The sequence below is a fragment of the Maylandia zebra genome, unplaced genomic scaffold (assembly GCF_041146795.1).
Source record: "Maylandia zebra isolate NMK-2024a unplaced genomic scaffold, Mzebra_GT3a scaffold02, whole genome shotgun sequence".
In the NCBI taxonomy this organism is placed as follows: Eukaryota; Metazoa; Chordata; class Actinopteri; order Cichliformes; family Cichlidae; genus Maylandia; species Maylandia zebra.
The window spans coordinates 3,371,023-3,425,901 of NW_027490032.1; the positions used below are offsets into that span (position 1 = coordinate 3,371,023).

Genomic DNA, 54,879 nt, shown 5'->3' on the forward strand with positions numbered 1-54,879 from the left:
TTATTATGGCTGATGACATAGAGGTTAAACAAGGCAGAAGCACAGTGACTAAACTAAACTATAACTAAACCGGGAAACTGATACTGCGATAACCTATGAAGACTCAGAAAACTAAGAATGCAAAGACTGGCCGTGAAAACATGGAGGGTAGGAACACAGACGACGCGACACAGACTGAATGAAACACAGGGACTAAATACACATAAGGGATGATCAAGGGAAGTGGAAACACATGAGGGGGAACAGCTGATACACATGAACCTAATGACATACACTGACATTAGACACAGACTTTCAAAGTAAAACAGGAAACATAGGGATTAGATGGACGTGACCTGAACTGAACATAATCACGCAGACATGACGCATGACAGGTAGACGCACGAACCAGGGAGACTGAGTACAGGAGGAGATGACATAAACAACTAAGAAACAAAGGGCTAAACAGCACCCTAGAAATTAACTAGACGAACTAAGCTAGAGCATAAATGAATACAAAAGATACATAAAACTCAACACTGGGTCGCACGACCCAGGACCATGACACTATTAAAATCCACACAATAAAATCTTAGCTTAGTAACTTTAATTTGTCTTGAGTCCCCTTTCTATTTCTATGGATCTAAATCTAACTTCTGATCTTTTCTGTCACTGAAGCTTAATTAAGTGTCCACACATAAACCAAATCCACTTTGCTGCATTCAGATTCTGACATGGCTCAGACTTGGAGTTTACCTCAGTGAGGCTGTTCTGTGCTCAAGAAAAATTTTGTTGTTGAGCCCAGGAAACAGTCACTGCTTCAGTCTCTCTTCCTCTGTCTCCATCGTCACTGTATCCAAACAGAGGGAAAAAGAGCCATTAGGCTGAGCGCACACATCTGCCTCGCTGCCACACCTCCACGCCACCCTGAGAACTCACTGTGCCACCCCTACCCTACAGCAGGCCAAAGACCACCACACCCCTGCCATAACCTCATTGACTAAATTCAATCCAGATCTTCATCACTGTAACAATGAACTTCACTTCATCTCTCAAGACTGCCTTCTTTCCCAAGCAAAGTAAAACTAAGCAGGCAGACAGTCCTCATTCCATATTTTATTTGAAGATAACTCTGTCTTGACCCTTTACAAGTCGTTGTCCTTTACCTCCAGCTTTCTCCTGAAGTTGTTCTGAAATATGCCAAGTCTCCATCACCACAGTGTGAAGGCAGACGCACAAACAGTTAAACATTTTAAAACAGTGAAATCATTCATAATTTTGGAGCATCTTGTTTCATCCGGATCAATGCTCATCTTATTGTTTTAATATGACCAAAAATTTGCCCAGAAAGTCACCGGGAAACTGTGACTGCTGCCATGATTGTGAGTTGCTCCCTGCTTGTCAATAAAAAGAATGCAGGTGTGAGGCCTCACTTATCAGAGCTGGAAGCTGCATCTGCATCAGGTCTGCGCTGAAGAATCATTAATGACTTCAGACTGTAGTTCGCAACTGCCTCACCTTCACTACTTCTGTATGTATGTAAACTAGAGCATTAGGCAGCAATTCACTTTAAATAATGCATTAATTCTGACCTCTCTAGATTGTTTTGAAGTGTTTAATGACGTTAGCCTTAAAGAAGACATCACACTCACTCTGATCATGATCACAGCACTCTTCCTGCACAAACAGACAAATAAATGAATGAGTTGGTTTGTGTGGACATGTCACTTTAAATCTTCTCTGTAGCTCTTACACTTTAGTTTACTGCAGCAGAAAAAAATGTAATTTAATTTTTGAGTTTAGCAGGTGTATCTACTTGACTGCATGCTTCGTTTAAGAAAAAGAGGACATTATGTAAATGTTTGTCCTAAATTCCTCTGTGTGGTTTGATGCTCATTAAAAAATCATGGATGATCATCTCACAGTCTTATTTTCCTGCCTCATTACTCTTCATGTTTCAAATGCCGGGTCTTTACCTTACAATATAAAGCACCTCTGGGCAACACTTGTTGCAATTTATCACCTTATGATTAAAATTGAACTAAATGGTCAGAAACTTTGCTCTTTAGATGTTATTAGTGTTTACAAATGTGTGGAGGTATTTTTTTAATAAACATTTGGAGGATGAGAATTATCTGGTGTAATGTCCCAGTTTGACCTCATGGTGACAGTGTTGTCTCACTGTTACCAATGCTACACTGAGGCAAAAAGATGACTGAGAGAGCAGTGTTACAGTGTTGGAGCGTGTTTTATGGCCAAAGTTATCAAAGCAATTACTCAAAGATTTTCAAATCAAAATATTTATTATTAAACGTCATTTATGATAACACAGCACTGGTGTTAACAGAACTGGTATTAGAATCTGGTATATCTGATGATACAGAGTTGTGTTTTTTAGGAAGGGAAGCCCAGTAACAGACTTAGGATTAAAGGTGTTACATCTCATTCACTGAGAAGAAGAATGAAGTGTCTGGTACAACGTACAGGAACATGTCTAAACCCACTTACTTTAAGTGCTTTAAGAACATACAGCAGATTTTTTAACTAATTAAATTTGTTTTTCACAAATAGGAAGTTCATTTGTGTTTAGCTGATTATTTCTTTGTTGTAACAAAGCTTCTTGGCAGTAAACCTTATAGCATGGACAATCATATAACTTAGAAAATGTAGAATTTAGACGCTATGATTCTTAAAAGTTGGGTATGTGTTGTCAACATATAGCACAGTTTGAAGGTTTAAAATATTGTATGACCTTTACCTCCTTCAAGGTCAAGAGATTGTTCTCAACTATCTGCTATGTCAAAACTGGTTCTCACTGCCAGTGCTTGTATTGACAACATGCATAAAGGGAATGATATATGCGGATCCTAAATACTTTGGACCAACGTCACATTAAGGTCAAACTTTTATAAAGTCTATTGTATCTTTAAAAATTAGTTCCCTTTGTTTGTATTGGAAATGTTTTAGTAAGAAGCACTGATATATGTCCGGTCTAAACATCACCTTATAGTCTGCATTCAAATTTGACAGTTTGACATAACCAGTTTCAATGAAACTGGTTTGGATTATTTGGGGACATGGGTGAACTTACATTACTGCTACTGAGTCACAATGTAATAAAGAAAACAGGGCTAACACAGAGAGCAGAGTGTAAATACAGGACATGATAGAAGAAACTTTGGATCCGTGTTTGAAATTCAAAAATGATTCAAATTACTACGAGTCCCTTCTGCTCCATGTTTTTAGTCTGGGTACATAATGGTATTATTTTCAGTATGTATAAGTGTGGAGAACCTGGTGAAAAATATCACTTTATTAAAAACCAAAGGTGGCTGTGAATGGAAAAAAATCTGCAGTAAAAACATCAGTTCTTCTTACTGATGTGACTGACCTTTAGTTTCTGATTAACATGTATTATGTTTTTAACTGTTTAACTATGTAATAACTACATAACCCTCAGCAGAAAAAGTCCACTTTATAAACCTTCTCAGCAGAGGAAACACTGTTGTTTATCTGTGTGGAGTGGCTCAAGAGTTGGCAGTTTGTCTTGTAATCAAAAGGTTGCTGGTTCGAGCCGCGGTTCCATCAGTCTCGGGGGTTGTGTCCTTGGGCAAGACACTTCACCCGTTGCCTACTGGTGGGGGTCAGAGGGCCCAGTTGGTGTCAGTGTCTGGCAGCCTCGCCTCTGTCAGCAGTGGCGGTCCTAGCCTGTTTGGCGCCCCGGGCAAACACTCCCTCTAGTTCACCTTAGTTCAGAGATTCACTTTGTCTGGGGCAATCATCAAACTGTAAATTATACATTTTAAATTGTTATTGATCTCTTTACCCCGAGTCCTAAAGTGTATATTTATTTTCTTACTCTTCTTATATATATTGTTTGTTTACTTGCACTGGTGTAACTGGAGCCTCGTCGTCTCGTCTCTATATACTGGACTGTATGTAGCGAAGATGACAATAAAGTTCACTTTGACTTCAGCAGCGAGTAGGCGCACCGAGGGCTCTCGCGCTCACTATATAGAATTTTGAAAAATACATAGTCTGAGAAAAAAACAAAAACAAAAAAAACATAGAAGAGCCACCTCCACGGGACAAGACTCAGCAGTTCATCTGCATCTAAAGGACAAAGGTCACTCTTTCGAGGATGCCAACTGTGGCCAATTAGCACCAGCTGAACACACTGAGCAGATTAGAGGCTGCAGAGGGACGTAACACCTCCCTTAAAAGGGTTCCTCTAGGACCCCTAAATTTATTAAAAGCCCCTCTGAAGCCTTCAGGTCCTTGACCCACAAACCTGGAATAAAAGTTAAAGCTAACAGAAGCACAGTGTTCACATTATAGTTGGCATCTTTAAGAATGGATGGGCATGAGGATTTGAAGTTGCCACACTGAACACACACACAAAGTAACATGTGACCAACACGAAGGAGCACAATGGTCACAAACCCAAAATGATTACCTGATCTGCTACAACACAAAACCAAAAGTAGCTTCAAATAATCACAAGTGATCTGTTGTCTCCACCACACAAACAGTCACATACAAGTGGCCCTATACCACAACAAGTTACTTTAATCCAAAAAGTTCAGTAAATCAAGCACACTAGTGACCAACCACAAAATGGAGAGCTATGGCCACACAATGATCACATCAAGGGTGGCTCAGCACCCCACAGTGTTATTGCCATCACCTGGCCAACAACACTCACAAGTGATCCAACAAAATAGCCATATTCCCCACAACACTAACGGTCACAACACAAAACCCTCACCTCACAAGGATCTCATTAGCATCCATCAACACTGACATATGCACACACATGGTGTGCACACAATGCCAACCTAAAAACAGCCTACCTGCCTCAGGTACAGACCATAATCAAATCAGTCTCAAACCTCCTACCAAGTTTGGTGCCACTGATTTACTATGTGCAACTCCCAGCCTAAAACACTAAAAACAACAAAACCCTAACTTTTCCTACCCTAGTCTTCAGTGGTGTACCAGGCTCAAGGCAACTTTAAACGCGAACTCGAGAGCAGGCAGCAGACCAGAGATATAGTCTCCTACCAAACTCTGAAGCGTACCCCCACCCAGGATAGCCACCAAACAACAAATTAAAACAACAAAGCAAAAGAACAAACAAGTGCTTCGCTGGAAGGGCAGCACAGCCACCCAGCTGAAACACACTGACTAAAGGGAGTTTGCTCAATTACAGTGAACACCATCACTCACCCACTTAAAACTAAAACAAACTGACATTCAGTCTCCACTAGTGATGTGACGTTCTGTATCGAGGCTTCGAAGCTTGTGTCGAGTAATTGAGGGGGCGTTTCCGCGATGCGCGTATCGAGGCTTGCTTCATTTATGGGAGGAGCTGAAAATGATGACGTCCGAAGCCTCGCTGCCCGGCTGTACCACGTGACTGGTTCATGAAGTGGTTCAAACTTTGCCGCGAGCTATGAATGCGATATAAACCACTCAGACTTCATAGAGATTGAAAATGTGACGTCACTCAGGGGTAAAACCTCAAAGAATTCTGGGAACTCGTGGCAAGAGGTACTAGCGCACGCAGGCTTTCAATTGAAATCAGTTATACAGCGATAAAAAGAAACACAAAAATGTCAAGAAGCCGTTGTATTATTAACTGCAATAGCCGGTCGCATGACAGCCACGGCAAGCCGACGGGTAAAGAGATCGGTTGTTATCGGATTACGTCGTTGAAGAGAAATTGTTCGAGTCATGTTTCCGAAGTAACAAAGAGGCGACTGGATTGCAGCCATTCAAAGACAAATTATAACGTCCCAGAACACTCCAGCTCACAGGTTAGTCTGCTCCAAGCATTCCCACAAAGGTCAGTCTGCTGTTGTAGTTAATGCGTCATTTTTCTTAACATAATTGGTGATATAGGTTACAAGCATGTCTGGCGCTGAACAGAAATTGTCGTGCTATGCTCCTTTATTTATTGTGCATAAATAGTGAATTGTCCTGACACAATATTGCGTTTCGCTTCTGTTATTATGGTACATTGACAAAAACATATACTTTTATTCACAGGATAAAACAGTTGTTTTCTATCACTAATTGTCCAGTACGATTACAACATACAATATTATTGTCACTGCTACATTTCTGTAATGCTACCAGAAATTATTTCCATTACTAATTAATTACCATTGAGCTCAAAGGTCCTATTAATAAACGGTTAACGAATGTGTATTTATGATGACGATTTGTGAGACTGGTAAACTTATGATACGTACGATGGTCTTTCGTTCTACACGGTGCATTTCAAGGTCCTGTACCCATCCTTCGGTAAACTGTACCTGGGCTTGTTGCAGTGACCGGAAGTTACTAAACTTCATGAGTGCATGCACTCACTTCAAGAACCGTATAATTATAAATATGAGCGTGGTGAAAGTTGGGCAGCACGCTAACGTATTTTGTGTGCTCGTAAGGGTCTGACCCTTTCACTGGTTTGATTTTTTTCCTCGTATCTTTTCTTTGACTTTTCATCAAGTCTGTCTTTGTACGGACCGGCATTGTTCTCCTTTGTTTTGTACATTCCTTTTTGGGGGACAAAGAAAAAGCAAGAATTTATTGGAACTGAAGAATGAACGTTTTGCGGTGCTGCAAATGCTTGCATTTGATGCGGTACTTGGATTGTTTTGCCACGAGTTACCGGCATGCAATGCGCGAAAGTCACGTGGTCTGTCAATCTCTATTCAAAAATGTGGGTGTTTGATGGAGAGTTGCGGTTAGTGAGAGTTTGGAGACAGTTTGGAGGTTTATGAGAGTGAGGAGAGAAAGTCAGGAGAGAATGGAGCCAGCTAAGAAGAGGAGGATGTCCTCCCTTGTGTGGGAACATTTTGATCTTATTCCTCCCAACAAGGTATGTAAATTTCTACAGAAGATGTATTTTCATAATACTGATGGTGCAATACAATTTATGTTAAGCTGTCTTTACTTTTGTACAAGGTGAAGTGTTTGCTATGTGCCAGGCAGCTGGGATTTAACAACAACCCCTCATCCATGCTTAGGCACTACAGAGCTTTGCATGAGAATAAGGGGAACAGCGATTGTGGAGCAAGACCAGGTGAGCCATCAATGCAATGATAATATAGCATGCAGTAATGTTACTAAATGATATAACAATATTATACAACTGTTATAAGTTACGTGTGTGATATTTATATTTGTGCTTTATCTTTATTGTCTTTCCTCAGGAGAACAATCTCAAATAGATGAAGACCTGGTTACCATGGTGATTGAGGACTCGCAGCCATTTAGCATTGTGGAGGACAAAGGATTCAAAAGACTTGTTAAACCATTAAATCCTAGCTATGTTCTCCCCACTAAAGGTTATAAAAGCAGTGAAAATTTAGTTTTTACAGAATAAAATGTGAACAGGCAGGACTGAGGCTCAAAGCCTCAGTGTGTAGCTGTCCATACCTCAATGTTACAAAAGCACAACCACTGTCCACACCCCAACCACACCTCACCTCACAGTAAATGATCATTTCCATTTTAAGCATTTCCAAATAATCATGTTCCATACTGCCAGTATAAATATACACAGTATACTGCCATCACTACAATATACATGTGTTACACACTCCTTTTGTTGTTGACATTTACAGGCTGTGTGCAAAATGCCACACTCTTCAAATTCATGCCAACTAATATTTTTACGTCCAGTAGGTGTCCTACTAGAGCAAATGAAGCTTCAAGACGCTTTGCGCTGGGTTGAACCAATTGCATGAAAAGCTTCAGTGCTTCATGAAGCTTCATCTGCCCATCACTAGTCTCCACTAAAATGTCCAAATATCCTGGACGAGCCGCCACTTATGTTACGACCCGGCTCAAAAGCCGCAACATAAAAAAGGAGATGAATACCAGAGTATGGATGAGAAGAGGTTTTATCTTAAATTGGAATAGCAGGTTGGCTCAAATGGCTGATGCCACCAAGGCAAAGACAAGTGAGCTCCCTGGGAAGCTTGCCTCAGGTATGCTTTTATCCACACCTGACTAGGTGTGGCCAATTAGCACCAGCTGAACACACTGAGCAGATTAGAGGCCGCAGAGGGACGTAACACAACGTTCACATTTTGGACAGATGGTTTGAAAGAGGAGTAAAAGAAGCCATCTATGTCCACTGTGAGCAACCATCTTTGAACAGAGGCGGTGGTTTACGATACCAACTCTCTGCCATCTATAATCCAGTTTTGAGATCCCTTCCCAGACGCCTTAACGCCCACTCAGATCCTGGGCCATCTGACCTCAGGAAATCACATGATAGGGTGGGGCCAGGTTTCACAATGAGCTCAGCCGAAACCCTGGCTGATTAGGTCCCACACCCGTTTTCACCCGTTTTGGCTCATGTGATTAGTTAGAGGATCATCAGGGGGTCCTTTGTCCCTCTTTGGGGGGAAACTCCCACTGGGTTTAAATCTGGGACTCTCCACCATTTGACTCTTAGAACTGAAGAAGCTTCTCGGATGAGAGGTGAAACGTCTTCAAACAACTCAAAGAAGTCAAAAAGGTTGATTGTTGATTCTGCTTCAGGCAAGAAAACTGACTTCAGTCTTCTTGTCTGTGCCTGCAGAGCTCATCTTTAAAAACAGCTGCTGTAAGCCTCTACAGTTCCCAGAAACTGAGACGTGTTTTCTTGTGGATACTTGTTCACTGTGATTTATGGTTAAAAGAAGCTACACACAGAAAAACTCAGTGTATGCGTTAAATGCAGAGACAGGAGGGAAGCACCACAAGTACAGACTTAGATCTAAAGATCTAAGTTGAAGTAAATCGAATTGATTATCTGAACCCAATCATACTCAACATTATATTTTTAAACATGTAACCTCCTATAAGCTAGCAGCTGTGATCTTATATTATATCCAGTAAACATGACATTTGTAACACTGCATTATTCTTGTACGCCAAAACACAGACTTAACAATGTGGTGTATGCTGTACAGTGCAGTGAGGTATGCTCAGACCTCTACATTGGAGAGACCAAACAGCCACTTCACAAGCGCATGGCACAACACAGAAGAGCCACCTCCACAGGACAAGACTCAGCAGTCCATCTGCATCTTAAGGATAAAGGACACTCTTTTGAGGATGCCAATGTTCACATTTTGGACAGAGAGGACAGATGGTTTGAAAGAGGAGTGAAAGAAGCCATCTATGTCCACTGTGAGCGACCATCTTTGAACAGAGGCGGTGGTTTACGACACCAACTCTCTGCCATCTATAATCCAGTTTTGAGATCCCTTCCCAGACGCCTTAACGCCCACTCACATCCTGGGCCATCTGATCTCAGGAATTCGCATGATAAGGTGGGGCCAGGTTTCACAATGAACTCACCCGAAACTCTGGCTGATTGGGACCCACACCCAGTTTCACACCTTGGCTCAGGCGATTAGAGGATCATCAGGGGGTCCTTTTGTCCCTCTGTGGGGGGTCACTCCCACTAGGTTTATATCTGGGACTCTCCACCATTTGACCTTAGAACTGAAGAAGCTTCTCGGATGAGAGGTGAAACGTCTTCAAGTAACTTAAAGAAGTCCAGACGCTTTTCTTTGCAAGCTCCTTTGATTATTCTTGTATAGTGTTCGGGTCTGTGAGACCCGTTTTCATTTTTTTTTTTCCAAAAGAAAAATTAAACAATTAATTATTTTTTCAACCTGAAATTCATTCGCTTTGGCTTATTTTCTGTGAAGAACATAAATCCGAACACATTTTCAATGACCGTATACTGTACCTCCCCCCACGCATTTACATTACATACAAGGTGTTCGGGTCCACTGGACCCAGGTCTAGTAAAAGTGTTGAAAGTGTAGGTCCTGTGTTCACACACTCTGTCTTCCTTCTTTCTGGTGCTGCTGATAGTGTTTCCTTCCCCTCCTGCTCCCACACAAAGTTCAACTATTCAACTATCAACACCGTCTGCTCTTACATTCCCAAACATTTTACCCTCTTTCTTGAGGGATCCAAATTTTATTTTCTCATACCCTGTCCCACCTGCAAATTAGGGGCATAACACTATAAATAAGACTTTGCCAATATGGTTCCTTCTCACAAATGATCAAGATGAGAGTAGACGAGTACCCCATCAGCAGCCAGCTCGTCAGCAGCCAGCTCCGGGACCATAACAAGCCCACAACACAGCAAGTAAAGAGAAATGGATGTCAAAAAATGGTGAAATTGAATGTTCTTCTTGCCCAAGAAATGAGCCACCCTGCAGAGCTGCTAATGTGATAAGGATGCAACCAGGGCCAGCACGGCTGACAGTTACTCATGTGCAGGACATCAAGTCTTCATTTGAGCTTTTCATCCCAGATTCCATCCAGAAAATTATTCTGGATTGCAGTAATCTAGAAGGAAGGTGTGTTTTTGGAGAGAGGTGGAAGGAGATGGACCACGTTGATCTACAGGCCTATTGGGGTTCTTATACTTGCTGGAGTTTTCAGGTCCAAAGGGGAATCCACAGAATCCCTGTGGGATGCAGAAACCGGCAGAGAATTTTTCTGTGCATCAGTGTCTCTGGAAAACTTCCACAAAAATGTGTATGAGGATTAATAGATGTTGGCGTGTTCTCTTTACTCTTCACCACTATCGAAAATTCCTCTTGTCACAGCAAAATGAATGTCATAAATTATATCTGGCCTCCAGAGGGCCACAAAACTTCAACTTCCTTCCACTTTGGTCTGAGCCCCTCAGTCCTCCAGTTTGTTCTTCTGACAGATTAACGCACACTCAAATCGTGCTGACTATCATCTTCTGCTCCTTCCACTCAATTTTTTCTAAAGTCAAATCACATACATCCATAATAGTGGCCTACTATGAGGCAAAAACAAAGACGGAGCATGTGTTTTTCTTCATTTTCCTTGGTTTACGTTAAAGGATGTCCCAAGTTTTAAAACACACAGGACACTAAGAATGGTCAAGTCAAACATGTTAATTTTATATAAGCCAAGGAAATAAAACATGCACCTCTTTCAAAGCAGTACTTTCACATTACTGTCAGTCGGGGGTAAAATGTTCTGAAATTTTTGCCATGGGTGTGGTCTCTGGTCTTCTGCAGTGGAGAGATGAAGCAGGGCACTTGTTGGGCAGTGTCAGGATGGCAGAGGGGACATGTGTTTATATTCAAATAAATTTTATTTATATAGCATCAAATCACAACAACAATCAAGGCGCTTTATATTGTAACGTATACCTTACATTAAAATATACAGAGAAAAACCCAACAATCATATCACCGCCTATGAGCAAACACTTTCGTGAGAGTGGGAATGAAAAACTCTCTTTTAACAGGAAGAAACCTCCAGCAGAACCAGGCTCAGGGAGGGGAGGGGCCATCTGCTGCGACTGGTTGGGGAAAGAGAAGAAAAACAGGATAAAAGATATGCTGTGGAAGAGAGTCAGAGATTAATAACAAGTATGATTCAATGCAGAGAGGTCTATTAACACATAGTGAGTGAGAAAGGTGACTGAAGAAACAATACTTAATGCTTCATGAGAATCCCCAGCAGCCTACACCTATTGCAGCATAACTAAGTAACTAAGCGTCACTCTGAGACAGGATATTTCTCATTTTAGAGATATTGTGCAAATGGAAGAAAGCAGTCCTACATATTTATTTCAAATTGTGCTTTGAAGAACATATTCTGGTCAAAAATGACTCCAAGGTTCCTCAAAGTGTTACTGGAGACTTCATACTGTAACATAAAAATGCTACAGTATGAATTGAACATGGATGCTGCAGAATGTAATATGCTGAACTGATTTTAAAGTGTAAAGTAATGCGATTCTGTAGACCTTTACTTTGTTCAGGGATGAACGCAGGTGGTGACTTAAAACACCACCTATTATTCACGGTCAGTGCAGTCTTGAGATCCCTACTTGGGTGTTTCAACCTCCACTCACCCCTTGCCTCATGTGACTTCAACAACTCATGTAGGGTGGGGTAATGTCTTACTAAGGTTTTACATCTTGTTCTCAGTGACGTTTTCCATACCTTGGTTCATGTGATGACTCACATAATCAAAAGTGGGCCAGCGACTCTCATGACCACCTCCAAGAGGAAAGCCTCCAATAGCTTTTTTAAAAAAATTTTTAAATCATCTGGAATGCTCTAGCAATTACTGTAAAACTGAAGAAGCCTCTTGGATAAGGGTCTATGTTGCCATTAAAAACCCAAAACGAGTCCAGTTTTCTTCTTTTCGATCTCTCATGGATATATTAAAAAGAAATAACTCATTTTATTTCACAAGCTACGTTGGAGTTCTCTTACTTCTACATTGTTCTGCTGCATTGTTCCAGAGGTCTCCACTCTCGTTCATGCCCTGTAATGGGCAAAGACATTTAAGGACCTTTGCAGAGTGGCCCTGGCAGGGTGACATGGCAAAATCAGTTGTGATCTCTTGTGGGAAAATGTTCCAAGCATCTTGCCCAGGATGATGATTTATCCAGTCAGGCAGAAGAGGGGGGTTGTTCAAAGCAAATAAACCGCTCAGCCAGCGGCACTTCGAGAGGAGGTTATTCAAGCTAGCATCATGAATTTCACCTTCCTGTCCATGGAACCCCTGCCATTGAGAAATTATTCAAGTTTAAATGACAAACATTTAATTCAAAAAAGAGCTGTTGTGTTTAAGTTACAGTTTCTTATTGAACAAACAATTTAATAACCTGGGTTTGGTTTCATGTCCCACAAATGCACAGTGTAGTGTATTTACAATGTGTGCAATGTCCAACAAACCTGAGCAGCAGTGTCTATGAAACTGTAGTAAAAAGCAAGCTGAAGGTTGTGAAGGGTTAGCTTTGTGTATTCATGAACCTGAAACAAATAATGAAACCTGTCATTGATCTTTATCACAAAAGCTTCAGTGATCATGTTTAACACATCCCAAACACATCAGTACCTTCTGAGATGCTTGAGCGTGGTCTGCATTTAGGTTAAATGCTAACTCTATCAGTTTCTTCTTCTGTTCCATATCCCCTGTCCCACACAGAAAGCTGCGCTATAATTCGCAGAGGGAATAAAAATATTTTTTATAAGAATAAAGTTCATATTACACTATAATCTCACTCTAATGCCCCACCTGAATCCAGGCTTTGATTCTCTCTGGGGTGCTGTGAACTTTCTGCAGATAAGGCTTGATTCTTGCCCAGTCCTTCCTCAGCTCTTTATACATCTCTTTCAGTCTGGTTTCATTCACTGGGTTGTTCATGTTTTCAGAGTTCCCGGCCTGTAGTGCAATGTCAACCTCTCCTGCCACTCTGGTAATAGTAATAGATAATGTTGAAATTGTAAAAAAAACAGATGGTGTTAAATCCACGTTTCAGTACAGTACCTGTCTTTGAATGATTTCAATTCTTCTTCAGTTTCTTTATGTGCAGATCTGTGGAATAGTGTTTGGTACAAATAAGTGATTTGTTTCTGTTTACATTAGGATTAGATATATATAAATAATAATGGATTGCATTTATATAGCGCTTTTCGGGACCCCTCAAAGCGCTTTACAATGCCACTATTCATTCGCTCTCACATTCACACACTGGTGAAGCTACAATTGTAGCCACAGCTGCCCTGGGGCGCACTGACAGAGGCGAGACTGCCATATCATGTCATCGGCCCCTTTGGCCATCACCAGTAGGCAGTAGGTGAAATGTCTTGCCCAAGGACACAACGACCGAGACTGTCCGAGCCGGGACTCGAACCGGCAATCTTCCGATTACAAGACGAACTGCCAACTCTTGAGCCACGATTGCCGTATTAGGTATTTTTGGTTCCCCAGGTGGTTCAAATTTCCTGTATCATCTGAAAACTATGAATTAATAATTTGTCATGACTTTTGAATTCCTTAGTTGCCAAAGAAGCTATTTTGAATCTAAAAATAAGAATACATCCACCAAACTAATTCTTTGTTCACAAGCATACAGACACACCAACAGAGGAGTTCCTTAAAGATGAAAACTGGGGAAAATCAAATTTAAAGGCAGCAAGTAGTCATACAGGTAACACATTTAATAATAAGTTATGAACATGAATACCTAGATACGACACATTGTTGTGCTCTAACATTAAGGTATTACGTTAATGTATCTATGTGCCAAGATTGTTTTCTGTTAATAAAATCATAAATAAAATAATAAAAGCTGACTGTCACCACAGCCTGGATGTGGATTTGAAACATTTTTAAGCCTTTTATGCATTGAAATGTGTTTACCTTTCTTCTTGGAGTTTCTCTTTATAAAACTGTTCCATTGCAGCCAAACTGTTAAAACAAATCAAATATATATATATATATATATATATATATATATATATATATATACACACACACATATGTGTGTGTGTGTATGTGTTTGTATGTTGTTTGACAGTGGATACAAATACTGTTTCATGGGTGTCTATAAATATTGCAGAAATATAATTACCCTGCTTTTCTGAGGCTCAGTTGGTAAAATGTGTTCACCTCCGTCAAACTATTTAAAAAAGTAAACAGATTAATCTGTTAAAACACATCAGATCACAAATTCATCATTAAACAATAACAGATCAACAATTTTAAACATAATGTCAAACATATACTAACTGTTTAAATTCTACATTTGTCTTTCAAATCAATTTTGTTGTTTTTGTAGGCCACTGTTAATAAGCAATATTGCAAAGTTATTGATCAGTCACACCACTCTGCAAAAGACTGCAAAATTTCACAGTTTAATACTTTAACAATGTAAGTGCAAATATGTTATGTGATATTTCACCAGATTATACCAACAGTACCTCTCTTTGACTGAATTCAGTTCCTCCTCATGACGTTTCACCACCATACTGTGAAACAAATATACAGCATGAACAGATAAAACAGGATGAAATAAAAAGAGGAAATGAGAAACTTGAGGCACTTGTGAAATATGAGAAAAAAAAGAATGTTTACTTTGCCTCACAAAGTTTTTTTCCCATCTCAGCCAAACTGTTTAAAAACATCATAGAGAAGTTATTCACAATATACAATATATTCACTCAGCCCCTTGGTTAGAAATACATCTGTATCTACAGTTTTGTGTACAAGTCCACCACCGGATTCACCACCACCAGCTTGTAGAACATGCTTTAGCAGCAGTAACCTGCAGTGATGTAAGATAAGAAAAAAACGTTATTAATCCCTCGGGTGGGTTCCTCTGGGAAATTCGGTTCCAAAAAAAGCACAGCACCGACAGAAGTTACAGAGTTATAGAATATTATATATATAAATATATACACACATAGATAAAATATACAAAGGGGATAAATAGAATAAATAGGAATAAAATAAAAATAAAAATACAAGTGAATTGCACATTTCAAGTATAGAGTCTATTGCACCGTTGACTATTAACAAAAAAGTATTGCACAAAAGGTATTGCACAGTGAAGTGGCACTACAGCTTAGTTGTTCCCCACTTTATCAAGTCTTGTGCTTTGTTCACCCCTAGCTTTGCAAACCTAAGCCATTTAGTTATGTTATTTTAGATAGAAGAGGATTTCTCTTGCAATCCTTACAAGCAGCCGTGCTTGTTCAGTCTTTTTCTAATTGTGATGTCATTAATGTTAACCTTTAACCTGCTCACTGAGGCCTGTAGAGTTCCTGGGTTTGTTGCACAACCTTGTGATGAATTTGCTGCAACACACACTCCTAGGAAGAATGTGTTGTTCTCTAGCATATTGACATGAACTCTCCATATGTAATGATCCCCCACCCTTTGGTTTTGTTACCTGGATATTTCTTTAACCTCCTAAGACCCAGACTCCTCCACGGCATGCATTTTTAATTTCTCTTTGATATTTGGGCATATTGGGACCCGATGAATGTAAAAACCAAGAATTTCCAGATTTTTTATTTATTTATTTTTTTTTACCTATTTTGTGTTTCTAAGAAAAATGAGATCCACAGATGAGGATATTCGTTTAAAATTTCAATAGAACAGTAGCAGTATAATGTATGTATCACCTGTATGTGTCATCAAACCATCTTTGAACAGAGGCAGTGGTTTACAACACCAACTGTCTGCCATCTATAATCCTGTTTTGAGATCCCTTCCCAGACGCCTTAACGCCCATTTACATCCTGGGCCATCTGACCTCAGGAAATCACATGATAGGGTGGGGCAAGGTTTCACAATGAGCTCGCCCGAGCTTAAAAACACTACAAAAGACCAAGGATAAAGGAGGACTAGAACTACCTAACTTTCAGCACTACTTCTTAGCCAACAGGCTTCAGTTTATCTCAGGATGGCTAAAACATACCCTCTTAGATGAACCTTGGCTAGATGTAGAACAAGCACTTTGCAATAATCTAGAGATCTCAGACCTACCATTTATCAGCTCAAACATCCTATGACATGAATGCTTTAAAAGCATCAACATCAGCTCTTCTCTGACAGCATGGTGGGAGTTTCTAAAATTGACGGAGTCTTCATTAATCCCATGCAAACGTACACCTATCTGAACAGAGGCGGTGGTTTACAACACCAACTGTCTGCCATCTATAATCCTGTTTTGACATCCCTTCCCAGACGCCTTAACGCCCATTTACATCCTGGGCCATCTGACCTCAGGAAATCACATGATAAGGTGGGGCAAGGTTTCGCAATGAGCTCAGCCGAAACCCTGGCTGATTAGGACCCACACCCGCTTTCACACCTTGGCTCATGTGATTAGGTAGAAGATCATCAGGTCCCTCTTTGGGGGGGAAACTCCCACTGGGTTTAAAGCTGGGACTCCCCACCAATTGGACCTTTAGAACTGATGAAGCTTCTCGGATGAGAGGTGAAACATCTTCAAACAACTCAAGAAGTCCAGACGCTTTTCTTTCCAAGCTCCTTAGACCACACTTCCTGATACTCAGTAACACAGGTCTGGATTTTTGGAATGTTTCTTTTCTTTTACTTACTAAATCAGTAAAACTAAGTTTAAAAATCAATGTTGTCAGGTTTCAGGGGCGAATCTCATCCATCTCTCCACCCTCATGGGAAGGGCTGAGGATCCCCAGACGAGAGGTCACCCAGTAGCCACCGAGCAGAAGCTAGAGGGGGCTGCACCGGCGTGCCTGCCGGCTCTGCCGGCAGCCAGCTGTGCCAGAGAGAACCGAGCCGCAGGCCCAGAGGCCCGAGGGCCCCTCGCACCCCGGCAGAGGCCTGACCGAGCAACAGGCGCCAGGTCCCGCCAAGTAGCCACCGGGAGTAAGCTGGTACATACCTGAGCGCCCAACCCCGGACACCAAGAACCACCAATGCACCGACCCCTGAGGGCATCAGTCACCGGCAGGGAGTGTGGTGAGAGGAGATAGGCCTCCACACTTTGGAGGGCCTGGGAGTTCCCAGAGAGGTGGAGTCTAAGACCCGACCTGACATATAGACACAGACAAACAGGCACACACAGACACAAACATGCATTCCCACCCTCATGCACACATGGACATGTACACACAATCACACTCCCCAAACATACTCTATACCCTGGGTCCAGGTACCCTCGCCCCCAGAGGGGGAAACAGCACCCAGACCCAAGAGATGTTACCCTTCCCCCCGGGGTGGAGGCAAGCAGCAGCAGGGAGGCCAATCGGACAGCCAACATCTCCTCCCAGCCCCCCTGCCCCGATGGCTAGTAGAGAACGGGGGTGTGTGAAGACCCCATACCTCCCTCCTCCCGCTCATGTGTAGTGTTGCTGCGTGTTGCTCTAAAGTGCATTTAATAATAATAATAATAATGGACTGGATTTATATAGCGCTTTTCAAGGCACCCAAAGCGCTTTACAATGCCACTATTCAGTCACTCTCACATTCACACACTGGTGGAGGCAGCTACAGTTGTAGCCACAGCTGCCCTGGGGCAGACTGACAGAAGCGAGGCTGCCATATCGCGCCATCGGCCCCTCTGGCCAACACCAGTAGGCAAGTAGGGGTAAAACAAGGGAGAGCATGGTGCTGCTGCCAGAGAGCAGCAGGTGTTAGCACGGCCCCTCCCGAGAACCCTCAATGTCTACATGGATTTAAAATTGAGAAGTGGGCACCGGCGCCAGAGGTAGGTTTGAGTACACAGACCGTCCACTGGACGCCGTTAACGTGCCCACCCTCAAGGCCCTGTATATATGTGTGTGTTATGAGAGTGTAAGTAATGTGGATGTCTAAGTTGTGAGATAAAATTGAGGCACAGGTGGCCAGAAGGGGGCAGAGGGGGGGGGATGTCTCCCCTGCACCCTGGTGACACACCGCACCCCAAGGCCCTACCTGTGTGGGTGAGTGTGGTGGAGCGGGAAGAGGGAGGTAGCTGGGGATGGGGAGGGAAAGAAGGGAGGGTTTTTATCGTTAACTCTGTTTTCCTGGGTCTTTTCACGTGTGTTATGAATAAATCTTCTTTTTTTCATTACCAGTACTAGTTTTATTTTGTTGTATTTATCCGCGACACCTTAAAGGCCGGTCCGTGAAAATATTGTCGGGCATAAACCGGTTTGTGGCGCAAAAAAGGTTGGGGACCGCTGCCCTACATGCTTGTACCTTGGAAAATGTTTGTCTTTGTGAGTATTAATGTGTTCAGAAACAACTTTTAAGTGTTTACATGAAGTGAACTGTGATGCTAATGCAACGCATGTGTTAAGCTAGGCTAATCATTAAGTTTGTAAATTAAGATGTGTATTAGCTAGCAATTTATTTTTACTTTCTGTATATTTCAGTTACCAAAAAGAGATGGCAAGGAGAAGCCTCGAGAGAGGAAAAGGCTTAAAAAGATCTTCATTAAAATCACAAAAAGCAAGCCTTGTGTAGAGATCTCATCTATTTTGTTCGCTGGCTGTCTAGCTTCACATGGTCACGTGTCGTGAAGGCAGGTACAGGTTTACTAAAATAAGATAGCATTAACACTTTGAGAGGATTCACAGTTAACAGTGAATATAAATGCTAAAACTAAATATATATTGCACAGTGTTACCCCCCCCCCCCCCCCCCCCCCACACACACACACACACACACCATTAACAAATGGTTCAGCCTTGTTTTCAGTAGCGAGCGATGCTTATGATTGTGCCAGAGCACATTTTGAACAACATCATGGGAATTTCAGATTTCACATGTGGTTGGTTGTTACACTCTGGAAATGGAATGAAGGTGAGTGTTATTAACCCTCTGGGGTCCACAGAAACGCAGCACCTCCAAAATCACTGATTTAACCTGACATGTGAAAAAAAAGGTTTTGATTTTGCCATTGCCATTTGAAATCTGCAGCATAGAAAATATGTACAAAAAAACATGTACAAAATTCAGTAAACATAAACCTGAACTCACCAGAAATAATGAATGATGTTCTACAAAACTCTTCAATGACAATAAACTACCAAAATATATTAAGTACATGTCTGTGTTGGCCTGTATGCTAAATGGCCACTTCTGCTGTTTGTGTTACTATCTGGTGTATTAGGGAATTGTATTCCAGAATTATGAAGAAATATTCATGCCCAAAAATATTAATTTTACATTAAAAAATTATAAGCATTACTTTCAGAGTAAGGTTTATTGAGGTTTTTTTTTTTTTTTTTTTTTAAATAAAATCTTATGATGAGATGATCACATAGCAAAATATAGTATAATTCATGCAGTCTATCCTATGTTCAGCTGTGGAAACCAGGTAAATGAAGCAATTTTTAAAATTCCTGATCAGAAACATCAAATAATATTAAAAAGAGCGAATCCTTACCTCAGCTCCTGTGGAGCTGCTGATTGATTCCGATCTCTAATTTGAAGGTAAAGAAACAGGGATATCACAGATATCTAGGCAGATGTCCAGAGAGGAAAAATACTAAACCTAAGCTATGGACTACATACTCATCATATCATTTCAAACTAAGGAAAACTGATGAACAAAACTTTAAATTACATTCAGTCATTTTCATGTTTATATACTTTTAACTTGTATAAACATTTAAATCTGACAGTTTATGCAGTGACACAGGTTGATATAAAGTATTTACCTGTGGATCTTTTGAGTACTCATCGTGGTGTGTCTTGTCTTGTTTAGTGAAAGTCTTTTTTCAGTCTGACACAAGTACGACTGTTACACTGAACTCCACAGACCAGGGGGTGGAGTTCAGTGAGGTCCGCCCCCTGTTTTGTTCATAAATACTCTGTAACTGCTGCTCTTCAGCACTGTTTCCACAATGGATAACTCATACATCATAGCGATAGACTTTGGCACTGCATACAGTGGATATGCTTTTAGTCTGACAAAAAGAGAAGCAGAAACAGAACCTCGTTTAAAATACTGGGGTCAACAGGTTTCACTGAGGACCCCAAAGACTCCGACCTGCATCCTTTTTGATGAGCATGGAAAATTTCTCAGCTTTGGTTATGAAGCCCAGTCAGCTTATTTTAGAACACGAGGTGATGAAGCCAGAAAGAAATTCTTCTTTGAATGCTTCAAGATGTCCCTCTATGGCAAAGTAAGTGTAAAAATCTAAATATATCAATAATCTTATATTATGGTTTAACACTTTCTGCGTTGTGCTGAGTGTGTTATAGATGATTACAGTATAGTTAAAGACTTTTAGCTCTTGCATTTTCCTGATCAACCTTATTAATTGTGATATAATGTAAGATGATAGCCACAAGAACATAAACATAAATACATCAATTTTAAACATAAATATCATCTTTTGGCTAGTCATTTTTGAAAAAGATTTTAAATCTCTGTAAATTGCTGTTTGATTTAGACTCTCACGTAGGAAGTTACAAACCTATTAACTAATATCCAGTCTGCCATCATAGAAAGTTAATAGTGATGTGACAATTGAAGCTGCAAATGGACGGTCAATGAAGGCACTGAAGGTGTTCACAGAAGCTCTGAGATACCTGAAGGAGGACGCTCTGAAATGCATCTCAGAAAATGCTGGTGGGAAGCAGTTCATAGCCTCTGACTTCACCTGGGTGGTGACTGTACCTGCCATATGGGATCCTTCAGCAAAGCAGTTCATGAGAGAAGCTGCGACACAGGTAACAAAGACAATAAACAGATCAACTGTTCTGCTTAAAGTGAAAAATTTATTTACCTTTGATTTATAGGCAGGAATTGTTACCACAGGCAAGGAAGACAGACTGGTTATTGCACTGGAACCAGAGGCAGCCTCAGTCTGGTGTAAGAAGCTGCCAGCTGATGGTTATAAAACAGAAAATAACAGCAGAGTCACATTCGAACAGGCTTCAGGAACACAATACATTGTGGTGGACTGTGGAGGTACTCTATGTTTTCATAGTGTAATTTTTCTTACTTTTACATTTTACTCACACAATGTTGTTTTTGTCAAAGTTTACAGGAATTCAGAAAATTTAAGTTTAACGATGTATTATTAATAAGATGAAGATTATTTAGACAGAACACCTCTCCCACATAATGTAGTGTTTTGGATATTTATTTATGTTAGCCTGGGAGGATGAAACTAAAACCATTCAGGACTCTCATTTAAAACATTGAATCGAGCTGTTGTTAGTCAGAATTGATACCAGATAACTAAATTTATATTGCTCCAAAACTTATGGAATCAATTACAGGGAAGTCAAACTAAGGAATCATTCTTTTCAGCACAACCTCACGTGTTTGAGTTTTGTGTTTGTTAGTGTTTGTTTTTACAGTTTCATTTTGACATACTGTATTAACACAGTTGATCTAAAATCAGACAAAAAACATAAAATCGGAGTAGAAAAAGTTTATAACCACAAACATGTTTATTGAATCATATTTCACAACTTTTAATGCAAATATAAATTGTCAATTTTAAAATCACATGCATCAGTTTTGCAAACAACAAAGTTATTTGCAGCTGTTTACATTTACCCCCGTTTTAAATAACCATTTCAAACTATTTACAGAACAATCCGCTGTTCTGGATTCAATAAGATGCCACACAAATTATTTGTGCCACTCCAAAAAAAAAATTATGTCCACTATAAAGGAGAACATCACAGCCTGATACCTGCAGGACTGACAGTAGCAGGTGTAATCAGCAGTCGCCTCATTGTTCTGACACATAACACAAAGCTATCCACGCTACACACTAACTACACAAGTCAACAAATTTAACTACACACTACAAACGCTAAACATCACAAATCTCTCACATCTCAAAACTCGCTCTCTCTTTTTCTGGTCTTTCTCTCTTTCTCTCTCTCTCTCTGTTGCAATTACAGCTGCCAGTCTTTTAGGGTATGTCTCTACCAGCTTTGCACATCTAGAGACTGAAATCTTTGCCCATTCCTCTTTGCAAAACAACTCCAGCTCAGTCAGATTAGATGGACAGCATTTGTGAACAGCAGTTCTCAGATCTTGCCACAGATTCAGAAATGTTTCCAACCCCTGGTATAGATGCTATCACTTGTCACTTTTAATTAATTCCTGTGTTTTGCAGGTGGAACCATTGACATCACTGTTCATGAAGTCCTGGAGGGAGGAGCCCTGAAAGAGCTGCACAAGGCCTCAGGAAATGATTTTGGGGGACAAACTGTGGATAACAAATTCAAAGAGTTTCTCAGAGAAATCTTCAGTGATAGTTTGTGGGATGAATATGAAAAAGAGCATCCAGGAGAGCTGCAGAAGATGATGTATGATATCTCAGTTTTAAAAGAGAATGATGATGATGTGGAGATCAGCTGCCCATATAACCTGGGTGAAATGGCAAAAGAAAAGCAGAAAATGGAAAAGTTTTTTGAATCGCTGAGAGGTGTTTCCTGGAATCAAGGAGCTATCAAAATCTCAAAAGAGAAAGTACGATCTTTCTTTGCTGAGAGTCTGAATGGCATCACCAAGAGTCTCAGAGAAATCCTGAAGAAAGGTTTCACCATTAAGTACATTCTGTTATTGGGGGGCTACGCTCAAAGCCTGATTCTGCGTCAGCATATTACCAATCAGTTTGGTGATCAGTGTAAAGTTCTGTGTCCTTCTCATCCTCAAGAAGCAATCATGAAGGGAGCTGTGATGTTTGGAAGAAACCCAGCATTGGTGGCATCTCGAATAAGTGCCTTTACTTACGGGGTTTCTTTGTCTCATAGGTTTGATGCATCCAAGCATAGAGCAGACAAGAGATACACAAATAAAGAGGGCGAGTGGTGTGATGCTATTTTCTGTGTACTGGTGAAGGAAAATGAGGAAGTGGGCTGGGATAAAACCAGTGAGCACAGCTTCACTCCAGTAGAAAGAGATCAGACAGCGGTTACCTTTGCATTTTATCGCACAGAGAGAAAAATCCAAGGTCTAATGTATGTGGATGAGTGGGGAGTAGAGAAAATTGGTTCTATTATTCTTGAGTCACCTGACACAGCACGCGGCATGAATCGTGAAATCAAACTACAAATCAAGTTTGGTGCCACAGAAATGACGGCCACAGCCATAGACGTAGATTCAGGTTCCACTGTTAAAATTGACCTCGATTTTATGGCTAAATCAATAAAATCATTCAGAAACAACGTGTGGCAGAAGTGAATTCATGAAACATCAGGCAAACAAATAGATACATTGTTGTTAGAGCCACTGCTGTCCTTAAGTTATAATAGGTACTCTAGCAGTTTATCTTTAGTCACGGAAGTATTGAAAAATCCTTCTTCTTATGAAATCTGATGAGAACCAATGTGAAGTTACATTGTGGTTATGTTGCTCTTTTTTTTTATTACCATTAAACTTTATAAATAAAACTTTTGTATAATCCAATCCAATTTTAATACACCTGGAATTTTAATTTCTTTGTTTCTTTTCTTCATAAAAATTCTAACCTGTGCCTTAATGTCCAAAGACATTGCAGAAATTTTAATCCTTCAAAATGTATAATTTAAAATATTTTCATTAGTGTATAATTCCTGTTTATATGTTTTATGATCTATCCAGGGCTTTTTCAGTGAACAATTCTTAAAATTTTTTTACCGAAATCATATAGAAGAATAGTTTTGAAAATGTTACTTTGAAGTTATTTGTAGCATTACTTTATTAATTGTAATTTGAATGATAATTCGGGGATTCATCAAATCTGGAAAAGAAATATCCTAAAATTTTGATGTTTTTTCTTCCAAAATGAGTGTTAAAAGGTTTTTCCCATTGGAAGGTACACAGTTACTACTATCATCGTTCATTGCTAATAGCTAATAATAAGTAGACCCTGTATCCTAATGAGCCTGTACAACACCTATTAATGCTTGTTCGACCACAATAAAGGGCTTTCATATGTTGTTTTAAAGCCATTGTTCAATAAAATATTTTATTTTTTTACGATATAAACCTGTTTCTTCCTGTAAGACAGGGGTCCCCAATCCCAGTCCACGAGTGCTGGTGTTCCTGCAGGTTTCAGATCTCACTCTGGGTCAACACACCTGAATCACATGATTAGTTAATTCCCAGGCCTCTGGAGAACTTCAAGACATGTTGACAAGCTAATTTATCCATTTAAATCAGCTGTGATGGATTAAGGACACATCTAAAACCTGCAGGACACTGGCCCTTGTGGGATTCGGGACCCCTACTGTAAGGAAATCAGTTGTCTGTAAAACCTGTGGACTCATCGCATTCACCTGTATTGGAGCTGGAGGATGACGGTCTTCATCTACCTCCAGTAACAATAGCAAACTAATTTCCTGGTTAATTTTGTAAACATTAAAAATACACACAATTTTGTCATTCTATGACAAAATGACCAACACATCACATTTTCTAACACATCATGACATTACAAAAAATACAAAACTGTACTTTACCATATTCCCATTATTATAAGTATCAAACTATGCTCTAAACAACAGGTGGAAAGAAAATTATTTTAGAATATTGCTGTAAATAATGTTTTGCTTTATTTTACACTCCTAATGACTCTGGAAGTGAAATTTGATGGTGGTAGAGTTACCTGTTAACCAACTGCTAAAATAAGTTTCAGGCTTGAGATCCGGTGGAGACTGATCTCTACTCTCCTTACCTGCTGAACTGCTAACAGACACATTTAATGATGGTCATCAGATGTGATTTAACTAAAAGCTTAGCTAAAAACAACTGCAAGCTTTTAACCCTTACTTGTTCATTAAATATGTTAAATTTCTCTCATTCTTTTTAGAAACGGTGTTGGTCAACTTTCTTGAAAATAGTAATAAGTAACTAAATTTGTTTAACATTTAAACAGATTTTCTGCATATTCCAGCACATAAAATAAAATAGTTTTTTATGCTGACACTTACTCTTTCAAATAGATGCACATAAAACACAGCGGAAAATAAATAAAATCGAAGACTCAGCAGTCCTGTTACTCTATTTTCACCTGTATAGCAGGAGTGGGGCAGGTGGAGGTTTGCCCTGGTGCAGGTGTGCCGCAGTGGTCAGTGGAAGAATCTGCGTGTTTCTCTGTGAATTTCACATTCTCGTGGTAGCGTACTCGGTGCTTGCTCAGAGGTTTAGGGTTTTTTTCACTGTAAAAAAAAGTTTTCTTCCCACACAGTGAACAGCGGACGCTAATGTTTTTGTCACTTTTACAGAATCAAACTCAAAGTAAGGTCAGTTCTTCCATGCTTTAAACACTGCACGGTCATACTCTCTCCCACACTTGTTATAATATCCATTGTTGATCTGTACACAGCTGTTGCCACAAATGTCGCACTCGCTTACGTCATTGTCATGACGTAGTAACGCAGCGTGGTTATGAGAAAGTAATAGTAATCTAATTACATTTTATGCAATAGTAATCCCTTATTTTACTCGTTACTTGAAAAAAGTAATCGGATTACAATTATGCATTACAATTAATGCGTTACTGCCCATCTCTGCAGATGCCCAGTTGTGTGTTTTGCTTAACTAAGGAAAATGTGGCACCAGGATGTCCTACAGGAAGAAGGCGGGCTGATGGGGGGATGTGACACTTTGGGCAGTGTTATGGGAAACCTTGGATCTACCTAAGAACTGTTGCAGAAACCCTTTCATAGAAACAGTACTCCCTGATGACCCCTTTCAGCAGGATAATGCGTCCTGCCACAAAGCAAACATGGTTTACAAATAGGTTGAGGAGCACAACAACCGGTTTGAGATGTCAACTTAGCCTCCAAATTCCCCAGATCTTAATCCACTTGAGCATCTGTCATGTGTTTGACAGACAAGTCTGTTGCATGCGGGCTCACCTCAGAGCTTACAAGACTTAAAGGATCTAAAATCTTGGTATAGATGCTACAGAATACCTCCATGGGTCTAGAGGAGTCCATGCCTCAACAGGACAGGGCTTTTTGGCAAGCAAATTGGGGACCAACACAATGGTAGGTAGGTGGTCATAATGTTATGGCAATTTGATGTAAAAACATGTACATAAATAAACAAAACAAAAAATCCAAAAAAGCCCAAACTTTCTTTTTTTGTTTGTTTTTAATTGATTTCAATATAAAACATATAAACAGCAAATTGCCGCTTTTTGTTTCATTACAATAGAAATTTAAGTTATATAAGTTTAAAAATGTATTGTTGATTGATTAGAATAAAATTCCATACTGAAGAAGTACTTCTCAGTTGATTTCTAACAGCTGTACTGTTACTCAACATCCAGCACTATAAAACATTGTAAAGCAAAGCGAAAACAAACAGTGAAGCAATGACTTCCATCAGTATCTGATCCTAGCACACAATCACAAAACAACAAATAGAGACATCTTAGATTCATAAAACCTCATTTTCACATGCTATAAACTTTTCAATTCAATTTTATTTATATAGCGCCAAATCACAACATCAGTTACCTCAATGCGCTTTATATTGTACAGTAGATCGTACAATAACAGATACAGAGAAAAACCCAATAATCATGATCTCCTATGAGCAACCACTTTGGCGACAGTGGGAAGGAAAAACTCCCTTTTAACAGGAATAAACCTCCGGCAGAACCAGGCTCAGAGAGGGGCGGCCATCTGAGACAGGATATTTCTAACTTTAGAGATGTTGCGCAAATGGAAGAAAGCAGTTGTTAAGGTTCACATAATTGAGGAAGGAGAGCACAAACAACCATGGTCCAAGAGCTTGGTCAAACAATTTATTTTAATGAATACACGCGTGGGAAGACCACTCTGTACGCAGACAGGGATTGATCTTCGACTTAATCAAAGCATACACAGATTTTTATAGCATCAGGGTTTGAATTAATGACGCCCCTTCATACGTCACAGACAGAATATATACCTACGTCGAATCAAAACCACAATGACTTTTAACACGGTTTAAAAGAACGTTGTCTTCGTCCCGTCTGGAACATGAGCCCCACATCCTGCCAAACGCTGTTCCTCTTTCCAGAGACAAACATGACCAACTTCTCACCTATAAATGAGTCTAACTAATGTGTGTGTGTGTATGTGTTGACCTTACATGCTCTCTCATCTCACCCGTTGCACTTCTGACCTTTTACCTTTGACCTTTTTAGGAAGGGCCAGAGTCGTCTCTATTTTTTGAGGCGACTGAGGTCCTTCAACATCTGCCAGAAAATGCTGAGGATTTTCTATGAGTCTGTGGTGGCCAGTGCGATCCTCTATGCTGTTGCATGGTGGGGGAGCAGGCTGAGGGTCGCAGATGCCAACAGACTTAATAAACTGATCCGTAAGGCCAGCAATGTTGTGGGGATGGAGCTGGACTCCCTCAAGGTGGTGTCGGAGAGGCGGATGCTGTCCAAGATAAAGACAATGTTGGATAACACCTCCCACCCACTCCATGACATGTTGGTCAGTCACAGGAGCTCGTTCAGTGAGAGACTGAGATTACCGAAAAGCACCACTGAACGACACAGGAAATCATTCCTGCCTGTGGCCATCTCCCTGTACAATGCATCCACTTAACACACTGTTTGCTGCTACAACTACACATGTTTCTTTTCCAAATATTTATTTATAAGTGACTTATGTATGTATGTATGTATATATATGTATATATTGTACTATTCTTAGTTAGCGTATTGTCTGTCTTGTCTTAATGTTGGTTTAAAATGGAGCACTGTAACAAAAAATAATTTCCCCCAGGGATCAATAAAGTATTCTGATTCTGATTCTGATTCTGATTACCAGACCAGAGGCTCATCCTTATGTGTAATAACCTAACTGAAACTATATGTACTATGTTGAATAAATGTTTTAATCAAGAACCTCTACTAAAAGCTTAATAAAAGAATATAAAAGTATAACAGACAATTTGAATAACCTAGTAATTCAAATAGCCTCGTCTAACCTGCTCCTCAGAATAACTTAGACTCTGCTTTCACTTCTGCAAACTCTCTGCAACTTCCTGTCAACTCCTGCAACTTAATCTTTCTGAAAGACACACACACTGTTTAAACCTCTGAATACAATATCAATGCTGCAGATTATATTATTAATGCAATGGTAATGCTGATGATTATTTACCAATAGTAGTAAAATAATTTCCCTGCTCCACACAGTCTTACATATTTGTTTAATATGTGCATTGAAGGACATGTCCTGGTCAAAAATGACTCCAAGGTTCCTCACAGCATTACTGGAGGCCAAGGTAATGCCATCCAGAGTAAGAATCTGGTTAGATACCATATTTCTAAGATTTTCAGGGCCGAGTACAATAACCTCAGTTTTATCTGAATTAAGAAGCAGAAAGTTAGCGGCCATCCAGGTCTTTATGTCTTTAAGACATTCCTGCAGTTTAACTAATTGGTGTGTGTTATCTGGCTTCATGGACAGATAGAGCTGGGTGTCATCGGCATAGCAGTGAAAATGTATGCTATGTCTTCTAATGATGCTGCCTAAGGGAAGCATGTATAATGTAAACAGAATTGGTCCTAGCACTGAACCCTGTGGAACTCCATAATTAACCTCAGTGTGTGAAGAGGACTCTCCATTTACATGCACAAATTGGAGTCTATTAGATAGATATGATACAAACCACTGCAGTGCAGTACCTGTAATACCTACAGCATGTTCTAATCGCTCTAATAGGATATTATGGTCGACAGTATCGAATGCTGCACTAAGGTCTAGCAGGACAAGCACAGAGATGAGTCCACTGTCAGAGGCCATAAGAAAATCATTTGTAACCTTCACTAAAGCTGTTTCTGTGCTGTGATGAGCTCTGAAACCTGACTGAAACTCTTCAACTAAACCATTCCTCTGCAGATGATCTGTTAGCTGTTTGACAACTACTCTTTCAAGGATTTTTGATATGAAATGAAAGTTGTAGTCATGTGTCGGTTGCGAACGAAACGGCTCATAGAGACGGATCTTTGAAGTTAATGACGCAAGCCCGTGGATTTTTTTTCCCTTTCTCTCACCCTCTCTCTCACTAATTTCCGCTACACTCTGCACGCGAGTCTTGTGCTTTGCGCTGGGAAGGGAGGGGGGGGGGGAGTTACACTCTCAGTAGCACAGGAGCAGAGTAGGAGGGAAAGAGAGAGAAAGACAGCGAAGGACAACAATGTCACATTAGAAAGGTATAGTAATGATCCACAACTATTTTCAGTTGCAGATGATAAAGGATTCAGAAAATAGGCTTAATAGGATTAATAGGCTGGTGTGAAAAATTGCTGCCACACCGCCCCCTCGGCCTGTGCTTCGAGATTTCTGGTAGTTAGAATGACTCGGGGGTGTTGATTCATTTAAACTAACATAATCATCCTGCTGCAACCAGGTTTCTGTAAGGCAGAGTAAATCAATGTGTTGATCAATTATTAAGTAATGTACTAGCAGAGTCTTGGAGGAGAGCGACCTAATATTTAATAATCCACATTTCACTGTTTTACTCTTTGGTTCAGATGTGGATACTGTATTGTTCTTTCTTTGTAATTGTTTATGCTTAAGTTGTTTGTTGCTGGTTTTTAGTTTGTTTTTCGTCTGTTTGGGAGCTGACACAGTCTCTATGGAGATGGGTTTTGCGGGGGTAACAGGAGGAGAGAAGCTGCAGAGAGGCGTGTTACACTGCAACTCTGCTCCCTGGTCCCAGCCGTTCCTGGTGTACAGCCGTTAAGTATTTAAAATACAAAATATAAGTAACTGTATTCCAATATAGTTACTGTTTAAAATGGTGGTATTCAGAATACAGTTACTTTTTGTTGAAATAAATGGAATACACGGTGGTCTTTTCCTGTTTCATATGTTAGTACGGCCCCTCTCTATTTTTGGTAATTACACCCTGTTGGAAACAAACAAAACACAAACTTGAGACCAAGGCTCTGTCTCAATCTCGTGGCACATGTCACCTCAACTTGCGGCCCGAATAATGACGTGACCAAACATTTTCAAAAATAATTCTTCAAAAAATTACTTAATATGAAGGCAATAGGCAGAGTGTTAGGCATTGCCCTGAAGAATGTAGCCTCATGGGCAGTGTAGCCCAGTTGTAAGTAAACTACTAGACTGAACTGCACACTGTGTTCGTGTTTTCCTCTGAAACAGTTCCATTGGGGCAGCCTTTCAACGCCTCTCTCTGTCTCTCTCTCTCTTTTTTTCCCCCCTGCCTGTCCCATTTGGTTCTTTTGCCATGAATTTTATTTTATTTTTACTTGCTAAGTATGGGACAGACTTGACTGGGGAAAAGAAAAGGACGGGGATAAAGGGCAAAAAACAAAAGCCAACAAAACAAACCGACAAAAAAAAACATATATCAATCACCTGGATCACCTGTTGAGAAAGAAAAAAAGAGAAAACAAGCAAAAGAAAGAGAGCAATATAACAAACAACATCATCGCAATTATCTATGTGAATATAACAGTAAATACTAAATATTAAACATTATTGTGCAGCACGTAAGATCGACAGCGCACAGTGTGCTTTGAGGTAGGAGCCAAAAAGGGTGTAGTTTGTGTGTGTGAGCACCCGTGTGTACACCTGTGAGCATGAGCATGCTTGTATTTAACAGGTTCCTTCATGTGATGATCTGCTAAAGGGTATGGGGAGACACAGCCCCGTCCTCCAGGGCATGAAGCAGGTATGGAGGAGATCAAGACTCCAGACATCCAGAGGCCCCAAGAGCGCAAGAGACCAAGGAAGACCAACAGAGGGGCAGCCGCGCCACTGTCCCAGAAAGAGCTGAGGAGAGTCCCAGATGAGGGCTCACTCAGCAGCCGCGGAGCAGAAGCCAGGGGGGTTGCAGTGACGTGCCCGTGAGCTCCGCCGGCAGCCAGCTATGCCAGAGTGACCAAGCCCCAGGCCAAGAGGCCGGGGGCACCCCACCCCCGAAGGTGCCCGAGCGAGCCCCAGGCTCCAGGCCCCGAGAAGCAGCAACCAGGAGTGTGTCGGTGTGTACCTGGACGCCCATCCCCAGACACAAAGAACAACCAATGCACCGATGTCTGGGGACGTCTGTCACTGGCAGTGGGAGGGAGGGGTAGGCCTCCATACCATGTTTTTTTTTTTAAAAACCCATATTTCTTGTCTTCTTTGTAGAAAAGAGCAGTTAAATGTAGGCTCTTCAGTACAGACTTAACCTTTGTGGAAGTTTTTTTTTTATTTTTTTTTTTATAGTGAAATAAATACAGTCCAGTTCCAGGATCTTGGAACCTAATATGTTTGCAGTTTCAAAATCATCATAATACAGTAAAATGTGTAGAGCATATTTCTGTTGTGGAAACAGAATGGTTTTGGAAATATAATCCTTCATTAATGTCTTTGTATAACCCAGTTTGTCTTTCAAATTCATGCAAGAAATATTCTCTATTTTTCGTTATACTTGAAAATCAATTTATTGTAACTAAAATGGGCACATACATGTATTTGTCTCTGACAGTGTTGTGATATTTTGATACCATGGTAGCATTTGCTGAGTATTGTTTTTGATGATATTATACAAAGGACCCTGTTTCTGCAATGCCCTTTGTTTGAACCTCATCTCCTCTTGCTGTGTCAACTGAGGATTTTATGGTGTGAAACTAGATACTAAGGTTGGAGGGAAAACACCAACAAATCACTCTTTTACTTATCACTCCCTTGCAGATGTTTCTGGGTTGTGTCAGAACTCACGGATGTAGAAGACTTCTGTGTAAGATTTATAGGCCTTGTGAATGCATTTTTATTGCCCTTGCTGAACAAAGGATTCCAACTGTCGAAGGACACCACCCCACCCAGTGGGCAGGGTCTTGTTGTTTGCCTATAAAAACTGCTGCACAAAAGAATAAACTTTGAGTTAGTTTGGGATGACAATTTAGAACAGTCTCCGCGTCTTTTTGTTCTTCCAAACTGCTCCCGGTACTCCGGCCGGTACCGTAATTAACCGTTGATCATACTTGAGAATATTTTAATTGTTATAGGTTAAAGGATGAACTTTGATGATGAAAGCCCACGCCTCAGAGAAACCCGGAATGGAGTTTCTTACAGACAGGTATTTCACTATAAACACCTGTAGTTCTAAGTCTATGTGTATCCAATCTTACACCAAGTACAAATTCATTAACCTCCTAGGACCTGGCGTCCACATATGAGGACATCACATTTTGGGTTATTTAGACCAAAATACTCAATTTTGCTCAACAAGGGCCTGATATCCACTTATAAGGACATTATACTGCTACTGTTCTATCAACATTTTAAATGAATATGCTCATATGTAAATGGTCTGTATTTGTATAGCGCTTTACTAGTCCCGAAGGACCCCAAAGTACTTTACACAACCAGTCATCCACACATTCACACACTGGTGATGGCAAGCTACATTGTAGCCACAGCCACCCTGGAGCACACTGACAGAGGCGAGGCTGCCGGACACTGGCGCCACCGGGCCCTCTGACCACGACCAGTAGGCAACGGGGGAAGTGTGTTGCCCAAGGACACAACGACCGAGACTGTCCAAGCCAGGGCTCAAACCGGCAACTTTCCGATTAGAAGGCGAACTCCCAACTTTTGAGCCACGATCGCCCCTCCTATGTGGCTCTTATTAATCTTAAAAACAAAAATAAGGTAAAAAGAATCTGGTAATTCTTTGTTTTTACATTCATCGGACCCTGATATGCCCAAATATCAAAGAGAAATTAAAAATGTGGGTCTTAGAAGGTTAAGCTCAACTATTTCACATTTTTAATCATAATATATCTGTCCTTTTTTTTCTCAGTGTTAATTTTGAAAATCAGTTATCTAATTGGTTTAAAATGTGCTCAACTCTTTTGTAAATGTCTGATTCCTTACTATGAGAGGAAAATGTTTGGATTACTACTTCTCTTCCTTGACTCTGAATGTCACTGACAACTTCCTCAGCGGAACAGTTTTTTTGAGCAGCACTTTCAGTAAGAACAGAAGCTTGTAAAAGAGCGACAATAAATCCACACATTCCAACAAGCAAGTCCTTTGAAATAACAGTGGGAACCTGAACCTGTTTTGTGTTTGTTTCTCCAGTAAACCGTTCATGTGTGCCTTATTTTCTGTAATGAACAGGGTGAACAGGGTGTGCATTCCTGGGGATGGCAGTTAAAAGTATTTAACCACTGAAAAACTGACACGCAAACAGACTTATTCGGAAAATAGTCTCTGCATGTGTCAGTTTCCATGACGTGCATGAATGGGAACTGAAATTCACCTGTTTGAAAGTGGAAAAGTGGAATAATTTCCAAGAAAAGGCACTTTCTATAGTGTAATAAGAAGTGTATAACGATTGTCCAGTTTCGATGCGAGGCTGTCCCTGGTAGAGATTTTACACCGGGAATTTAAATCTCTGAGAGAATCCCTGGAATTCAGCCAGCAGCAGGTGGAAACGCTTGCCGCTGAAAATGCCACGCTACGGGAGTCGGTCAAATCTCTCACCGATAACGTGACCCAGCTAAACATTGAAAATAAAAAAATAAAAGAGTCCGTTATCGATCTACAAGCCCGTAGCATGAGAGATAATCTTGTGTTTTCTGGTATTCCAGAAACTGCCGGAGAGGACGCAGAGGCAACGGTGAAAAGCTTCATTAAAATCCACCTGAAGCTGCCGGAGGACACCGTAAAGAACATAAACTTCGATAGAGTACATCGCTTGGGGGGCTCGCAGTCGCGGACCGGGAGACCACGGCCTATTGTGGCCAAATTCGGTCAATTCAAACAGAAGGAACAGGTGAAGAGTCGCGGCAGAGAGCTGAAAGGAACGGACTTCAGCGTGAACGACCAGTTCCCCAAAGAGATCCTGGAACGACGCAAGGTCCTGTTCCCAGTTCGACGTAGCTTCATCCAGAAAGGCTCCCGTGCTGTCATCGCCGTGGACCGGCTCTACGTGGACGGACAGCTTTACCGCGACCCCGGCACCACACCGTGGTTATATTGACTGTACTCCAGATAAGAACCCGCTACACTCTTTTCTTATTCATTCACACTTTCTCCTTTAACATGGGTTTAACCTAGTAATATCAATATGATGTCATAGCAGATATAACACCATCACCCTCCATCATTACTTTAATTGGAATGTTTCCGTTTCTTTTCTTTTTTTTGTTGTTGCTCACAGTTCATGTGGTTTCTTTCTTTCTCTTGTCTTTCACTGCTGTGATCACCTACTTCCCCACTCACCTACAAACAACACCCTCTATTTCTCCATATTTTCACACCACGATCACGCAAACACATCAGCTCAACGGCAGCACATTCACAACAGCCTCACAGCACGCACAGACTTGCAGGACACATAAGCAAGCCACGCTTGTTCATATTAGTGAATATTCACACACATAGTCAGACTTATGGAGCCTCTCACCACACTTTTTTTTTCTCTCTCTCTCTTTCCATTTACAAACAAGGGATGTTTCCACATTCTCTCCACCTGTCTAAACGAAACACCCAGCGTACATCATTAGACATACACACACAATTATGGGCATGCTGAGGTTTGTCACATGGAATATAAATGGAGCTGGCTCCAGAGGAAAGAGGTTAAAGATATTTAACCAGCTTAAAAAACTACAGGCAGATGTTGTTTTATTACAAGAAACTCATAAACCTGTCACAGGTTTAAACGAACTTAAAACACCTGAGTTTCCTAACGTGTTTGCAGCCTGTTATAATTCTAGACAACGGGGAGTAGCAATTTTAATACATAAAAATGTTAATTTTACAGTACTCGATACAGTTATAGATCCAGAGGGTAGATTTCTAATTATTAAGTCAAGTCAAGTCAAGTCAAGTCAACTTTATTTGTCAATTCTGCCACATGTACAGGACATACACAGAATAGAAATTGCGTTACTCTCAAACCCTAGTGATTAGAAAAATGCAAATAAAATAATTAAAAAGTAAACATTTAAATAAATACAATACAATTTTACGTATAACAAAAAAAAAAGCTATGCAATATACAATATTCAAGTAAGAAGGCATAGTGGTGCAAAATAGGCAAATAGTGCAAATGGAGATTTAGTAGTGTACGGTAAGAGATAGTGTAACAACAAAGTCTTATGAGGTAATGGCAGTCCAATGCTCCACAAAGTGACTGGAGCAGGCCAGTGAGTGCGTCAGAGAGTGAGTGTGTGTGTGTGTGTGACAGAGTTCAGTGAGACCGTGGTGGAGAAGAGGGGAGAGGGGGGCAGAATCGGGAGGGAGTTTAGCTTCCTGACAGCCTGATGGATGAAGCTGTCCTTCAGTCTGCTGGTCCTGGCCTGGAGACTCCGCAGTCTCCTCCCTGACGGCAGCAGCTTGAAGAAGCTTTGCATTGGGTGCGTGGGATCAGCCGCTATGCAAAGGGCTTTTTTAGTGAGACGGGTGCTGTAAATGTCCTGGAGGGAGGGGAGAGAGACACCAATGATCCTCTCTGCAGCTCTCACTATGCGTTGGAGGGTTCTATGACAGGACGCATTGCAGGCTCCAAACCACACAGTGATGCAGCTCGACAGGATGCTCTCGATGGTGCCTCTGTAGAAAGTGTACATGATGGGGGCTGGTGCTCCTGCTCTTCTTAGTTTGCGGAGAAAGAAGAGACGCTGCTGTGATTTCTTGGCCAGTGCTGTGGTGTTGTACGTCCAGGAGAGATCCTCTGTGATGTGCACACCCAAGAACTTGGTGCTGCTCACTCTCTCCACAGACGCTCCGTCAATGGTCAGAGGAGCATGTTGGGTGTGCATTCTCCTGAAGTCCACAACAATCTCCTTCGTCTTCTCCACATTCAGAGAGAGATTGTTGTCAGCACACCACGTGGCTAGGCGTCTCACCTCACTTCTGTAGTCGGTCTCATCCCTGTTGCTAATGAGACCCACCACCGTTGTGTCGTCCGCAAACTTGATGAAGAGGTTGGAGCTGTGTGATGGAGTGCAGTCATGGGTCAGCAGAGTGAAGAGGAGGGGGCTCAGCACACATCCCTGCGGGGCCCCCGTGTTTAAAATGATGGTGCTGGATGTATTACTGCCGACCCGTACTGCTTGAGGTCTTCCGGTGAGGAAATCCAACAGCCAGTTGCACAGTGAGGTGTTGAGCCCCAGCTGGACCAGTTTTTGAGTGAGCTGTTAAACTATCAATATTGAACAAAAAACTAAGTATTGTAAGTATATACGGTCCAAATGTTGATGAACCCTCATTCTTCCACGGATTTTTTAGTGCACTCTCTGAACACCTTGATTGCACACTCATTCTTGGCGGTGACCTCAACCTTGGACTAAATGAAGACATGGATAGGCTCAACACAACAGGAACTCAGCGCAATTGGCAGTCCACAAATATAATCAAACAGTATATGAGCGACTTTGGTCTTTGCGATGCATGGCGCTCTCTTCACCCCACCAGTAAGGGATATACTTTTTTCTCGCATGTTCATCACTCTTACTCTCGTCTGGATTATTTTTTGGTCAGCAGCTCACTGCTGTGTGACATTTCAGACACTGAGATTCATCCTATAGCTGTCAGCGATCATGCTCCTGTATCTTTAACACTAATGCACAAGAATAACACTACGCCAAGAAAAAACTGGAGATTTAATATATCACTACTTAAAGATGAAGACTTTATTAAATATTTTAAAAAGGAATGGACTTCATATTTAGACTTTAATGACACTCCCGGAATATCTGCTTCTGTTCTATGGGAAAAGGGGAAAGCTGTGATGAGAGGTAAAATAATTTCTTTATCATCACACAAAAAGAAAGAAGAAAACAAAAATATTCAGGAATTAGAAAAAAACATCAAATCACTAGAAGAAGCCTACGCGTGCAACCAAGATCAGGAAACATTGAACAAAATATGCAAAACAAAACTAGAATTAAATGAAATTATTAATAAAAAAACACAATTCCTTATACAAAGACTTCGCTTGCAGAATTTTGAACACAGTAACAAATCAGGTCGATTTCTAGCTAACCAGCTAAAAATAAATAAAGAAAAAACAACTATATGTGCTGCTAAAGATTTATCAGGGAACACAATATATGATCCTGGAAGAATAAACAACATTTTTGGGGATTTCTATGAAACTTTATACTCACCACAAATAAACCCATCTAAAAATGAAATTGATCTGTTTCTTGACAACGTAACTCTTCCAAAATTACTAGACAGTCAAGCAATGGAACTGGATTCGCCACTGACGCCAAGTGAACTCCAGGAAGCCCTGATAAGTATGCCCAATAATAAGGCTCCAGGTCCAGACGGCTTCCCTGCAGAATTCTACAAAGAATTCTGGACAATTTTGGCACCAGTATTCCACAGCATGTTGCAGGAAATCGAGGAAAATGACAGACTACCACCAAATATGAATTCTGCCAACATTAGTCTCCTGCTAAAACCAGGCAAAGACCCTTTATTTCCCTCAAGCTATCGTCCAATTTCTCTTTTAAATGTAGACCTTAAAATAATTTGCAAAGCTCTCTCAAAGAGATTAGAGAAAATAACCCCCCTCTTAATTCATCCTGACCAAACTGGTTTCATAAAAGGTCGGCACTCCTCAACAAACACTCGTAGATTACTTGATTTAATAGACTACTCATACAGTAAAAACATCGAAACCATAATATTATCTCTAGATGCAGAAAAAGCATTTGATAGAGTTAACTGGAAATTTTTATTCGCAACTTTACACAAATTTGGTTTTGGATCCTCTTTCATAAACTGGATAAGAATATTATACAATTCCCCAACAGCTCGTATCAGAACAAATGACCAGACATCCTCCAGCTTCTGTCTCCTGAGGGGCACCAGACAGGGATGCCCACTCTCCCCTTCACTTTTTGCAATTTTTATCGAACCTCTAGCAGCAGCATTTAGACAGGCTACAGCAATTAAGGGCATAAAATGTAAGAACATAGAACATAAAATCAGTCTCTATGCGGATGATGTGTTGCTTTTTCTGCAAAACACACAAACCAACCTCTCTGAGGTAATTACTTTAATAAACTGGTTTTCAAGAGTTTCAGATTATTCAATTAACTGGCCAAAATCTACAGTTCTCCTCATTAACTGCTCCTTCCATAATTCTTCCTCTGCCCCACTGCAATCCGGAAATATTAAATATTTAGGTATTAATGTCTCTCCTAAGCTTTCAGACTTAACTAAATTAAACCACATCCCACTTCTAAAGAAAGTAGAAGGCGATCTGACTAGATGGAAATCTTTACCCATATCACTCATGGGAAGGGTCGCCACTATAAAAATGATGATCTTGCCAAAAATAAATTACTTATTTTTGATGATCCCTAACAAACCATCACAAGATTGGTTCAGATCTCTGGATTCATATATTTCCAAATTCCTTTGGAAAGATAAACCCCCGCGTATCAGCTTAAAAACGCTACAAAGAACCAAGGATAGAGGAGGATTAGATCTGCCTAATTTTCACCAATATTTCTTAGCCAACAGGCTTCAGTTCATCTCAGAATGGTTAAAACATACCTTCTTAGTTGAGCCCTGGCTAGATGTTGAACAGGCACTATGCAAGGATCTAGAGATTTCAGACCTACCATTTATTAGCTCAAACATCAAAAGACATGAATGCTTTAAAAGTATCAACATCAGCTTTTCTCTGACAGCATGGTGGGAGTTTCTAAAAATAACAGAGTCTTCATTAATCCCATGCAAACGTACACCTATCTGGAATAACCCTGACATATTACAAAACAATAATATGATTAATTTCCCAGAATGGAGTTGTAAAGGAATTAAATACTTAGAACATATTAGAGGGAACAGAATTTATTCCATTTGACAGACTAGTTGCACAATATGGGATCAACAAGACAAGATTTTTAGAATATCAACAAATTAAATCCATAGTAAAAAAGAAATTTAACCTCAGTCAAGTTGAATTACAAACACCACTAAGTGCGGCACATTTTCTTACTCTTAAATCCCCCAAATTATTATCTAAAATATACAGAACACTTTCTAAATTAGATGAATCAATATCCCTTCCTATTGCAAAGTGGGAAGCAGATTTATCAGTCAGCTTAGACCAAAACTTCTGGTCTCAGATTTGCTTAAAAACCTTTAAATTAATTAAAAATCCCAGTCTGCAATTAATACAATACAAAATACTACATAGAGTGCACTATACAGGTCATCGGATGTTCAAGATGGGCTTTACATCTTCCAACAACTGCTCACACTGTCAAGGCAATACACCAGACAATTACATCCACGCTCTTTGGTTCTGTCCACCAGTGCAAAAGTTTTGGCGCGAGATATGTGAAGACTTATCAAAGTGTCTGAAATGTAACATTCCAACTTCCCCCTTAGTGTGTTTACTGGGCAGCTTAGATAATGTCACTTCAGAAAAGAATATCGCCCATATGATTTTCACTGCCCTATGCATAGCCAAGAAAACAGTCCTCATGAACTGGAAAAATAAAAAATAATCTTAATTCTAACCAATATAGAAATTATCTATTAGATTACATTAGTCTTGATACAGCCTCTGCCACCACATCAGATCAATTGCTCTGGGCTCCTTTGATCAGCTCCATCACCTAGTGGGGGTGGGGGGTCATAGTTTGGTCCCGCCTTCACTGTTGTGATTGGTGTGGGGGTAGGGACAGGCTTAGGGCATCGGGGGGTTCCCCGGAGGCATCTTCCTTGGGGGGCTCAACCCGGGGTAGCGGTCATGTCTGGTTGGGGGCTCTGTTGGCTCTCAGGTGACTGTTTCCTCGCGGCTGCGTGCAGCGGGGCTAGGGGAGGGTCTGTGCTGATGGACGTGGGTTACTGACCTGGTAGCCTGTCTGCCCCTGGGTGGGTCCGGGATGGGCGTGAGGTTCTGGGGGCGCTCCGTCTCTGGGCTGGGGCCGGGGCCGGGCCTCGGGGGCTTGGGTCCTGGTTGGTGTGTTGCCGGGGTTGTGGGCGGGTGGGTGCATGGGGGCCCAGCCCTGGAGCAGGGTGCCGCCGGTGCATCGAGCCACCTGGGGGGCTCTTCAACTGGTGGGGGAGATTGTCACATCTTGCAGGAGCTTTCCTCTCTTCAGGAACTCTCTCTGCAGGAGGGGGAGATACAGGAGAGGTGGAGGAAGATCTCAGCCTGGGCGTTTATTGTCTTATGTAGTCTGGAAGATGAGTGGATGGTGGGGTGGGTGCAGTTTTCTCTGTGGTGGGGTTGGGTGGACTGTCCCGGGCTTTGTGGGGCCGGGAGGCGCTGCTGCACTGGGCCCCGGTCTGGATGGGCCTGGCCCCCTTTCCCTGGCGGGTCGCGGAGTATGGGAGTGCCTACTGGGGTCAGCGGGGGAGCTGGCCCCAGGGAGGGGTTACCTGCCCCTCCTTTCCTTTCCTCCCCATCTCCAGCTGCCTCCCTCTTCCCGCTCCACCACAACCACCCACACATGCAGGGCCTTGGAGTAGGGGTATGTCACCAGGGTGCAGAGGAGGCTACCCCCCTCTGTCCCCTTCTGGCTGCCTCTGCCTCAATTTTATCCCACAACTTAGACATTCACATTATTCACACTCTCATTACACATACATATAGGATCTTGGGGGTGGGCACAATCACGGAGTCCAAATTACCATCAGGGTGTACACCTCACCCCTGGCGTCGTTGCCCACCTCTCAATTTTGAATACACGTAGACATTAAGGGCTATCAGGAGGGACTATGCGCTTACCTGCTGCTCCTTGGCAGGTAGCTCCATGCCCTCCTGGGTTTTAATTGCACCTTAGAACACACATGCATCAACACTACAATGATCGGGTGGAGGGAGGTTTGGAGTCTTCTCTCACCCCCGTTCTCTGCGGCCTGCTGGAGCGGGAGGGCTAGGAGGAGTTGGCCGTCCGACTGCGGTCTGGGGTGTGGGGCCTCCCTGCTGCTACGGAATCGGGGCGGTCTGCCTCTCCCCGCCGCAGGGAAAAGGGTAACACCACCTGGGTCTGGGTGCAGTTCCCCCCTCCAGGGGCAAGGGTACCTAGACCCGGTTTGTAGAGTACGCTTGGGGAGTGTGATCGTGTGTACAGCGTCTCTTTATGTCTGTCTCCACGTTGGTTGAGTGTGGAGTAAGTGCATATGAGAGCATGAGGGGGGGAATGGATGTTTGTGTCTGTGTGTGCCTGTATGTCTGTGTCTATATGTCAGGTTGGGTATCAGACGCCACCTCTCTGGGGACACCTCAGGTCCTCCAAGGTTTGGAGGCCTATCTCCACCCACCACCACTTCCCCTGCCGGTGGCGGACTCCCTCAGGTGTCGGTGCGTTGGTGGTTCTTTGTGTCTGGGGGTGGGCGTCCAGGTACACACCGGCTCACTCCTTGGCGGCCGCTTATCGGGGCCTGGAGCCTGGGGCTCGCTCGGGCCCCTTCGGAGGTGGGGTGCCCCCGGCCTCTCGGCCTGGGGCTCGGTCACTCAGGCATAGCTGGCGGCCGGCGGAGCTCACGGGCGCGTCACTGCAACTCCCCCTGGCTTCTGCTCCGCGGCTGCTGAGTGAACCCTCATCTGGGACTCTCCTCAGCTCTTACTGGAACAGTGGCGCGGCTGCCCCTCTGTTGGTCTTCCTTGGTCTCTTGTGTTCTGGGGGCCTCTGGATGTCTGGAGTTTTGATCTCCTCCATACCTGCTTCACATCCTGGAGGACGGGGCTGTGGCCCCCCCACACTCCCTAGCAGATCGTTACATGGAGAAACCTTTGGAATACAAGCGCGCTGATCCACACAGGTATGCACACGGGTGTTCACTGCTCGTAGACCCAAATTACACCTTTCTTGGCTGCTACTTCGAAGCACATCTGTCCTGCGTGCTGCCCAACAACATTGAATATTTAGTATTTACTGCTGTTTACACTTAGCTAGATTAATGCGATGGTGTTGTGTTTAGTATGTTGCTTTGTTTTTTTTTTGTTTTCTTTGCTTGTTTTCTATTCTTCTCTCAACAGGTGATCCAGGAGATTTTTACTTTTTTTTCTCCCCCCCCTTTCTCACTGTCCCTCTCCCCTTCTGTTTTTCTTTTCCTTCCTCTTTCCTTCTCCCTTTCCTATCCCTCACTCATGTCTGTCCCATCTGTAACATCTGAAAATAAAATATAATAAATAATAAAAACAAAGATCGACCAAATGGACCAATACGGCAATGCCACGATGATCCATTTGGCAAAGTAAATCCATTGGGTATCCTTGTTGGTCTTCAGACAACAATTCTGATGGCTAAAGAACCAAATGGGACAGGCAGAAAAAAAAAAGAAAAAAAAAAGAAGTGTATAATGTTTCAAAGAATTACTGCTAATTAACAGTGTAATTTTGATGTACTCAGTATATTCTAAGGAGCTTGGAAAGAAAAGGCGTCTAGACTTCCAATTTAAAGAAGTCCAGATGTTTTGTCTGGTAATTTAAGATCTTTTTAAATGAAGTCAAACTGCTGCTTTAAATTTCCCAGGCCTTTCAGTGTGGAGTTTGCATGTTCTCCCTGTACCTCTGTGAACTTTCTCTGCAACCAACGTATTCTCCCAAAGGCCAAATACAAACATGTTAAATCCTGTCCAAGGTCTGGTACATGTTGAAATGTGAAACACCTGAAGCACTTTCGGGTACTTTCTGTCACTTAGTTGAATTGCCACTAAACTGTCATCATTTCTGACACCCACTCAGATATAACGAATGCTTCTGTGTGTCTCCAGTAGCGGTTTTTGATATGGGCGACATGGATGGTTGCCCTGGGCGGCATCATGGCATTGGCACAAAAAATGTTGCTCACACCCATGCTGCCCCGACATCATGGCAGCACTTTTCTTTTTTTTTTTGCATGGGCACCGATTGCTTTTGTGTTGCCCATTTTCAGGGAGGAGGCCCTCCATTTGCGAGTTGCGCCTGCTGCTTGCTACACAGGGAGGAAGGGGTAGGACGGATGGCGGGGCATTTTCTGGCTGGCTGGAGCAGCACCTAATAACCAGTTCACAAAATCAAACTAAATAAAAACAAACCACCAGACTAGGGCTGTTAGAGTATATTGTTAAATGTTGTCATTATTATACTTAAATGTGTAAACCTTGTTTTAAACTATATGATCAAAGACATTCTTTTGGTTGTATTCTCCTCCCCAGCCTGTTGAATGGTGGGGGAGGCTATAATGTTTAACTGCAGGCACATCCTATGTAAAGGTTCTGTTTTCTTATTTAGTAAGGGCGTTCACTTCTTTCTTATATATGTTGGACCGTTAAAGGGGTTAAGCCATGTACGGGGTGAAGGGAGATGACCCTTTTTATGACCAGGGATGTTGTTAAAATGTTTGTAACCAGGAAGTCACACACACGGACACGCATACTCGTGTGCTCATGCACACGTGCATAACACACACACATGCTCGTGTTTTAAACTTTTATGACCATATGGGTTTTATAATGGGTGGTGGTTGTTTGTCACTGAATAAAAGGCGGCAAGAGGACACTGGGAGTCGGAGTCGTCTGAGGTCGGGTACAGAATTGCAGCCTGATCCGATCGACCTCCCTTGCAAGTTAAAATGGATAGCTGTTTGTCTTGCTTTGTTCACAGGTGATAAGTCTCTGAACCAGCTGGGCCTGCAAATACAGAAAATCTCACTTTTATTCATCTTTCTAATAACGTAAAAAATGATCACCCAAGGACTGTCAGCATTATCACTTCACTGTGTGATCTGCGGGGATCAGACGTTAAATGCAGTAATGTGTAGACCTGCTCCTGCTGCCTCTCTCTTACTAGGTTAGTAGATACCAGCAGTTATATATATATATATATATATATATATATATATATATATATATATATATATATATATATATATATATATATATATATATATATTAGCACTAAAGTAACACAGAGATTCAAATATTACTGTATATAAATATATCACTGATGGGATATGAGGCCTGTTGGGGGCAGCCAAGCTGGGGTCAGTCTCAAGGTCAGATGAAAACCATCATGTGCTGAGCAAACTGAAGCTCCGGTGCTGCCACCTAGTGGCTCTTTTTTTTTTTTTTCTTGACTTTTTACACAGTGCATACACTCATTGGCCACACACCTTGCAAGGTGTGCTATGTGAATCTCACAAAGAACATAAAATGCATTCCACACACAGGGACAGCCTGTCTGGTGCACTGGGCAAACACTCCCTTTAAAAAACACTGAAACTCTGAAACTGACAGGACCATTATACACACACCGAGGAGAGTGTAAATAATGACAAACACCATGAACCCTGCAGGAAACAGGATTCATACACACCAGATTCAAACAGGATAAAAAAACAATCAAACTAAGCACTGATGCTCTTATTTGTATATTTTAGTAATATGATTGCAATATATTTTATGAACTTTAGCTGCTACTTGTAATACAAAATTGTTGGTACCCTTTGGTCAATGTAAGAAAACCCACAATGGTCACAGAAATAACTTTAATCTGACAAAAGTAATAATAAATAAAAATTCTATAAATCTTAACCAATGAAAGTCAGACATTGCTTTTCAACCACGCTTCAACTGAATTATTTTAAAATATATGTATGAAACAAGTCTGGCCAAAATGAAGGTACCCACAACTTAATATCTTGTTGCACAACCTCTTGAGGCAATCACTGCAATTGAACAAATTCTGTAACTGTCAATGAGACTTCTGCCCCCCTCAGCAGGTATTTTGGCCCACTCCTCATGAGCAAACTGCTCCAGTTGTTTCTGGTTTGAAGGGCTCCTTTTCCAGACTGCATGTTTCAGCTGCTTCCAAAGATGCTCAATAGGATTGAGGTCAGATCTCACAAAAGGGCCACCTTAAAATAGTCCAATGTTTTCCTCTTAGCCATTCTTGGGTGTTTTTAGCTTTGTTTTGGGTCATTGTCCTGTTGTAAGACTTATGACCTGCAACTACCCTGCACAGATTCAAGACACCCTGTGCCAGATGCAGCAAAACAGCCCCAGAACATAACCGAGCCTCCCCCATGTTTCACAGTTGGGACAGTGTTGTTTTCTTGATATGCTTCATTTTTCCATCTGTGAACATAGAGCTGATGTACCTTGGCATTATTTCATATCATCAGACATCAAATTGATTTAAAGCCAAATACAGGAAACAGTAACTCAGGTTAAATGTTAACTTTGACTGCCTGTCTCACTACAGTGAATAACTGCTCTTCTTGATTTGTTTGGATCTGATTTTACAGATTCATTTAGATATATAAACACGTATCTTCTTCATTGTTTTATAAGTGTTCCATAGACTGCAGCAATAAATAATAAATCAAAGGCTTCACAGTCTGTGGGACCACTGTGGGTATCATGTGTCAGGAGCACATGCTGTTGTTTAGGTGGGGGTGGTGGTGGTGGGCGGTGCGCGCACGGGGCGCAAACATTTTTCTTGTAAAACAAAGGGGGGCCCAGCAAAAAAAGTTTGGGAACCACTGCCTTATGCAGAGATCACCATGGAAACCACCCTCCATCTACTTCTAAAACTACCCTGCAATACTTAACTTTGTGGAATAAAGTATAAAACAAGGAAGAGATGTCATTATTACAACTGTAGCTGCCTCCACCAGTGTGTGAATGTAAGAGTGAATGAATAGTGGAATTGTACAGCGCTTTGATGTTCTCGAAAAGCGCTATATAAATGCAATCCATTATTATTATTATTATGAGGTAGTTGTGAGATATATAATAATAATAAGGTATGTTTGTATTAAATTACTAAATTCCAACAGCAGAATCTTTAAAATTAGTTTGTAGTTACTAATATTTACTGTACTAGTGGTTTTTTTTGTTTTTATTTTGTTTTTTTTTTCTAAATGACATCAGAAACAGCAGTATGCGACATAACGTGATGGCAGAGCTTCAGTTCATCCTTTGTCATTTTTTTTTTTTTTTTTTTTTTTTTTTAATAAATAGGACAGGGGGAATGAATGAGAGAGAGAGGGGGAGAGAAAGAAAGAAAACCAAAGGGGAGAAGAGACGGTGAGAAGGGGGGGAAGAGAGAGAAAAAAAAAAAAAACTCCTGGGTCACCTGTATGGAGAAAAAAAAAAAAACAAACAAACAAAAACAAACACTGTACTAGTGTTAACGTGTCACCGCGTTTGTAATGTTTCGCAATGACTGTAAAGAGAATACAGACAGAATTTATAATGTCCATGAGTACTGAGGCAGTTACACAATACACACTACATTCGTTTTATCTGTATCTTTCATTTCCTAGCAGCATGTCTTCATTATCTTTCTGTCTGCAAACACGCTGATTTCACTGGTTTAGCTCACTTTTTCTCTCGCATTGGTACAAATTTGTCATCACATCACAAGACCTTTTATTGTGTTTTTACTGTTTTTACACAAGTAGACATCTTGATCAATGTCAATATGCTTCTTAGTAAACAAGCCAGTTTACAATCTGCATGTATGTGTTGTAAAACCAGCATATTAATCATGAGTCATGTTTTCCTGTATGTTTAAATAACTGAAATTAAACTTGCTGATTGATTGGTAAACATAGCCCATTTTGGGGTGCTACACACACATAAACACACACACAAACACACACATACAGTACACTGGCACTCAGTGTCTGACACATGCATCTGGTTGCTTTAGCAGTTCTCTGGGTTTTAGGGAGACCAATCCTGACTGATAGTTCATCTATCCGGGTATGATTTTACTTGATTGGCAATAGGTCAGTAGGTTATCCTGAATAATGATGTCACATCCAATCAGATGCTTTGCAGATGGTATTACATGGTGGCTAAAAATTTGGCTTTCATAATTTCAGCAGGTTAGATTGATTATTCGATAAAATCTTAGTGCTTCCTTATATGGTATAAATGGATGTGGCTGTGTGATGATGTTGGTGTTGGAGCATGAAGCATTCCCGCTGCCTGAAATGTTGGCTGAAGAAATTGGAGCTCCTGAAGTAGACACGTTACTGTGAGGCTACAGAGTGAACCGCTGAGGAACAAAACACTTTGCTCTGAATTATTTACACATCACATAAAAATGAGAGCAATTAAAACAGCACTTAGTTTCATGTTTGCTGAGTTTAAAAAAAGCATAGAGATTCGTGTGACAGTTTTAATCAGGTTCTGAGATGAAAACATTTCCTTCTAAATTCTCAGTATTCATTTATCAGCATTAAATCAAACTTTTTTTTTTATTTCTGTGTCTAAAAAAACTCAGAACTTTCCACAGCAGCTGGTTGATCAGATACTGTGAAGATGTAATCTATTACTCTTCTGAGAAATGAGATCTTTCTGAGATGTACTAACAGTGATCGTGTTTCTGTCAAATTTTTGTTTTACACACCAGATTGAGACCATGATTATAACTCCTCCTGAATTATATTCTAAAGACAGCCGGGCGTTTGATTCGATTTGTTTAAATGCTTAAGTCCAGTGTTCCTAAACTCTTTATCTTTGCTTCACGTGTAAAATCTAGTTCTCTTCCTTCTTTATTTTATTTAAGAGCAAATTTTAAATTGTGACGTATGATGTTATTCGTTAATCTGGAAGAAATTATTCATGGATTTGTGTCGTCATGCGTAGATTACTGTGGCTTTGATAAATCATCTCCTTCACATCTCCAAGCTGCACTAAATGCTGACACCAGAGAATTAACACATTTTAATAAGGGTTCTCTTTATTTATGTTCTACACTTCAGGTTTCATTTTAAAATTCTTGCTCGAGATAACTAACAGTCATCCACAGCAACTAAGTTTAGCTGACTATGTGGACTCTTTTAAAAAGTAGTTTAAAACCTCGCAGCTTATATTACTGATGATGTTCACTGTTTAAAAAACTTTTAAACTTAACGTCAGTAAGCTTTATGGTCCAAAACTGTGACAGTTGCTCCATATGCAGAATCTTAAAGGCCACATTGTTATTGAATCACAATTATTATTCATTGATGTGTCACTTTAATGTAGCATCTGAACATAACCCAGTTTACTCATATACTCTAAATCATGCACTGAAATATGTGGATTGTTTGTTTATTAAAAATTAAAATCAGCATGGAGTCATTGATAGAAGAGCAGCAACAAACAGCCTGTTAATTTACATTTTGATATATTTATTTCAGAAACGATTCTTAAACAAAAATATAGATTATAAAAACATAATCAGATAAGTAAAGCCCAAATTATGAAGTCTATGCTGCATCACAACAATTTTAAATGCCAATATAAATTATTATTAATTACAACAATTGAAACAATATAGTGCAGATAAAAAAGGTGCTTTGATGAATCTGCTCTTAAACACTATAACAAAATACATTTTCCACAAGATCTGATAATGATTCACATTAGAATGAAGAACTGATACAATTAAAACTACTTTATAACATTGTTATACATCTAACTGATCACTGACCAATAGAGAGAGAAGAATATTCAAAATTATACTCTTACAACACTGCGATATGTGAATGATATATGGATTAAATGCCAATTCTAATATGCCACATGAAATGAAAAAAAAAAATCAGATAACCATTTAATCCATATATGGTGATGGCCATGCTAAGTGTGTGAAGACACTCTCCTTTCCTATTTTTCTGTTTCACACAGACCACAACAACACAAAGCATCACCTGCAGACCACTTAGCAGTATCCACCTTTGGCGGATTTTGCTTCAAGATGAATCAAGCACCCCCAAAGATTTCTTACTTTTTTTTTTTTTTTTTTTACAATATTTGCTGTTTGTGTGACACACTGCTAAAAATATAACAAGCATACAGTACTGTACTTGGTTGAGACATAACATTTTAACAACAACAGTATAGATAACACCCCCCTCCCAAAGTGGTCTGTTCCAGCTCGACCCCTGCTCTGGCTCTAGCGCCCTTTCTGCCAGAGCGATGGTGGCTGAGACACAGCGGAGCGGAGGTGTGAGTGCCTGGCTTAAAACAGGACATATTAGCTGCATTTAACCTTCAGTTACTCTTTATATAGTTGGTAGGAGTCAGACCATGTTTCTTTTTAACTGAAAAACATTACACCAGGTAACCTGCAGTGTTGAAAACATGTTTTCCAACGATGTTTGCTACCCTACAATCCGTCCTCTCGTAGTAAAATCACTGATATTTGACCGTCCTGTTGCTCCCATCGAAATGTATACAGACTATTTAAAATCTAAAACTTAAAATTGTCCGTAGCCTGCTGTTGTTACCAATGGCGTGTCCAGCGGGGTGGCCTGGGGGGGCACAGGCCACCCCCCAAACCAGACTGGCCACCCCAGGTGCCACCCCAAAGGCAAAACAATAAAATTCAATCAAATATCAAATGTCCGATTATGTTTTCACGGTGACGCTCAGATATCCGAGTGTAAGTGAATGCAGCATCGCTTCTGCGCTATGCGCATCACGTTAGCAAAGGTAGGAGAGCCAAGCGCGAAAGATGGCACTGCAGGAAACAATTTTTCGGTGAAAGAAAATGAGGACAGAATAAATGTCCCGGTAAGTAATATCAAGTTTGTTGAGTTTAGTAAACTTCGGTGAAATTAGAATACCAAGGAAAAAAATAACACTTAAAGAATTATTGCAGCTGTGGAATATTTCAGACAGTATGCTACTGAGGGCAGCTAACATAAGAGTTATGCGTTATAAGATATAATCTAAGTCGTAACATTGCTGTATGGAGCTGCAGATTTGGTTGCAGGTTAACATAGCTGGACTGGCCATCGGGCATACCGGGCATATCCCCAGTGACTTATTTTTTATTTTTTTTGTAATGGCATGAACAATGAGAGGTGGTGGATTGGCCAGATGCAGGTCGATGTGTAGAAATAACTCCGTTGTTTGGTGGTGGCTATGACGGGGCTTCCACAGAGGCAACAGGTGGATGAGGGAAGGGGAGGCAGGAGGAGAGACCCGAAGCAGCCACCAGTCCGAGTGTCAGGTGAACTGAACTTCAGGTAAGAAGTTATGACCTGCAGTCTATCTGGGTCAGATATAAACCAAGTTTAGGTGGAGTTTATTTTCATGTTGCTGACTTTTTACTGTCAGTTGCAATAACTCATACTGCGTTCTAGCCAGTTTGACGGAGTTTTTATACAGCTGGGTGGGTGCTATGATGTTACTGATAGTGAACTTTATTTTATTCATAAGGTTAGTAGAGTTGCCAACGGCTCCTTAAAAAAATGGAATGGTCCCTCATTCAGAGAAAATATTACGCGTTTCGTATTGAGCTGAGAAGAGACGCAGTTTGTCCCGGACTTTAGCTAGAATGGAAAAAAGACACAACGCTGGAGTTATTCTGTCTTTATGCTGCACAGCTGCCTCTTCTTCTCTCATTCTCTCCCCCTCCCTCTCCTGTTGCTACTTCAATCATGAAACTAATCAATGATCAGCTGATCGGCTTTTCTCTCTTGTTTATCGCCCACTTTGCGCCAGAAAGAGGAAACCAGCAGATGTTGCGCTAAACAACAGCAGCACGTTTAAGCTTGATCGGCTGTTGTTAGAATGTATTTAATATTAATTTCTAGTATCAGCTGATGTTTGCTGGAGCCACAGCTGTAAAGCTGCTGGTCATGATGTCTGTTTAGATATGTGGTGAGAGGGAAACATGAAGATGAAACCAGGAGATGTCCTTACTGAACCATCAGAGCTGAACAGGTGATGGAGAAACAGGTTTACCTTTTAGGTGACATGAATGAGTTGAAGGGAAGTTATGAACTGTTTCTGAGAGACAAATAACACCAGGATCCTTTTTTATGTAGCAGACAGCTGGTAACTGTGCAGGGGCGGGTCTAGCAAAGTTTTGCCAGGGGGCCAGGTAGGGCATTAACAGGGAAAGGTGGGCACAAAGAAATACTTTTCTTTCTTATTCTCATTTAAAATACCTAGTTTTTATTAAATAATTATCTAAATCTTACAACCAAAGTTTTTATCTGACGTAAAATGTATAGAAATCATACATATACCAACAAGACTGTACATCACTGTCACAACAGGGTTTGTTTTCAGTCAAAGTCTTTATGGCTTTAATACCTGGTGGGCCGGTCTGTAGTAAAAATGCCCAATTTCTTTTGTCCCAGTCCAGCCCTGCAGGTTAATACTGGCAGTGTCACCATGCCAGCTGACTGTATTTTATCATCAGCCAGTGTTGTTCTTTATCAATATTACCAAAGTTTACGATAAGGCAGCATAGAAAGTATTTACTTGCTTTCAGGTTTCATTCAAATGTTAGTCTTTTCAGTTGTTTCCCCACTTTTTTCCTGTTTCAAAATCAAACACCAGTTTGTGAGAAGATTATCTTCTTTTTTTAACAGGCAGAGAAAGTTTTGCATTGGCATTGGCTAATTTGTCAATTGTTTGTTACAAATGTTCGTATTTTAATTTTCAAAAATGTTTTTGCCCAAAACATATGTGCACTATATGTCAGTAAAAATACTATGCAAATATTGTTGTCCTTGACTGCTGAGTAAACACTGACAAAGCACTGATTGTATCTCTTGTACTTTATCAACGCAGTATCTAAAAACTTTGCACCGTAGTGGTTAAAATCTCATTCTAATAAGAGTTAAAAGTGCATTTGGTTATTAGGTTTATAGGATTATTGAATTATGGTTAAGGGTTGGTAGAATTTTTTTTTAAAACATTATCTGCCAATTAAATCTGCCACCCTTCTCCAAATCTGTGCCCCTACCTGGCCCCCCCAACAAAAATTTTCTAGACACGCCACTGGTTGTTACCACTGTCCTGTTTTAAAATGGATACTAACTGACTGAATGCCCATTAACCTTATAACTCCTGTTGTGTGTGTGTGTGTGTGTGTGTGTGTGTGTGTGTGTGTGTGTGTACAGAGAGACAGCCAGGTTCATAATGGATATAAGGAAGTTTTTCCAAAAAAAGGAGCCACATTCAGGTAAAAGTGTAAAATCAAATGATCCGTTAATCAAGAATAATGTTGGATCAGTGTTTCAATATTTATGTCTTTTATTAGATGTTCATGCGGTTATTTGCCTTTTGGTTGAAAGTACACTGAGAGAGGACTTTTTGTTAGTGATCTTAATAGTATTTTTTCATATTAATGTAATTTAATCTAATTGAATACAATCTATTTGTGTATGATTGTCAGTCCAAAGAGGGAGAGAGGAAAGAGGGGAATGTGAGGAGAAAGTACAGAGTCAGGAAGAACCAGGTAAGAAAACAGACAGGGAACAGTGACAGGCACAACACAAACTGTTAAACTGACAAAGAGAAAAAACCTGATTTTACTCACACAAACAAACTGGGTTGAAACATTTTGACCCTCTTTAACAACATTCCAACATAACATTATCATTGATTGGATATATTAAAATTAATGATATATTTTTATGTGGTTCAGCCATAACTCTACTAAAACCTCAGCCAGTAATAGGTAGGCCAACCTTTGGACCGTCCAGTTGTCTGTATGACTGCTGTAGTACGTACATCACATTTGCACACTATCAGAAAGTGCCAAACAGCCCTGGTGGAGTGAGGAGCTGTAAAGAGAAGCAGATGCTCTGTTTATATTCTAAAAAATGTTTTAAGCTTGTTTCAAAGATTCTGTACTGCAGCTTTAAATGTTTTCCAAAAGCACACATACACTTCTCAGTATTTCTCAAACTTTTTACAGTGTGAGAAAATGTCAAGCTCTCCCAAATACCACTATGAAAGCATGAAACTCCTAAATCTTACAACACAAAATTAGTCTTATTAAATTAGTAAAATTAGTATCTGCAGTAAAGATGTTTTCATGCATGGTATACATTCTACCACAGGCAAAGTTGCCTCCATTTTTATATATATATTTTTTAAATATTTTGTAATAATTCTGTTTCCGGAGTGTTTTTTATGTATCTGTATTATATTATACATAAATATTAAAAGTGAATCTCTGTTCAAAAAATGCACTCAGTTTACTTTTTACTCACTATGAGTAGGGGTGGGTACCGACATAAACGGTAGTAACCAGATCGAAAAGCAGCGCACATTTCGGTGCTTTATTTCTGTTCTTTTTTTTCCTGAGCTGTGATACACTTTAGATTCTAGCCAATCATTTTACGTTTCGAGGATAGTAGGCGGGGCCAGGTACGTACGTTCTTTTAGAGCAGAGCTACAGATTAAAAATGCCCAAGGCGAAGTGGTCAAAAGTCTGGCTGTACTTCACAGCAAAAGATGCAAACTCAGCAGCCTGCAACAAGTGCTTTAAGCTGATACTGTGATACTGTCAAAGGAGGTAACACCTCGAATCCGATGAAACACCTGGCGACATATAGAATTTTGTTAAAAGCTGAGAAATGCACCGTATTTGATAGCTTGCTGCAAGACCTCACACTGAGCACATCTACTGCGGGAGGGTTGCCTGTTATCGGACCCGGAGTTAGCAACATCCCCCAAAAACTCGAAGAGGAGAGTCCTGGCCCCTAGCCCTGCCAGTGTAGCAGAAATGATGAGGATGATGATGGCAGCAGCAGCCGTTCTTCTCTGGGCGAGTAGGTTAATGTTGTTCGTGTGTAATTTACATTGAGTAGGCTAACCACGTTATTACATTAATGCAGGTAAGGTGAACTAGCAAACATCATCATAGCTACATGCGGCTGTCTTCTTGTTTGATGGCAGATGCTCCCTTCACCCTGGCCAAAAAGGCTAAAATGACCAAAGAAAAAGTGGAAAACAGTTAAACATGAGAGGTTTTTGGACAAAGTTTGTGTTTTTTTTCCATTGTTTAAGCACTGCTTCCAGCCAAGAGTGATACCATATATGCCCCATAGCCGCAGAAAAGGCTAACATGGTTATCTTTTGACAAAAAAACAGCTGAACATGAGAGGTTTTTGGACCAATTTTGTGTTCTCCATTCTTTAAGCACCGGTTTGAGCACTGTTTAAGAACCGGCACCGTTTCAAAAGTACCGGTTTGGCACCGGTATCGGATAAAACCTAAACGATACCCATTCCTAACTATGAGCATCATTCATTATTCTCCCCCAGTAATTAAGGTTAGGATATGTATTTTTTTTTAAATTCCAATCCATTCTTCTTTTGCAGCATTTAAATAACCTTGATCAGATTTGATGGTTTTGTTACAGATTTTTCAAAAAAGTGTTTTGCTTTTCTTTCACAAATTTGGGGATTAAATTATGTTGAAATGTACAAAACAGTGATGTCATGTTTTGAGACGAGGACCCAGGCACAGAGAGACTTGATGAATTTAAGATTCTTGTGATTTAATAAAGAAATTTGCAGACTTGCACAGAGATGGTAAAATTATGATGACTGATAACGGAGACGAAGACAACAGACGACGAGGACAGGGAGGAACAGGGGTTTAAATGCACCAAGGAGACAGTCAGAGGGAACTCGGGACAACTGGAGACATTTAGGGATGCAGGGACTGACAGAGACAGGGAAGAAGTCTCATCGTGACAAGTAAAGTTTATCTTGCCTGGCTGGGCAGCTCTCCTGATGCTCAGCACCCCCAAAGCTCTGATCCTAGAATCGTCCCTGGTCCAACCAAACATCCAACAATTTCAAATCTACAAGCCACTGCACAGCTGCACTGTGGTGATATTTTGTATGCAGACTATAGAAGTCCAATGTCCAAATGTACTTTATGGTTTATT

The 54,879-nt window shown here is 40.8% G+C and overlaps 2 protein-coding genes across 4 annotated transcripts; one reads left to right on the top strand and one right to left on the bottom strand.

The window, feature by feature from the left end:
• Positions 1-11,120: 11,120 nt before the first annotated feature.
• On the bottom strand, positions 11,121-20,048 carry LOC106675848 (uncharacterized). 2 transcript variants are annotated; one of them, XM_024800604.2, is made up of 12 exons: positions 19,988-20,048; positions 19,714-19,749; positions 14,925-14,960; positions 14,771-14,818; positions 14,422-14,469; positions 14,211-14,258; positions 13,335-13,382; positions 13,083-13,260; positions 12,903-13,001; positions 12,740-12,817; positions 12,275-12,566; positions 11,121-11,349 (listed from the first exon to the last, which is right to left on the bottom strand). In XM_024800604.2, the coding sequence occupies exons 1-12, from the start codon at positions 20,008-20,010 to the stop codon at positions 11,321-11,323; spliced, it is 963 nt and encodes a 320-aa protein (XP_024656372.2). In that variant the 5' UTR covers positions 20,011-20,048; the 3' UTR covers positions 11,121-11,320. The 2 variants fall into 2 exon arrangements, with proteins under 2 accessions (XP_024656372.2, XP_076737202.1); XM_076881087.1 differs by lacking the exon at positions 14,925-14,960 and having other exon boundaries at positions 19,988-20,039.
• Positions 20,049-20,173: 125 nt separating this feature from the next.
• LOC101471478 (heat shock 70 kDa protein 12A-like) lies at positions 20,174-24,219 on the top strand. Of its 2 annotated transcripts, none has more exons than XM_014411239.4 (4): positions 20,174-20,455; positions 20,781-21,005; positions 21,075-21,246; positions 22,415-24,219. In XM_014411239.4, exons 1-4 carry the CDS (start codon positions 20,174-20,176, stop codon positions 23,482-23,484), a joined length of 1,749 nt encoding a protein of 582 aa, XP_014266725.2. In that variant the 3' UTR covers positions 23,485-24,219. The 2 variants fall into 2 exon arrangements, with proteins under 2 accessions (XP_014266725.2, XP_076737206.1); XM_076881091.1 differs by having other exon boundaries at positions 20,327-20,455; positions 20,768-21,005.
• Positions 24,220-54,879: the final 30,660 nt, after the last annotated feature.

Bases quoted from the DNA above. Each gene is read 5' to 3' on its own strand.
- LOC106675848 (XM_024800604.2), bottom strand. From the start codon at position 20,010: ATGAGTACTCAAAAGATCCACAG. The intron at 13,383-14,210 runs GTAAACACATTT...ACTATTCCACAG, and splicing joins GAGAAACTCCAAGAAGAAAG to ATCTGCACATAAAGAAACTG. The intron at 12,567-12,739 runs GTTTGTTGGACA...TCTCAATGGCAG, and splicing joins TCATAGACACTGCTGCTCAG to GGGTTCCATGGACAGGAAGG.
- LOC101471478 (XM_014411239.4), top strand. From the start codon at position 20,174: ATGGATAACTCATACATCATAGCGATAGACTTTGGCACTGCATACAGT. The intron at 21,006-21,074 runs GTAACAAAGACA...TTTGATTTATAG, and splicing joins TGAGAGAAGCTGCGACACAG to GCAGGAATTGTTACCACAGG. The intron at 21,247-22,414 runs GTACTCTATGTT...TGTGTTTTGCAG, and splicing joins CATTGTGGTGGACTGTGGAG to GTGGAACCATTGACATCACT.